General features: G+C 38.5%; 1 protein-coding gene and 1 long non-coding RNA gene across 2 annotated transcripts; one reads left to right on the top strand and one right to left on the bottom strand.

Annotated features, from left to right (window-relative positions):
- Positions 1 to 57,299: 57,299 nt before the first annotated feature.
- LOC120515654 lies at positions 57,300 to 60,173 on the bottom strand. Its single transcript, XR_005630678.1, has 2 exons — positions 60,048 to 60,173; positions 57,300 to 57,458 (listed from the first exon to the last, which is right to left on the bottom strand). It is a non-coding gene; the product is annotated as an uncharacterized LOC120515654 (long non-coding RNA).
- Positions 60,174 to 60,220: 47 nt separating this feature from the next.
- On the top strand, positions 60,221 to 70,692 carry bet1 (Bet1 golgi vesicular membrane trafficking protein). Its single transcript, XM_039736868.1, has 4 exons — positions 60,221 to 60,372; positions 60,837 to 60,946; positions 65,281 to 65,337; positions 70,518 to 70,692. Exons 1-4 carry the CDS (start codon positions 60,354 to 60,356, stop codon positions 70,665 to 70,667), a joined length of 336 nt encoding a protein of 111 aa, XP_039592802.1. The 5' UTR covers positions 60,221 to 60,353; the 3' UTR covers positions 70,668 to 70,692.
- Positions 70,693 to 72,089: the final 1,397 nt, after the last annotated feature.

Here is a 72,089-nt window from a genome sequence, read left to right as displayed (position 1 = left end):
ACCCTAGCAGAATGAGCAATGCCCACTTTGTCCTACACCAGATTTAAAAAAAAAAAAAGAATACAGTGGGTTCAGAAAGTATTCAGACACCTTCACTTTCTGCACATCAGATTGTGTTTCAGATTAAATTTTAAATGGATAAATTTGACATTTCTGTCCATCTACACTCAATAACCTATAATTACAAACTGGGAAACATTTTCAGAAAGGTTTGCAAATGTATTAAAAATCAAAAGCTGAAACCTCTTCTTCATATAAGTATTAAGAATCTTTGACATGACACTCAAAATTGTGGTCAGGTACATTTTCTTTGCTTTCACTTTCCTTGTGATGTATCTAGAATATTTTTGCCTAATTGTGACCCACCTGAATTGTGCAATGAAGCAGACTATGTGTGAAGAACCCCATGCCAAACGCTATAGAATAGACAATATTACTAGGCTGCACCAGAGAGAAGGTGTATTCATTCTGTGCATTCCTTTGATGCCCACCAACATGCCTTGTAGATTTCTAGTAACTGCAATATCCTTACCTTGAGTATAAATGAGGATCAAGGGCAGTCGCTTGAAGTCGGAGGCCTTAAGTATGAAAACCTGCACTTCTAACATAGACAACTGTATGTAGTTTTCTCCAGATTGTAGTCATTTTCACACCTGTGTGCAAATCCAAAAATGTTGTTTATAAAAAAGTATCTGAAATATAAAATATGTGACAGTATTAAATGAAACAATAAAAAGTAAATATGAAATCGACAATTGTATGACTTTTGATTTAAGTGAAAAGAATAATAAACAATACCAATTAATCATAACGTTGTGATCTAGGTTTTTATTTTTTCAGAAATCAATGTAGTCTAAGTTTTTCTAAACAATTATTATACGTTTGTGTAACTTTGCCACATATACTAGTACTATATGCATATACTAGTACTATAAAAAGAAGTTGATTAAACTAAAAAATAGAATATTGTTAATTTTCCCATTCTCTGAAAACTCTCGGTTATAATGTCTCCAAATTAGTACTTTAAAAAAAACTTTTTTTTTCAGAGAATGCATTTATACCAAGATAACAAAGAAGTGTGCACAGGTAAGGAACTGCCCACATCCGTGATTGTTCCTGTGGCAAATGTGCTGCAGTTGCTATGGCCCCTCGCTATATTAAAGAAGCGCAAGTCGGTTCGGAGAAGGATGAAAAAAGAAAAAGATTGGAAAAAGAGAAAGAAAGGATGGAGGTTACAGGGAGTGAGAGAGGAAGTAGGTCGGTGCGAGAGAGAGACACACAGAGCGTGTGGGCGAGCGAACGAGTGCTCGTGGGCAGCTTCAAGGAAGCTGGGTGTTAGGCCTACACCCAGGCAGTGGAGTTGATGTTGCTCCCGCTGAGTGACCAGGTAGCGGGAGTGACCAAGGGAAGGCGACTGGCCGCAGAAGGCCGAAAAGGCAGTGGGAGTTGGGAGGCTTGGTTGGGGAGTATCCAGCGTGAGCGTCCTGGCCGTTGGATTAAACCAAGTCTCGGGACTGGGATGAGTGTCAGACCGAAGCCAGGGATCGGGGGGTCTCCAGTCTCGTGTGTGAGTGTTGGTAAAAGGGCAGCTGCAGAGAGCATCTTGCCTGCTGCTAAGCCCAAGCGGGAGAAGCAGGTGAGACACTAACTGGGAAGAAACACCGAGCTTGTTGTTTTTAAAGACTGCTTCCGCATGAAACATTTTAACCTCTGATTTTAAAAGGATTGTGTTTTCTATTGGTTTTGACCTCAACATTTTTATGGATTATTTATTTATATGACTTTGAAAGCACTGCACTTTATGTGAACACTGTTTTTGATTGTTTTTAATAAAAGCACTTCTGCACTTTTTGTACCATCCCCTTGCTCAATTGTTTATTGCCTCAACTGTCTAGCTCATCGGTGACATTACCGACGGTGTTGGGTTGAAGGGCTCTCGAACAGCGATGGGAGCGTGGAGCCAAACCCGCATCGTCAATTTACTGGCTAGGAGGTCTTCAGCATTCCTAGGCTTAATCTCCACTCAAAGGGCCAGCTTCTTGGCATAGCAGGCCTTACAGTAAAACAGCTCTTAATTGTGCCAGTAGCCTAACAGAAAGCCCCACAAGAGGGAAGAACCATCAAAAAATTCTGGCTTGTAAAGTGCAGACAAAAGATTTTTACAAATAAAGGATTTGTTAAACAAGATAAGTAAAAAAATAGAAGGATACTCTCAAAAGAGCTTAAGCTGAAACCTGAAGCAAACAAGTCCCAATATGCTATTCCTGAAGTCACACATATTTACAGACTTTATTCATTGCTAGAAACCTGAATACAGCAAACTGGATGAATAATGAGGTTCAGATTTTGTTAAGTGTGTTTGAGGATTATGATATTCTAAAGGAAATGGAGTCATCTATCCAAAATGATAACATTTATTTTAAAATGTTGCCATGTTTGGCTGCACTAGAAATTAACCATGTCACAAAGCAGTGTTGCGAAAAATTGAGCAAAACTAAAACAATACTGCAAAAACATTAAAGACCATATAAAAATGGATCACGGTGGTGATGATACAGCACCACATCAACATGTGTTGAAAACAGCAGGAGCCACGTCTAGAGGATTTTTTCTTTTCCTGGTTAGCTTTCTCCAGACACATGGAAGAATCTTCAGTGTTCTTTATTTATTTGTTTTAGAAGCTTCTTCTTCGCCTTGATCACACCCTCTAATTGCAGTACACTGCAGTTTCTTTTCTGGTTCAAACACAGCCAGTGGTCCGCCAGTTCCTGTTTTCATCAAGATGAATGTGTGGCTTTCACATATTTGGGTCTTCCTTTGCTCAGGCATTTACTATCTTAGCAAAGTTTGGACTAATGGCACCCCTTGTCCAACTTCTTTGAAGGATAGTCTTTCATTTTTCTAGTGTGATCCCAGTTATTCATTGGAGTAGATGGGATTGCTCTAGCCTTCATCATAGCCAGCACTGGGTTTCTGCTCTTGAGCAGAAGTTAGGTCAGGTCAGGCTGAGCAGTGAGTTTGATGGAGTAAGCAATGAGTTAGTGTTTGATAGGATGTTTTTATGCCAGGTGTGGATATCTTGCCATTGGTTTCTTGGGTGCACGTAAGCCCATCCTTGTAGATTGACCACTGAAGCAAAGTTATGTCACTGAATGTTACTCATCATTGAGTTATAATCCTTTGTTTGAGCCGAATGTTTAATTGGTACCACAAGAAGATGGTTCTGAGATATCACTTGGTGATCGATCATTTTATCAGCTAAGACAAAGAGGCTACATTCCAAAGAGAAACCCAGTCAAAAGAAGGTAATATTAAGAGTGTCTGGCAGTGGCTTGCTAAGCCACATACTTGTGTTTTAGCATGCAAAATAGATAATGCCAGTCAATTATCATATTGCATATGAATTTTATACCATTTTTAGCACAAAGTGCAGTTCAGTACTCATTTCCTTGCTCTGTACAAAGGGTAAATGTGTGAAATAGCATTATCCACCACCCTGATATTTTTCCACTTCATTGCAGACTACTTATTAACAACATTGTGTGACTGGTCAAGTTACAGTGTCATTATCACCATTTTCAAACCCATTTAATCAAATGTCAGTCCTGGGTGGAAATCAGAAACAAGGTCTGGATGAAGCACCAGTGCATCACAGGGCCAACTCATACAAACTCCTATACTTGGACCAGTTAATCTAATGTATATATCATTTTGTATGTGGGAGGAAAATCAGAGTATATACACAGAAATGGGCTGAACACGCAAACTCCACACATACAATAGCCATGCACCGGATTTGAACCCATAATATTGCATGCACGAGGCAGCAGCATTTACCACTGCGGGACAAGTAAAAAAATAAAAACATAAATAATATATTACTTTACAAATATTAGTCAAACTCAGGGTATGGAGTGTTTCCATTTTTTACAAAATAACACTCCTAGCCTGATGGCCAACTCTGTAATCAGATCTAGTTTTAGCTGATTTTCAATATTCTCACCCAACGAGTTCAATAAGATATACATGGAAAAAACAGAGTAATGGAGGTCTAGATAAATAATAGACAGAAAATATCATTCATTCTCTGAAAACATTATAAAAATTCTGCTGCCAACATTTTTTATCCTTTACCTTTTTATGAATATGTTCATTACTCTTAGATAATTAGGCACAATAAATTGTTCCTGTTTTTTATTAGCAAATCATCACAGCTCCTGGAAAATGAGATGATGGAAAACTAAGAAATCTGGAACAAATTTACACTGTCGATTTAAGAGAACGTGTTTCAACTCCTATTTATTCCTTATACCATGGTGTGTGAATATCTTCACTTGCTTATTAAGTGCAATGTGATTTCTGCAGACAGAAGCACTGATCTAAACGAATATTTGGTGAAGCTGTTATAGAATGAAATTATAAAGAATTTTGTTTATAATGTAAAAGCCGGTGGATAATGAAACCCATCCTTCAAAACATGCCAGACAAACAGAAACTGTAATGTTTTTCCATTTGTGAGTTGTATTTAATAGGAAATGAAGGAATATGACTTTGGTCATCATTGATGTAATAGTTTGCATAATGAATGTAGTCCCGGGGAGTCAGTCCTTCATCTTAGTCAGATTGTTCTATCATATTGTACTTTAAGAGAAATAATAATAGCTTTCTACATTTGTCTGACAGTGTCATGTCATTAAACAACTTGTAGTGAAAATCAGAATTTTAAAATGATGTATTTATTGAAATATACGTAGCATATTTATTCCTCCACTTGGGATGCAAGCTCTCAAAGGAATGCAATATTTAAGGCATTATTACCTGTCAAAACTGCTTGTTTCTTTCAGTTTTTTTTATTTTAGGTTTAGTTTAAAGTGAAACACCCATTCAAGGAAATGATGGTGCTTTAAATAGAATTAAAAAAAAACAAATTCATTATAAAGCTTTTTACTTCTTGTCTAATATTGATATAATGCAGAAAAAAGGGGTGAGTGATATTTACTGTAGCCCAGCGTTTCTCAACCTCTAAGTATTTGCGACCCGAGTTTTCATAACAGTTTTAATCGTGCCCCCCCCCCAATGTTTTTTTGAAAGGAGCCCACTAATTCCAATTTGTTCTTTTTTAATTAAAGATATATCATAGATACATATTTTATTATACCTACTTAACTTTTATCGACATTTATCTAACTCTATATTTATTTTCTAGTATCAGAATGTAGTTTAAGTTAATTTGTTTTGGTTTCAATATATTTTGAATATTTTTGAGTCTTGTTTTCTTTTTTTCATATCTTCGTGCCCCCTTTTTGTTACTTTGCACCCCCCCTAGGGGGGCCCGCACAACAGTTTGAGAACCACTGCTTTAGCCATTTGGAGATGAATTGGTGAAGTTCAAACTCTGCATACAATAAATGTGCACCTCACAGTGATGAAAAGAATTAAGTGAACATGTTAGGCAGTGGGCGGCATGGTTGGCGCAGTGGGTAGCGCTGCTGCCTTGCAGTTAGGAGACCCAGGTTCGCTTTCCGGGTCCTCCCTGTGTGGAGTTTGCATGTTCTCCCCGTGTCTGCGTGGGTTTCCTCCGGGTGCTCCGGTTTCCTCCCACAGTCCAAAGACATGCAGGTTAGGTGCATTGACGATTCTAAATTGTCCATAGTGTGTGCTTGGTGTGTGGGCGTGTGTGTGTGTGTGCACGCCTTGCGGTTGGCTGGCACCCTGCCCGGGGTTTGTTTCCTGCCTTGTGCCCTGTGTTGGCTGGGATTGGCTCCAGCAGACCCTGTAGTTAGGCTATAGCGGGTTGGATAATGGATGGATGTTAGGCAGTGAGATTAGATACATTACCATTGCAGAATAAGCTATTATGTTCACTTTTCAGTAAATTAGATATAATGTGTGTACTGACAAGAAGGAAGAAGATTTCTGTTTATCAATACTGCATCTATTACCCATCCTACCAAAATTTTTATATTTAGATAGATAGATAGATAGATAGATAGATAGATAGATAGATAGATAGATAGATAGATAGATAGATAGATAGATAGATAGATACTTTATTAATCCCAAGGGGAAATTCACATACTCCGGTTGGGTAAACATTAACATTATACAAAGTTCGATTTCTTTCTCATGGTTGCACCATTGCTAGCACTTCTTCCCCAAAGTTCTATCAACCTGGGTCTGAATTCCACGCCTGGTTATGTCTGCATAATCTTTTCACATTATCCCCCTTTTGCAAATATTCATTAACCATATCCCCAAAAACATGCTGATTAGGTAGACTTGAAAGTCCAAAACTGTCCAGTGAGAGAGTTTGTAAATTAATTACCTTTGGTACCTTGTTTACGCCTTTTTGCTGTCTTGTGTCCATGGCTGCTGGGATAAAGATGAATGTGGAATCTCAAATGAATGTGACACTTTAAAATGCCATCCTTCACAAAAAATGGAATATTCAAGCACACAAAATGATGAGAAACAGTGGAGCCAGAAATATTTAGCACTGTCTGTAATGAGCATACAAACCTAGAGGAGATCAATTGGCACTGCTCAGACATATTAATGTTTTTAGCCTGCTAAATGTCTTTTTGCTCCAGGAGGTCTGACTGCCCATGTTTCTTTTGTACAAACTGAGGTATCGGGAGCCTGCATGTCTTTCGCAAATTAAAAACTGTATTTATTCAATCTTGTTTTATAATGTTCTAAGCATTTCCTTCACATTATAATTATTAATTTAACAGATGACTTTTTTTTACAGAATCTCAGAAAAAATCTTTTAAATGTGTTTGAATGTTTATCAGGAAACTATTATATTAACAAACAATACTTAGAAAAATTATAAAGCAAAGCACAAGAAGTGTTGGCAATACATTTCTTGTGTTGGAAATGGTTTGGTACTTTACAGGGTGGGAGGCCAGTTCAGTACTATGGGAGGAGACAGTCAGTCAAGGAATAACAGACGAGGCTAATCTAAACTGAGTTACTCTTATTTCTCTCCTTTTACAGTTGCCATGAAAATGTAATACCTAACTATAAATTTTTTTATTCCACTTTATTGATTTAAGCAATGTGCTTCAAGTCAGTAACCAGCTCAGACTGCACAAAAGTGTGTGCTAGCATTAGTGGCCCCATGATCATTGATGATACTGAAAAGGTTCTGTGAAATTTTGGAGTTAAAGCCTGCATAATACTAAAAGGAAACTCAGAAGTATGGCAGGTATTTTCTATTGTCATTAATGATAAAGGAAACTAGCTTTGCTCACTGTGATGGCTGCTTAATAGTTCAGCCATAAAGAAACAGCAATCAGGGCCAGGGCCATGTTAATCATATGGAACATCGAGTGACTGTTACAGGGGCACAGGCACCAACAAATCGAGTGCTCATGTGTCCTCTCAGTCTTAATGAATCATTTGTATTGATAGCAGATCTAAAGTAGGCAATACACTGTGATTTTACAGGTGACACTTTTGAACAATCTTGTGTCGCTGCATGGCAATATCATTGGGCAAGACCTTACAATACCCATGCAATTTGATGCTCTGAATAACAACGTGATACTCTTCCAAGTCTCTCTTTTTATACTAGGCTAAATATAGCTAAGTTCACTATAAATATTGGCTTGATTAGCTTTTATCATATGACTAGTAGACTGTGTTACTTATGTTAATTTATGATAAGCACAAACATACGATGCTACCAGGAATTATAGTTGCCGGGCAATATTTCTCAGTATTGCTTCTTTGAAGATACCAACATTACAATTCTTTAATCCGGCCCTAGTTAGGGATTTCAGGATCTAGAGTAAACCATGACAGGACTGGGAGCAGAACAATAGGTTTAGGGTGTCAGAGAAGTATTAAAAAATGTGTGCTAAGTACAAGTATACTGTATATCCAAGAGCAGAGCAGTGAAGTAGAAAAAAATCGGTTCTAAATGGCATTGTGAAGGGGTGTGTTCAAGATAAAGAAAACTTCCCATTTTACTAATCAACTAACCATTAAAACGTCTGAAAAAGTCAATCATGGAAATGATGTACAAATAAGTTACATTGTAAATAATTTATTACAATGCAACCGTGGTGGTGAATTGTAAGTTGAAAGATGACAGATTTCCAGTGTTAAATAAGATGACGATGGTTAGATGATGATAGTTAGAAGATTTCTGTTTGATTTTATTTCCTCTAACTTAATGTAACCATTGGTCTATCCTTTATTTTACAAGGATGCAAACTTTCAAACTCATGTGGAGCACAGTCAACATCAGCGAGCAAGCAGTCAACAGAGGTTAAAAGTCTAACTTTGCTTTTCTGGTAGACCATTAAACGTCCTTAATTTTTATTTTTTTGAGAAGATTCAGCAATGTGCAGCACCAATATAGTTGACAACTGGATTTCAGAGAATTCACAAAATGTTTAGCTACAAAGAAAGCTGGAAGAAAAGCTTCCAAAGGTGGGGCCATGTATTTGATGCTGTGTATTTGCATGAGATTTCTGGATGTTTTTGGCTGACTAACTTGGTGGCAATAGGTTGCTTGTGGATGTGTTGCTTAAACCGTGGAGCTAACAGTTGATTCAGACTGCTTATTTCTTTAGTCACCATTGTTAATATCATATGGTTTGTCTTAATGCCAGACTGCTGTTTCATAGTGCATATTTCAAAGGCCTGTTAAAATGCAAAACTGTTTATTTCTAAAAATGATGTTGTGATGCATATAATGCTTGCTTTATGTCTCTATTTGAAGGTAAGGTGCTGAGAGGCCAATAAAGAATTAGTTTCTATTAAAAGGAGATGATGGAAGGCCCATGCTGACCTTAGCCAAGGGTCCCCAAATCACATTATCTGCCAATGAGTGTTATCTTGCTTTTTATATTCTCAATTCACCATTTTTGTTGTCTAACAAGACAAATAATGTCAATTTTAAAGCTGGACTGTAAAGGAGAGAAATGGGGGGAGTGTAGGTAACAGGCTGCATTATTGTTTGAATATCGCAGATAGAACAGTCCAGGCAATTTGTTTAATATTACCCTTAATTTTTGGATAGACAACATATTACCAAACTCTGTTTGTGTGTAAAATTGACTACTGAAGCCTGGATAAATGACTGAACACAATGCCCATTGATAACAGATACATTATCTGCTCCATATTTTAAGATGCCTTAATTTGCTGGCAGTAAATCAATCTGCTTACTAGATAGACCACTTGCCCTAATCTAAAATATTATTGTGAATAGCACACTACTGATATAGCAACCAGCTTAGTGTTAAAGCTGATGTTAATTTCATGCATTTGCTGGTAAAACTATTTGTAACATTTTTAGTTTTGGAGATAACATGCAAGAATGCAAACTGCCTTAACATGCACTTGTCTATTTTGCCATAATGAAAATATCTTCCATCAAATTTCTTTTGTGTCTTTTTGACTCAGTGTTTTTGGAACGTCGATGTAATTTGAACTTGACTTTGAACTCAGGTGGTTACTAAATAATTTGCAGTATTCCCAAAAACAGATAGGCCTAGACTTTTTATACCCTAGATAAGGCCATGTGCTGTGGTGGTGGGTACTGCTGCCTACCAGTTCCAAAGACTTGAGTTTCATTCCCAGCTCAGATACCATGTAGAGTTTGCATGTTCTCCTTGTGTTTAAATTGGTCTTCTCCAGATATGGAGGTTCCTCCAGTATTCCAAAGCTACACATAACAGTTTAAATGGTGGCTCGAGAGAGAGTGGAAGTATTCATCTACCCCGTGACCACCTGGAAAATGGATGACCTGGGATATGAACTTAGAAACATGTAAGTGGAATTCAGGGAATGTCCATATTCAGCTCAGAGAAAGTTTGGTATTTGCCCAATGGAAATTTGATGGACAGATGTGCAGTATATGGACATTCTCTATGGGTACACCTTCAGGTGATGCAACAACCGGAAAATATTTTTCTGATCTTAAGAAGGTAAAAATTATAACAAATGTTTCAGGCCAGTGAAGGGAGATCTCTGTGACCACAAGAACATTTAATGAAGGAACATTTCATAGCAATTGTTTTTTATATTACCAGAATAGCAGAGGACTAGGAATCAGGAATCAAAACTGAAAGACTAGCATGGATGAAATTATTGTTCAATCGATTGCACAAATGGCAAGGCAGGAATCATAGCTCAAGAGTGCTTGAATCTGACAACAAATAAACCTTTTTTGTGTTTGTGATTGAGTCTGTTCTTTAATTTTAAGCTGAAAGTTATACAAAGAATCTTCTGTGACCCTTCACGTTTAAATAGTGTTCATTAAGGAATTGGTTCACCATATGACACATCCATTTGCTGATGTTTTCAAATCCTGTCCAAAAAATACTGGTCAAGTAGAATAAAAAAAACCCAAAACACAAAATGAACCTGTACAAATAAAGATCATGACAATTTTTAGTAAAACTAGAAAGTTACCAACACAAAAAATCCCTCTCACATACCACATTTGGTATTGAGCACCCTTGTGTTACATAATTTTTTTTGTGTTACATTTTTGTTTAGACAGATAATGCATAAGGATAATGCTGTCACAGTATGCACCTTGTCACACACGTGTGCTTAGGAGGCATTCAACAAGCCCTGAGGTAAGAGAAATATCGCAAGACAAAAATTTGATTTGCGTTACTAATGCCTCTCTCTCTTTTTAAGTTTTCCAGACAAATTACTGGTTTGGAGTCCAGACATGAACTGACTAAGGTTTGGAAAGATGGCGGTTTTAAGTGGTTGACTCGAAAGTAATGTAGGGGAACTGGATGTGACCCCCTTTTCCTTCTGTCATCTTAGGGGCCTGAACCGGAAGAGATGTTTTTCTGGGTGAAAGTGAAGTCTTCAATGTTGAGTCAGATAGGTTTTCCCATGGCTGGTCTGCAGAGACAACAGGAGAAGGTTTAGTGCACCCTGCCACCCCCTGCCCTAGTGTGGAATCACCTTCGCTTGGTCCATACAACGTCCTCCTACTTGCACGTGCGTGACAGTACTTTCCATACTTCCGGGTTCCAAAGATGGCTGCCGATCATCACTTCCACCTTCGGCTCCATCTCAATGACGTCACTTCTGGCTCCTTTTCAATGACGTCACATCCGGTCTCCAGAAGATGACGTCACTTGCACTACATCACTTGCAGTTCCTTTTGATGACGTCGCATCCGTCTGCCAGTCACGACGTCATCTCCTGCCACATCGTTTCCGTCCACCATTTTGTTACAGTATAAAAATGCCATCATTGTATTCCACATTTGTCATCTGCTGTACATAGTATTTGATCACCAAAATTTTCCTTTTTGCTTTCTCTTGTCCGTTTGACATTATATGGGGACGGTCCCAAACTCTTTTCCTTTGTGGGAGTGTTATTTTCTTATTACAACCTATACATTCACTATCTATGTGCACATTTTATTACCTGCTTAACTAGTTCACAGTCGTGATAAACCAGTGTTGCATTGGCAGTGCAAAGTAAAAGTTACCTGAAAAGGAATGCCAGTCCATCACAGGGATACGCAATCATAATCCTTCATATAAGGCCAGGTTAGGGTCACCAGATTACTTAACCAGCAGCTGTTTAGCATGTGGAAGGAAAATAAAGGTAGTCAAACGAAAATTACCTCAGCAGTGCAAACTCTTGATATTCAAATCAAGAACTCTGTAGTCGTTTGATAGAAACACTAATCATTGTGCCACCATTTCCCCTTTCTATTTAGATGAAAAGACAATGCAGAAGACTTCATGATCACACTGGTGTTCTGAAAATTCTGTACAACAGCACTGTAGAAACTGAAAACAAATGATATAATTTATCAAAGTAATACAATTTAAACTGGCACAAATGTACATTCCTAAGACACTGACTCAATAAACTGCAGATCAATAAACTAAAAACAGTCTCCATATTAAAGAGTTTGGAATGCACATGTGAAGATGCAGTGAAGTAGTAGTACACTTACAGGACTAGAATTTATCGTTATTTTCCAAATGTAATTATTTCTCTGTGTAATCTGGATAAAACTAGCATTGCCTGAGAAATCATTTATAATAGAAAACATTAAAAAAGACAGGAGTTTCCAAATGAAGTCTTGGGGCCCCTGCAAGTTTTTCTCCCATTCAGTGCCACAACCAGTGAGTCATTTGTCTCTTTAATTCATCTCATTGTTTATTTAGCCAAACTGTTTTATTCTTCTTTTGCATTCAGAAAAGAGTAGCAGTGTGATATTTAAATTTTCGAAGAAATTACATTCTTGCCATAGCTTTAATTGCTTAAAACTATGTTTTGTAATTTTCTTTTTAAAACACTTTTTATGGCAAATTTGCTTGGGCCAATTTTGTGTCTGAATGCTGACAATTAAGGATCAGCAGAGTGGCATTGAGTGCAAGTACAAAAAAAATGTCTCAAATAACCTTAACCTTAAAAAGGCAACATATTAAACAGCAAGATAAAAAGAATGACTTAATTTCCATCTAATATACATACAGAGCCCTCCATAATGATTAGGACAAAGACACATTTTTTCTTGATTTATTCTTCTGCTCCACAGTTTAAAATTGCAAATCAAACAATTCAGACGTGATCAAAGCGCACATTGCACTTTTATTTAGGTGTATTTGCATACATTTCAGCCATAGCATGTAGCAATGACAACACTTTTTCTTACATGGTCCTGCTATTTGAGGGCACCATAAAGTTTGGGACACAGCAATGGCAACTCTATTAAAGCAGTCATATTTAGTACTTTATTGCATATTCTTTGCATGCAATGACAGCTTGAAATCTTCGATTCACTGACATCACCAGGTACTGAGGATCTTCTCCAGTGATGCTTTCCAAGCCCCTAATACTGCCATCTTCATCTCCTGCTTGTTCTGGGAGCTTGCCCCATTACGTTTTCTCTTCAGCATATGGAAGGTTTGCTCAATTGGATTTACACTGGGTGACTGGCTTGCCCATCCAAAAGTTTTCCATTTTTTAATTCTGCCTTAGCAGTATGTTTGAGATCATTATCATGAAACACCGTCCAGTTAGTTTGGAGGCCTTTACTAGAACCTGAGCAGAGGAAATGTTTCTGTACACCTCAGAATTCATTGTGCCACTGCCATCAGCAGTTACATCATCAATGAAGATACGTGTGTCAGTACCTGTGGCAGCCATACATGCCCAAGCCATAACATCCCTAACCACTATGTTTAACAAATGAGGTGGTATGCTGTGGATCTTGAGCAATTCCTTTTCGTCTCCACGCTTTCTTCTTGCCATTACTCTGATAAAGTTTAATTTCTGTCTTGTCTGTCCACAAGTGCTTTTTACCAGAATTCTTCAGACTCTTTTAAATGTTTTTTCACAAGCTGTATTCATCCTGTTTTTGTGGCTACCTATTGGTTTGCATCTTGTAGTGTGGTTTCTGTATTTCTGTTCATGAAGTTTCCTGCGGCGAGTCATCTCTGACAAATACACATCCGTCTCCTGAAGACTGTTTCTGATCTGTTGGACAGGCATTTGGGTTTTTTTTTTACCATAATAAGGATTTTTCTGTCATCTACAGTGAAGGCCTTTCTTGGCCTACTTGTTCCTTACTGAGCTCACCAGTGGGTTCCTTCTTCTTAATGCTATTCCAGACAGTTAATTTAGATCATCCAAAGGTTTTCCTGATGTCTCTAATGGTTTTATTGTTGTTTTTCAGCCTCATAATGTCTTCTTTGACTTTCATTGGCACAGCTCTTGTCTTCATTTTGAACAATGGCAACTAACCTCTCCAAAGGGTAGGAGCAACCCAAGGTATCTTATAGTTGCACTAAAAAAACAATGAAAAACCACCTGAATATTCAGAAATACCTGTGACGCCAGTTGTCCCAAACATTGTGGTGCCCTGAAATGAAGGGATTATATTGTGATGCGTGAGTCGCTACCTTGCACACAAAAGACGAGGCAGTGTCTAAGGATTTCAGGAAAACCAGCCTTATTTCACTTGATACAGGAACAAGAAGGTTATTTATTACAGTGGGAGCTGTCACTCTACTTTACACAGACACAGCAAACAGACAGGGCTGGGGCCAGGTCAGTGGCCAAGTTATAATTTTCCCTGCATCACCCATTGCATTTAAGCGAGGAGGCAGTGAGCTTGCCATTGGCTCTGTGGCGCTGCGAACCTGCGAGGCGCTGTGATCCTGAAGTTGTTTCAGCGATGGACAAGCAGCCCTTGACAGACACGTTAATCACGTTTTGCCGTGTTGCCCCATTGAGGAGGGTCTCAAAAGAGTTAAAAAAATCTCACAATATATAAAAAAGTGTAATCAAAATGTATGCAAATGCCGTTAAATTAAAGTGTACAATGTGCACTTTAATCGCTGAAAATATGTCTGAATTTTCTGATATGTAATTTTAAACCGTGGAGAAGAGGGACAAAATCAAGGAAAAATGTGTCTTTGTCCCAAACATGGAGATCACTATAATTATTAGTCACAGTCATTATTTAGTATGATCAGTATTTAAATGCTGCAGTAAAAAAGTACACGTAGAAACCAGGAAATAACTGGAGAAACTGTATGGGATAAAAATTTCCAGCTATGAGTATGGGTGATGCTAGACTGAACTTGTAAACCCCTGTTTTAAAAAAATGAACAAAAACTGCATTTCCAGTTATTTCATTAAGAGGAGTATTTAGATTAGATTAGATGAGATCCATCCATTATCCAACCCGCTATATCCTAACACAGGGTCACGGGGGTCTGCTGGAGCCAATCCTAGCCAGCACAGGGCACAAGGGTGGAATAAATCCTGGGCAGGGCACCAGCCCACTGCAGAAAACAGTAGAATAAAAAATATGTAATGCAATAAACACAAGGCTAAAAATAACTGTAGTAAACTGACGTTTGTACCATTTTCCTAGGGCTTCTAGCTGGAGAGAAGGAAGGGATGTTGGGAGGAAGCATAGAATTCCCTAATGGCAGCAGGCAGAAATGATCCCCAAGATGCATTATTACACCATGAAAGTATGAGCGTGTGATTAAAAGTACTTAAAGAAAGTGTTCCCTGGAGGGGATTAGGGGAATTGTTCATGACAACATCCAACTTTGCCACCATCGTCTTTCTCCACAACAGCCTCCAGAGTGTAAGAGTCAGTCCTGGCTTTACTGATAGTTTCAGTTGCTTCCTTTAGGAGACCACAAAATAGTACAACACACTATTTATAAAAATGGGCTCCTAGTGAAACTCTACCGTAGTGATAGAAACTGTAAAGTCAAATGGGTAGACTATTTTGCTTTTTAAAGTACAGTAGTTTATATTTAAAACATGATTTGTTTAGAATGAGTAATTTATATCCTTATATTTGTGTAATAAGTATTAATGCAAAAATGCAGAAATTGAATAGGGTGGCATAGTAGCGCTGCTTCGTTGCAGTAAGAACACCAGTGTTTCCGTGCCGGGTCCTCCTGTGTGGAGTTTGCATGGTCTCCCCATGTCTGCCTTGGTTTCCAGCCACTATCTAAAGACATGCAGATTAGGTGAATTAGCAGGGCTAAAGTGACCTTTAGTGTGTGTTTGGACTTTCAGTGTGTGTGTTTGCCCTGCAATGGATTGATGCCCTGTCAGGGTTTGTTCCTGCCTTGCGCTCTGTGCTAGCTGAGATAGACTCCATCTCCCTGGTGACCCTGGTCTGGATTAAGCTGGTTAAAAAATGACAAGATGTAATTTGAATATATACAATAATACTACATAATAACTTGGGATTAATCATTCACTAATATCTTAAAATAAACAGTGTGAACATATGTTCTCATAATCCTTCCCTAAGATGAATGTGTGTTTGTTTGTCCGGTATGCAAGTCCGTACCTTTGAATCTGTCAAATTTTGTACAGATTCTCTATTTGAACAGGTGAAGACCATAGGCTATGCTTTGTCCTGAAAGTTATTTATTTACAGTACCCACACTTTTATTAGGGAAATGACATTAGAAAGTGTTTTTAGGACTTGACACACATATACAAAGTTGTTCCTCATGGTTCAGGAAAATTTTGGTTTGGGGCCAAAGTTTTAGTAATCAGCCTGCACTTTATTCCACCCTGGGCATTCTGTCTGTTATTTCAGTAGATTGTGTAAAACAATGGCTGTTATTGTCCCCTAATGGTGTTCAGTCCATGGCAGCTTGAAATAAAGAGGCATTATTAAATCAATATAAACATTTTACTGTTTTTAGTGAAGATCAAATAATATGTTCAGAGGTTTTGAGGATGGGAAGATAAATAAGTGGTTCTTATATCTTCACTCATAAGAACATAACAACTTACAAAAGAAGTTTTAAAAATAACAATTTAGTGCATCAAGCTTAATTGATAAGCTGATAGCTAAGTTGTGCCATGTTTCATTTCCTTTAAGTACAAATTTGTCATTTTTTATATGAATGAAAGTAATGACTGATATATCCCCTCAATATAAATACAAATATGCTTAAGCTACAGCATGAAGTGTGGCTATTGTTGCTTAACACATCAGGCTGCTAAGGTTTTACATAGGAATTTAATATCCTGCTCTCTGATTGAGCTCATGCTGAAACATGCAGTGTCATTTTCTGCCATCACTTCTTTCAGTCTTTAGATTCCACAATGCAAACTGAAGTAAATTGTAATCATCTTTAACAAAAATAAACAAAAACAAAACTCTGATATCTGCAAATGTTCATCAGTTACCATATTTGGCAGTATTATATAGTTATAAAGTTATAATTTCTCGCATGTTTCACATTTAATAACTAGTTTAATTTGTTGATGAGTCCATATAACACTGAGTTGTTAATTCTACTGACATTTGTTCCTCTACAGTGTGACAGATTAGGGTTTTCTTGCACCCTTGTACCCTCAGACCACACGTCAGACACCAGATAAAAATCCAATAATTATTTATTATAATAATAATTGTGCACAAAGCACCACCACTCCACTATTCTTCAATAAACAATAAATCACAATCCTCCCCTCCCAGACGTTTAGCCACCCTGCCTCCCAACTCAGCTCATTGTCTGGGAGTTCCCATGATCCTTTTATACTCCCTGACCCGGAGGTATTCCTGCCCAACAGTCCACAAGTCCTTATTCCTTCCGGGTCAGGGTAAATAGTCCTTTTCTCACCCCGGAAGCCCGTCGCTCTTCCTATGACGAACTTCCGGGTCATAGGGCACGAAGAACTCTTCGGTCCTCCCGGCAGCTCCCTCTCGTGGCCCCCATGGCATCCAGCAGGGCGGTGCATAAAAACTCCATTGTCCATGATGCCCTGCTGGTCTTCTGGGGACCTCCATGCTGCAAGGAGGGCTCCACCTGGCGGCTTGGGGGTATTGGCCGGGATAAACAGCCGGCCATCCTCCACAACAGTTAATAAAGTAAATGCTAAGAGATTCCTACAGTGGTTACTTGCATCTTATTATTTTAATTAATGGCCCACCAGCTATGTGAAATTTTAAAATGCTGAAAATGCTGATCTAACTTTGCCATTAAAGCCCTTTTGAATGGAAAAAATAAAAACAAGATGTTTGATTCATTGATAAGAAAGAAAAGTTAAAATCTTTATTTATCAATCTTAATTTTGTGGTGACCTGAAGTCATAATTACTAGTAATTTCTTTGTTATATTTCTGTATTAGTTCTCAACATCCAACACTTTATTTGCAGGGGCTGTTTAGCTCAAGGCAAAAATCATAGCTGGATGGGACAGCAGTCCATCATGGTGCACACTCACTCATACTGGGCCAGTCTGCACATCTTTGGAGTGAAGGGGTCACAGTGCAGTAAACCCAGCTACCTTGCCATGCTATAATTCAATAAAACGAATAAAGGAAATGACATGAGAGAATGAATGCAAAACAAGCACAAGGCAATGAAATATCCTGCAGGGGGAACACATTTGGTATCAGGTAGATCTGTCTGGTAACCTGGTTTAGGTAAGAAACTTTGGGAAATATTTGAAATAAGTAAATTTAGAACATGGATGGATGTTTAAATGGGGCTTTGTAAGTGAATTTCTGTGAGGTACCAGGTTAAGGAAGGTACAGTATGAGTTCATGTGTGTTTAAAAAAATATTGTCTTCTCTATTAAAGGTATGGAAGAAGATCCAAGTACTATACAGTAAATGACACTGGGACTGATTGTGGTGTAGAATGCCTAAGCCTTGATGGGTGGGACAGAAGATAGCTGTGAACTGCATCTACTATACTACACATGCCAACATACATTTGTGACCTTGGACTTTACAGCTATTGGCTCCAGAAGGAAATTCAAATGTGGACTGAATGTAACCTATGGAAAGGAATATTAATTGCTTATCTTATAATTGTATCTATAAAGAGTTAAAAAGGGAGTATTTGCTGTGTATTTAGAGGTAGGCAATTGGCCAAGTCACTGTACCTGAACGTGAGTGCAAAATATTGCAGCTCATTTTGGCTGTGTAGGGAAATTTCATTTATTCTTTTCCTTATGTCTTTTGAATTTGACCATTTGTCCCATCTCCTGTATTTTCTAACTGAAATTTGAAGGTGGCTCTGGGAGCAATATCAATTTATATAACGAGTGTAATGAGTTAAAATGTTTTGGAGTCTTCAGAAATTGATATACAGAATCTTATGATTATCAATGCCTTGCTGTTTGATTTCTGGGTTCTGAGACTATACCCATAAATTGTTATAATGCATATATGTTAGCCCTTTGAACCCGGCAGGCTGTTTTTTGGGCCAGTCGCATAGCGTTATGTACCCAAAAGAACAGTATAATGGCCAACCTATCTACTGTCATAACAATGCTAAGCTGAATATGGCCTATGCATACCTGTGATGCTAACTAACTGTTACACTGCTCTGCTATCTAAATCTTGCAGTCCAGTGCTGTAGAGGCATATTCTTGAAAGGCTACTTCACCTCTCTGCTGTCATAACCAGGATGACTGGCATAGTGGTATTCACTACATTTGACTACACACGTAATACACCACTTTGTAGTTACAACGTTATGCTACTAACCCAAATTATGCTGCTTATTTTTAACTGTAGGTCAGTTTTGCTTTTGCTCGTAGGTTTCTAGAAGGAATCAGAAAGGATTTGAGTTGTACTTTAGCATGGGAGCAACTCAGAAAAAGTAGATGCTTATTGTTCACAGAGGAGTACATGCAGGCAAAGAGAGCTTTTGCCGTTCTGCTCCATGGGAAATTTCTTTCTCCACTGAGTTGCATTAGGACCTCTGAATTAGGCTGTGACAGGTTTACTGCCCAGTCAAAATCCTCACCTATCATTGTTACCATAGTGGGTCACACTGTGCCCAAGGTAGTTTGGGACATGATGCCAGAAGTGAGAGCCCCACAGGGAAGAAGAGACACAGGGCTATTGAACAGAAGGCAGTGAAAATCATGTGAAGTGTTTGTATGCATTGCTTCTGGCAGTGAAAAATATTTTGAAGCATATTACTGAAAGGTTCAATTTTGGTTTTAGGTCCTTATAATGGATGGTGGAAAATGATGAAAACTGTGTGACTGTAAGTGACAATGAAAATTTTTGTTTTTCAAAATTATTGAGTATTACTGGGGAGGCTAAGGTTAATGTGCCAAAATGCTGGGGAGGGCAAGGTTGAAAAGGTTAATGTATATAGCATAAGTGTTAGGATATGGGTTATTATTATAAGCTTTTGTTATAGGGTAGCGGAAAACCATTTTCAGCCTGTTATGCTTTTCAGTTATAATGTCCTTTTGTCTAATTGCTCTAATTGGGATTGAGTTCATTCTAGTATGTGCTCCCAAAAGGTCATCCCTGGCTTGGAATGAAGTACTATGTATATCTCTATGTAACCTAATATACAATGACCCAGTGCCCCATATATGGACCTATTTATATTAGATTAATATGTATGCTAAATATTCTTTTGTATATTTATATTCTTTACTATAAAAATTCTTTGTCTAACTGTAAATGACCGTGAAATCATTCCGCAGGTAGGGGATGTAATGACATAGAATACCGGAAGTATGGAGAAACTGTGAGGCAATAACGGAAGGCTGTAAAAAACTGTAATCTTTAAAATTGTTGCACCCTGGGTAAGCAGAGCGAGGTGCGCAATCGATCAGTTATATCATTTATTAATTTATTCTGTTTCTTTGTAAAATGTTACAAAAATGTATGCTTATATTTTTGTTCATAATTTTCACGATGCTCGTGACGCTATGTAATAAATGTATAAGTTTCATATGTCACTGTGCTCTGTGCAAATATATTTTATAAATCTGCCTTTTTCTACTCACATGCACAGTTGACACAGAGCCATTTTTAGCACAGGGGTTCACGATATAAGAACTGCTAGGCAAGAATTATAAGACAAAATGGGCAGTCAGACTGAAGACCATTGTATACTATTTTTGTGTGTCAAAGTCAGCATTAAACTGTATCCTCTTTGCCTTGTGTGGAATGGCATGATTCACCTAAGTGGGGTCCTGCACATGAAGAAAGAGTATAAAGCCATGGAACATTGCCCGGCATACCTTTGAAGCCGACGGACAGATGGAAGATAACATCATCCAATCTTAAAAATCCTTCCACTGCACACAAAAAATGGCAGACTCTACACATCGGGCCCCCACTCCCGAACTGGGTTCTTGCCATTGGCTTCCTTCATCTGTTATGCAGCATAAGCCGTCATTAAACAAAGCTAAGTTATTTCTCCTATGTGATTTCTTACTAAGGGAGGGTTATCACTTTTTTATCTTATACAGTATCTATATAGATTTGGGTTATGTAACACGCCTCAGTTACAAAAGCTAACGCTCTCATGCTGGATGCACACTTTAACAACGTTAATAAAGACTGTAAAGTTTGAGATGTGAATAAAGATAAAGGCACCAGTGTGAGACTCTCTGGATGTCGATTCTTAAATCAAGGGCTGCTACACTAACAAAGAATTGGCAGCACATCTGTGATTACAATGTAAGGTGCATGGGGCCTTTGTTAAATAAATTTCTTATACTTACTGTATATATTGCTGGATTTTGAATAACCTTTTAATGTATAAGTGCTGAAGTAGAACAAGATTTTATTTTTCCCTCTCTATAATTATAATACAAAACGTGTGCTGTATCCAGTGTAGCTTAACTAGTTGTACCATCTCAGCAAGTAATGCTTTTCACTAAACCAGCGTGATTATTATTGAATTTGTTTCATTACTTTAATTATTAAATTAAATAATTGTTGATTTTTTTTATATTTAAATAACAGAAAGGTTTCCATCTGATTAGGAAATACATTCTTTGAATATTTTGCTTGTCGCTCATCAAAACATTATAGGACAAAATAGTTTGATTTACCACTTTGTTCATAGAGTGGCTGCTCAGCACCTTCAAACTCAAGTCATTCATTGATTTAAAACTATGCAAACCTGTGCAGGTTATCAATTAAACAAAATAATAAAACCTGTTCCATTAATATACAGTATATTTCAAATGCAATCAGTATTTGGCATTAAAAGCATGCATTAGCATAGTAAGAAGCCAGCAAACTGTGTGACCGAGAACTGGCAGATGGGAATGAACTAGTCAACGCTGAAGGCTAAAGCTCAATAAAGTGAAACAGAGAAAGATAATATGAACTGGACTTAACTTTATCGCTCATGTTTCAGCAGATTGAAGCACAAGGTATGAAGAAGAATAAAAGATTAAAATGACTGCTGCAACAGTAATGTTACACAGTATCAGACATTGATAAGAGAAGACAGAGGCAAACTGCAAGCAAAACAGAGAGACTGGGAGACATAATGCAAAATATTTATGGCATTAGAAAGACAAAGGTCTTTTTTAATTTAATATGTAGTGGAACTAATACAGTGTAACCTACTTCTCATAAATTATGAAGTGCCTATACATACAGTATCCTAGAATTTTAAATATAAACTGTATATCTTGCACATGCAAAGCTTTAAACACATACACTGCTGACTATTAAAACTGCAACAATGAATGAGAAAAACGCATCATATTGGCCCAGAATTGCAGGATGAATAGGCCATGGTAGAGTGTGAAGAAGATTGCCAGCGCAGCACATATGTGAATAAAGTGTGTGCCCATAGTTGTATCCTAATAATGACAATTACTGCTGTTTGGAGTTGACGCTAAGACAAATAACAGTAAATACTCAAAGGCTGTGGCTAGTTGAGCGTCAGATGCACCAGCATTCTATGATGTGCTTTAGAAGAGCAACAGATAATTTTAAAAAGAGGCCATGAAAACAGCTAAAGCTCTTTATAAAGCACACAGTGCCTCACTAAAAACTTGTACATTTTAAATAGCAAGCAAAAAAAATATAAGTACATACTTCAATGTCTTTTGATGGACTTGACTTTGAAAAGAGAACAGTCTTCCTTATCTTAGTCTTAAAAATCCAACAACATTTAATGAGAGCCACTGTTTTTCTTGCCAATACTGTGCAATGGCAGATCACCACATACCAAATGTGCCAGTTATTTTAGTTGGTTTTTAATTAGGTTTTATTTCCAAGCTATTTTCTCCCATCATTTCATTTACAGTTTCGTTTTATGAACATTTGCCAACTTCTATTTTTAGTTTTTACTTTTGGGGACATATTTATTTTGAGAGAAACATTTTAATTTAGTCTTCATTTTAGCTAAAAAATGGTTGTTAATTGACAATTAAGAAATGTGGGTTAGGGTTGTGTGTGCCTACATACCAAAGGGATTAAACAAAAGATATTTGCATAAAAAACTTAGTGGGGCTGTTTTTGCTCCAGCCCTCTATGCTGACTCTTGTGTTATTAACATGTTATCATTTTGTGTAATTTTTATAGGTTTGTAACAGCATTCATTTGCTGAAGGGGCTGGGCGTTCTGCAAAGGCAGCTTACCACTGTCATGCTTATTAGGCTACACAGCCTTTTAGTGGAAAAGGAGGAACAGCAATGATCCCTCAAATGTTACGAATGATATGAGCAGAATTTGTCAGTCCCATTAATCTATGAACACTACTTATTATTAGGCAGTATAATAATTAACTCATATGGAATAATATGATTTCATTATGCATTGCACCACACAATTGCAAATGCAGTACCTGTAGTTATTAAAATGACATGTTTATTTAAACTAATCAGTCACTGACATTTTTTTCTCATTCATGAAGCTAAACTGAATGTGGCTCTTGACTTGGGGGAACTTAACTGCATAACTGTTTCAATGTTATATTACATACAACTGGTTTATTTACAAAACAGTAATAGCATATTTTAGGTTTCACCCATTTTTATTTGATTTCAGTTAGTTTTTGATTATACAATTTTAAATTCTGTTTAGTTTTCATCTTTTACTTATTTTTAGTTTGGTTATTATTGTGTTTACCAAAATGCTTTCTTAGTTGCTTCAGTTACAGTTTACATTAACGATAATCACAATCATGATGATGAAAATCTTAAAACAAAACTAAAACCTCAAAAATGAAGATAAAAATATCTTTATGGAGCCCCACCGCCAGAAAATCTTGGGCCCCTGACAATTATGGCTGAGCACCTGGGCCCCCTGGTTCTGTACTACAATAAATTTGCCTCCCCAAGCTGATCAAGTGATGTGCCTATGCTACATTCAAGCTTAACGTCAATCACATTGAAATTTATCGCAACTATAATTAAATTTATATAGTATCGCATTTCATGTCGTGTCTCATGATGCATGGAGGGTCTGGTAGCTCTGAATTAAAATTACTAGCAGAGTCTTATTGCAATGTTTTTATTTCTTTATGTGTATCTCATGACACGATATGAACGATCACAGTGCCCACCTTTGGACCTTAACATTTGCATCATACACGTTCTTGAAGTGAATCACCTCATCTTTCAAATGATGTGAGAGATCCTTTGATTATTTTTCATCTAAATTTGCACAAGAGGCTGAGATCTCGTCCATGCTCATGCTCCTAAAGTATAAAATTGGACAAAAAAAGCGACATATTTTGTTTAGGCCCCAAAATGCCCAGACAATTCTGAAATTAAAGAATCCATCATAATATGAAACGTGCCTCTTCTGAATTTACTTCTGGATATTGGGATTCCTGATCATCTGCTTTTGCGTCAGATCCGTCGGACTCAATAAGACGTCCTGGTCTTTTGCGATGCCGACCTGAATACTGAATACAGTTTGAATACTGCTGGGATTTCCATTTCGTTTGCCAAAGCTTTAGCCTCGCGCAAGAGAGTCTCCCACTGCTCGGGGCCCCTAACATGGTTGCCTCCCCTTGGCGGTGCCTCTGCTTTATGTAACAAAAATAAATGCTTGCCATATTCCCTTAAAATTGTCCTTGTTTATGACTTTTGCAAACCCCTTTTTTCTCCTGGTCAATTCTTTGAAATAATTCAGGACTCTTCAAACCTGCTCTGAATATTCATGAAAAGATTGATGTAACCTACAGTTAGTTGCTTAGTTTTTCTTGTGGCTAAAAGACTAAATTCATGTTTTTGGTCAGACATACAAATCTCACAAATTAGGTCTGAGATCCTTCTATTTTGTGATTAACATTTATACAAATCACATGAATTGAGTTATTCCATCAGATAAACTTTGAGAAAGTTCTCCTAGGGTGTTCCTATATATATCACTGGGGGATGCATTGGTGTCTATGAAAATATCAATTTGTAAAGAAATGAACTTTCAGTTCACTCCAGTGGCAAATTTTATTCTTGGACCTAATAATTTAAATTCTAGAACAAAAAGAACATGATTCATGATAAAAACAATTCCATTTATAAGATTTTTGAGAATGCTGAAATTTTTTTTATCATGATATATAATCAAATAATGAATAGCAAAGATGAACTGCTGAAAAAAGGAATATTGTGTTGAATTTGGGTAAGAAAACTCAATGAGAATAAAAACTGGGGTTTAAAACACAATATGAAAAACATGCAATAGTCAGATATGCTTAAAACTTTATGTGAATCATAATGCTCTTAATTATTATTATTAACCAAGAATCTCTCAAAATTTAAATGTTATTTACATGATATTTAATTTTAAAACCAACTTTCGGGATAAATTACTTTAAGTAATGAGTGAGTTTTGATATTTAGAACTAGATTTGACTTGAGGTTCATGTCTAATACAGAGAAAGGGTGATCCCTTACTCATAGACATCCTTGACCAAGGCATATCATCTTCCTACCAGATTTCTTTTCATTCTCAGGTTGGGATATCAGATCCAAAATGTTAAGTAGAGCTGTGCCCGGTTGGTACATCAATGAAAGGGAGAGATTCATGAGAAAGTTGAAGTTAACTTTCAATAAACATTTTGCTCATGCTTAAAGTAATAAATACGATTATCTTTTATGCATATGGACACATACTTACTGTAAAAAGCTTTCATAAATGTAGGAGGGAGCTAAAATACAGCTGCACAACTAGGCCAATAATCTAGGAAGTAAAAATAAAAGCTTAACATTTATAAATAAAATACTGTAATGAAAGGTGCAGACAGAGGTACAATCTTCCAAATCCCTTTGTGCTCAATGAAGTCAACATGTAACAGAGCGAGGGCTAAACCACTGTAAATGATTGACAAATGTTATCCTAAACCAGTGCTTCTCAAATAGTGGGGCACGCCCCCCCTGGGGGCTCCGTCAAGGGGGGCGCGTTTGACCTCGGGGAACACGCTTTTTTATTTTTCTTTTAAATTTTTTTTGAATTTAGAATGCACTTTAAATCTTTTCTGTTACATTTAATAAAGCTATTCTTTGTTGTAAATTGGTCCATATTTCTTTCATTTTTTATTCTCTTATACGTTAATAAGGATACAGTGTTATGCAGAGGTGTACTTATAACAATTCTATAGACAAATGATACTATTTATAGTCGTGCGGGGGGCGCGGGATGTTTTCTTCTTCCTAGGGGGGGCATGACAGAAAATAATTGAGAAGCACTGTCCTAAACCAAGAAACAGCATAAAAGCTTGTCTGCTTTGCAACTTGGACTTACTGTATAAAAGTAAACATAAGCCTTCTATAAAGGAAAATAGCATTAACTGTCATGTTTCAGCCAGCATTTCTCCTTTGACTGGGGTTGTTTCATGACTGTATTGTCTAATTTTATTTCCTTTTATGTGTATTTATGTTTCTTTTAGTTATTATGTACAATCTTCTTTGTGTTTATTTGTAAGTGGAAAAGGCCTAGGTTATGCCCCATGTGTTTTGTGGGTGGTTCCCCATGGGGCGGGGCCACCTAGCATTCACTGCCAAGAAACGCCCTCTACCTTATTTATGGAAGGGCTTTCCATAGTTCCTGGCAGTTAATATCGAACAAGCTAGGGAGTGGATTGTCTTGTGTTTACTGTGCTTTGTGCTATCGCTTATTCGTGCTTTCTGTATTTTGTGAACCTGTCCTCTATTTTTGAGTATACGTTTGGGTTTAGAATTTGAACTTTGTTTACTCTGATTACCTCGCCTTTTCAGGCACTTCCTCTGTACTCTTAGGAGCTTCATGTATTGCAGATACTTTTGATAAATTAAACCTTTTCATTTTATAAAGGTTTTTCAAGGCCCTTTTTGTGTCTAGTTGGGGTTCTGATGGTATAAACCCCCAGAGACAATCTTTGAAGTGCTTTTGGGATTTTTTGTGCTTTTGAGACTCCTGAGTCACAATATTAACTGCATTGTCAAATGTACATTTGCAGTAACTGATACTTTGGTATCAAAAAGATGTATACTCTGCTGAATTCTTATTTTCAACGTATCACCTATCCACTAAGAAAGAATGGATGCTAATCTAACATTTGGAGAGTGTTAAAATTTTAAAAATGGCACATTGAATTAATAAGATGCATTCATCGGGTAATTTTTAAATTTAAATTGAAAGCATCAAAGGGAGTTACTGTGTACAAATAAAATATACCTAGAAAATAACACGGGCTTGTGAAATACTTGAGCTTCCTGAGAGTGGCCAGGTTTGCTGAGGCGACATTTGCTTCTGGGGTCTCTTTGGTCAAAATCAGCAGCACCAACTCGACCATAGGATTAAGGATAAATTATCCACCTTCTTCCAGCATGTAAGGACTTGTGATACTAGTTTATAACAGTTTGACATATTAAAGTGGTCAATGTCTTTTTTGAACCAAAGCTAAAAAATATATAAACACCCATTTATGTCTGACTCTTTACCATGTGAAAAGTTTCAAAAAATCACACCCATTACAGTATGTCTGTTTTTTATTTTTGGTTTACATTTAATAGTAATGCAATGACAGCAGCCATTCTGTGTGTCAGTTGTTATGAATATCATTAGAAATGGCTTTGAAAAGTCCAGGCTCAACCGTAACAAAATCTACCACCATGTTCCATTGAGTATTGCTTAGATTGAGTCCAAAGTCATGCTTGAAGTACTTGGAAATTGCTGAGTCTGCTTCCAGTTCAGTATTACTTGGGATATAAAGAAAAAAATATGTGATAGTCTAAGTCTGATCTTTATTTCATTTTGTAGGTTGCAATATCATGTAGTTAATTAGCCCCTTCCTCTTTGTACTTAAAATGCTCTTACCAGTGTGTCAGAAGTTTGGATGAGAGATGGGAATTAAAAACACTTTACATATTAATCCACATATTTCCTGTATCAATCCACAAAATGAATCCACAAACTTTTCTGTATCTTCTGCATTTGATATAGGACATAGTATTTAAATTACTGTTTTAACTGCAATATGTACTCCAAAATATTAGTATGAGAGTCTTAACTCTGCTTTTTGTTTGGCTTTATTATTTGGATCTTTGAACTTTGGAGATTTTTGTTTCAGTTTCATTTTCACTCTCAGATTATCAAGTTATCTTTATTGTTTTGTTTTTAATTGGTTTAGTTTGAACAATGGTTGCCATCATCCTAATACTTGTATCTAATATTGTGCTTCCTAAAAGTCACGATTTGTGATGATAGCCATGCAATGATATGAAAGCCAACACCACAAAGACTCTGTCTATCTGAGTTTAATTCTAAATCTAAAAATATGTCATTTTACTCAGTATTAATAAATAAAAAAACTCTGACTACTGTTTTTTGACTTTGTTTTGGTTTTAGATATAGGGGTTTGTCACAGCAACTTTTGATTACCCAATTTGGATCTACTGTAAATGTATTTCATGACTTTGTTCTTTTTTCTCATGGAGCCTCATTTTCAAAGCTTGTGTATGCACAAAAAGAGGCTTGAAGTGTGCTAATGCAACTTCCTAGGCAAGTGTACGGATTAATAATAGAAAACTTGATGGGGGGACATAAGTACATGTGTATGAACCCCTGAACCCCTGTCCACGACTCCAGACACCAGGTAAAAGTCCTCAAATTGACTTTATTTTCTTGCCACAGTGCACAAAGCACACTCTCCACCACAATTCTCATTAAACTCACAAATACTCAATAATAAACAATCCTCCAGCTCCCAGACGCGTTGCCACCCTTCCACCCAGCTCAGCTCACCGTCTGGGAGCTCCCATGGTCCTTTTATACCTCCTGACCCGGAAGTGTTTCTGCCCAATAGTCCACAAGTCCTTATTCCTTCCGGGTCAGGGTAAATAGTCCTTTTCTTCAACCCGGAAGTCCGTCGCTCTTCCTGTGATGAACTTCAAGGTCATAGGGCACAAATAAGTCTTTGGTCCTCCCTGCAGCTCCCTCCTGTGGCCCCCACGGCATCCAGCAGGGCTTTGCATAAAAACTCCAATGTCCATGATGCCCTGCTGGTCTTCTGGGGACCTCCACGCTGCAAGGAGGGCTCCAACTGGCGGCTTGGGGGTATTGGCCGGGATAAATGGCCGGCCATCCTTCACAATATACATATATATATATATATATATATATATATATATATATATATATATATATATATATATATATATATATATATAGTGAGATGAGGCCGGCTTGTCATCCCGGCCAATACCCCCAGGCCGCCAGATGGAGCCCTCCCTGCAGTATGGAGGTGCCCCGAACACCAGCAGGGAGTCATGGACTATGTAGTTTTTATACAAGACCCTGCTGGATACCACAGGGGCTGCAAGAGGGAGCTGCAGGGAGGACCAAAGACTTATTTGTGCCCTATGACCTGGAAGTTCGTCAAAGGAAGAGCGACGGGCTTCCGGGTGAAGAAAAGAACTTTTTCCTGACCCGGAAGTGATACAGGATCACATGGACTGGGGATTGGGAACACTTCCAGATCAGGGTATATAATAGGACTGTGGGAGCTCCCAGATGGTGAGCTGAGCTGGGTGGAAGGGTGGCAACGCATCTGGGAGTGGAGGATTGTGTATTATTGTGATTATTGTTATTTATATGAGTATAGTGGAGGAGAGGGTGCTTTGTGCACTGTGGCGATTAAATAAAGTCAATTATTGGACTTTTACTTGGTGTTTGGAGTTGTAGACAGGGGTTCAAGGGAGCGAGAGTGCCCCCATCTGTCACAATATATATATATATATATAGTCACAAAAATGAGACATAAACAGATTACGGTTTGGGGCAGCCACCCGTATAATATGGTATCCCGGCTGCAAAAGTCGTTTTTATCAAATAATTGCACTGTAATGCATACAACTGAATCTAGAACAAGACTGAGGGAAAAGGGTAGGCTTTTAAAGGGGGACAGGAAGTGAGGTCATAAGGATCGGGCCCATGTTCTTCAATCATCGGTTCGAGCCTAGACGTGACATCACAGGGGCTGGAGCCGGTAAGGTCTACTTCCATTGGCTCGGTCCTGGAAGTGACATTAAGAGAGCCAGGTGGAATGTCCCGGGAATGGCTTACAGGAATGGGAGAAAAAGAGTCATTGCACTCAGCCACATCCCGGCATGCCTCAGAACCGCCAACACTCAAGCCCTTTAGCTGCCTCCCATGTGTGTGGCAATATATATCTATATATATATATTTGCCCAATATAGCTCCTGTGATTTTTACTTGTTCCCGAAAATCTGAAGTGACCTGAAGGGAACAAAATTTTCTTCAGTGGTTGAAGTGAAGACAGAAAGCCTGTTGAAGAGCCTCAAGCAAGAAGACTTCCAACAATGTTTAAATCAATAGAAGATACAGTACGTATGGATCTGTAGAGATCAGGAGGAGGAGTAAATAGAAGATGACATTGTTTAGAAAGCTGTAATTCATCAATAATTTTTTTTTTTTTACCAATCCAGTTATTTTTAAGTCTCACCTCGTATATAAATATATATATATATATATATATATATAGAGTGGATGCTTGTGTTGACCCGTGAAACCCACCAGACAGATGTCCAAGACACACTTGTAAAAAGCACCAAGAAGAATTTTAATATTTTTCTTTAGATACAGTGCACAAAGCTCCACACTCACCACAATTTTCCAATAATACTATAATCAATAATACAGTAATTCTCTACTCCTCCCAGCAGCTCCATCAGTCTACCACCCAACTCCGGCTCTCTTTGCTGGGTCTTCACCAGTCCTTTAAATAGTCCATGACCTGGAAGTATTTCTCCTGGGTTAAATGCCACATCATCTGTTCTTAAGTAGCCCGGAAGTAGTGCGGGCTTCCGTCCTTGTGACTCCAAAGTACTTCCGGGTTGTCGAAACAGTAGGAGTCCCCAGGTTCTTTGTGGCGGCACCCACGACACCCAACAGGGCTGAGAAAACGGACTCCACGTCCCAGGATGCTTTGAGGTAATCCGGGGAACCGTTACCGTCCAGGGGAGCTGCCACCTAGCATCCTGGCTGATGCAGTGCCCTGAAAAGGCTGCCTTCCTCCATTCTTTTCTTTTAGGGAGGTCCCGGTCAGACTGAATCATCAACCGTCCCTCACAATATATATATATATATATATATATTTATTTATTTATTTTTTACAGTGCAAATCTGTAAAAAAGGGCAGTCACGACTTTACTTTCTTAGGAAAGTCAATTATTTTAAATTGGACAAGTCATTAATTGAATCCATTGTTACATTTGCTTTTAAATGTTGGTTTGGCAGCTTCAGCAATAACAATGTAAATCATCTTAACAACATTATAGAAATTTGCAGTAAAATTATATGTTCACAGCAGACCTCTATTACTGAAATGTATTGCAAACAGTTTAGAAAGAAGGCCAACTCAATTCTGTCAGGCGTACGCCATCCTCTTTGCTCTAAATTCCACCTGTTGCCATCAGGCTGTAAATTTAGGTTTCCAAAGGTAAAGAACAACAGATTTTTATCCCTAGAGCTATAAGCATTTCAACTTCTGTTACTTGTAGGGAGGCTGCTAAATGTTGCATTCTGCATTATTATCTTGGAGGAGTTGCAGTACGCAGTTTGATGGCATCTCCATTCTGTACTGGGAACTGAGAAAAATGGTTGCAATGGCTCTGAGGGCTGATAAGGAGACATTTGTTAGAGGAATCTGCGAGCAAGTGACACACCATCTATGGTCTAGTGACCCATGTCCTTCTTACAGAGTAATCAAAGCAGTACGCACATCAGAATCTGTTCCTTAAAGAGTCACACTTACGGCGGGTAATGGAACAGTCCTTATGGATGACACTGCAATTGTGACCTGCTGGGCTGGCTACTTTGAGCCGCTGTTTAAATCTGATCCTCTGTCTAGAACGTTGTACATCTCTGGGTCTATGGTTCTTGAGGCTGATCCTCCAATTAGCTGTGAACCACCCAGTCTCACTGATATTGCACAGGCGATGAACCAGCTGAGGGTGGGGAAGGCTGCAGGGATCTGTGGTATCCAGGGTGAACTTCTTCAGGCTTGTGGTAAGGCTGTCCTTCTGGCATTGTAAAGGGAAGGGTGATCACTTCAATTGTGGCAACTACAGGGGGAAAAAACTGCTCTCGGTGCTGGCTAAGGCCCTTGCTTGGGTCACCCTCAATAGGATCCATGATCACTTGCTCACCCACCAGCAACCAGAGCAGTCTGGTTTTACACCTAAGAAGTCTACTGTTAACCACATTTTGACACTGAGGGCTCCAATGGAGTGCAAATGCGAATATCGGCAGAGTTCCTTTGCAGACTTTTTCAACTTTCATAAAGCGCTCAACTCAGTTGATCGAGCTGCCCTGTGGGAAATCCTGAGACTTTGTGTGATCCCTCCAAAGTGCTGTGCAGAGTGGAGGCTGTTCAATGCTTGCATGAACTGGGTGTTGTGCAGGATTGTGAGGTCTGGCAGCTGTGGGACATCAGTTGGTAAAGAAAGGTTCGCTGATCTTGACTTTGCCAACGATGCTGTGATCTTCATGGAGTCAATGGAGGCTGATTGGGGCTTTCGAGAGACTTAGCGAGGAGTCTGAGTGCCTGGGCTTGAGAATATTCTGGAGAAAAATCAAGATCCAGGCCTTTAATGACCTCTTGGGCACAGCCCATTAGCAGTGTGTCTATCTGCACAGAAAATTTCAACCTCTTCAAGAGGTTCCTATGAAGTCAGTAGATGAATTGGGAGAGTATGGGTGATCATGACATTGTTGTGTGGTGCTCCCAATATCTTCGCAAAAGGATGAAGGTCCAAGTCTTTAGAGTCCTGGTACTTCTTGTTTTGCTAGATAGGTGCAAGACATGGAAGCTATCCAGTGACCTGAGACAAAGACTGAACTTCTTTGGTACTGTGTTTCTTCAGAAAATACTTGGGTATTGCCGGTTTGACTTTGTGTTGAATGAGCAGTTGCTCATGGAGTCCCAAATGAGGCACATTAACTGCATTGTGAGGGAGATTCAGTTATAGCACTATGGCCATTTGGCCCTGTTACCCAAGGGTGATCTGGATCACAGGATCCTCTTTGTTGAAGACCCGAGCAGGTGGATGAGGCCAAGGGGATGCCCACGTAACACCAGGCTGCGGCAGATAGATGGTCATTTTCAGGGGGTGGGACTGGACCACTTGTCTGCCTGGGGTGTTGCCAACCAGGATCCCAATCTGTTTTGCCATGTGGTGGTTGCAGCAACGTTCTGTAATTGTGCATGCTCCCCAACCCGACCTGTTGAAAGTAATTATTCTCCTTCATATTGCAAACAAATTTTTATCTGGGATAAGAAAGTCTACCTAAACCTAAACCTACTGCAAAATTCTTCTTCTTTGCTTCTGTTTTCTCTTCTCTCACCTCCCTCCAGTGAGTGGTGTCTTCATTTTTCCCAACTCCAAAGCACCTGGAGGAGGCTGCACATCCTCCATACCCTGATGGAAGCTTTTCAAGGTCATGCGGAAGTCCTGAAAAACACTGATGATAAATCCCTGCAGCACCCCTTGGCAGAACCCATGGGACCGAACTGGGCCAGTTTACGGCACTACAACACCCATCATGCCCTGCTGGTGAATATATGCATACCAAAGTCCTGGGATGATGTCATCTGACAGACTGGAGACAAACATTCTGGAAAAGGAGCTTTCCCCTGTTGCTCCTTTGCCTTCCTGTCAAGGGAAGGGTCCCATACCCATTCCGAATGGGATGCCAGCACCTCACTGTCCTACCATTCCAGCTTCCCTTCTTGGAAAAGGTTCCCCTTTTCTCTTAAACTGTGTAGAAATGTGTGTACACCAGAGTTTTTTTTTCTTTTTTTTTTAAATGAGGCCCCTGGTCCTTGTTAACTGTTGCAGCCATTCCAAAAGTCATACCTGGAAGAACATCCACAATCTCTTAAGGTATCATAAGGTATTCATACCCTTAAAAACATACCAATTAACTCTTTAGTAATTGGTTTAACATTTATGATCATCTGCTGAATAGAAAAGGGACTTCAGAAAGCATAATACACCATAGCTAAAAGGGATGTACATATGACTTCACACTGGTTTTTCAAGTGTTCTCACCAAATCCATTACATCAGAATCTAAATAAATACATGACACTACTACTACTATTACTTCTAATAATATTCTTCATTGAGCCTTGGAATTAGAGACTGCTGACGTTCTGGGAAAGAATGCTGAAACACTTAAACTCCTCGTTGTCCCAGGTCAATTATAAATTCATTTGTCTTATCAGCTGCCAAATAGGTCCCATTAAATGAGCGTGCCCTGTCCATCGTAATTTACCACAATATGGGTCTTGGATTAGCAAAAGTTTGCCATTTATTATTTATTTATTTACATGATTTATAAGCAAGTACAACAAATCATTTTCTCACATAAAAAGAAGACTGTGTGGTATGGTTTCTGAGAGTACAAGGCCATTATCCAAGACAACTGTATTACTCATATGCTTTAGTCAACAGTTTTTCCCTCTGTACCCTTTTAAACATTTGGGAAACAATGGCAGGGTTCCCAGAAGTGATTCTCACAGTCTGGCCCAGAGGTTCCAACATCACCAGTACATGGGAAATCTCCAGCCCTTAATATCGTCACATTTTCCTTACAATTCAATAGCAAAGGAACACACTGGACTGTATTATATTTGGACTTCTATTTTAGCTTTAATCAGTCCCAAACAAAAAATAGCAATATCTAGATGATAAGGTAAAATTGTACGTCAATATTAACATGAAAGCAAGTGTCAAAATTGCATTCTTGTGTCCACATTGTTTCATAGACCGGATTGGATTTAACTTGTTGCTGGGAATGTAAAATGCTATCAATAAGAGTCATGCCGCTTCCCAAATTAGTATAAAATATTCACTCCAGAGATTATGCAGTGGTGTCTGTTTCTCTCCAGTTACTGTCCATAGACTCATCAGCCTGTGTGTAGTACAAAATGGTATGTCCAGGTTTTCTACATTTACGGCATCAGAATGATGTTTGGAAGAGTTCAGTTTGTTACAGATGTGTCTAGATAATCTGGTCATCCAATTAAACAGAGATTCATCTCACTTCCACAGGTATCTTTTCTACTTCTGTCATGGTGGCATCAGTTTTTTCTTCCTATCATAGACTACAGTTCAGTAACAATCCACAATTTTCGGTGGTTCTTTAACAAACCTCCAGGAATGCTACTGTATACAACTAACAAGAGATACTGGAAGGGAATTTGTAAATCACCCATCTACCTGATCCACCAAATTGACCCCTAGATGTTGCCATCTAGTAGGTTAAATGTACAGTTCAAAAAGTTGACCCTAACTGATTAGTCTGGATCAGATGTCCACTTCCCCATATCTTCTGGCTCAGATAGCTCTTGTGTGTGATCTGTGGCTAGGATTTTGTTCTAAGTCGCCGTGTGTGTAAGGTTTTTCTGGACTAAAGGTGTGCAAGGAATTGTGTCTAGTCTCTTCTTGGCCATTAATAATTGCTAAAATACAGATAAAAGTGCTTTGATGGACACTCTAGCTACAAGCTTCAATAATAGGTCTTACCTCCTGGGGACCTTTGTCATTGTGGGGTCAGTATTTCTTCAGCCAGTTTTTCTGGCCTCCTAAAGGATGGTTTGTAGGTTTTCTAGTTAAAGCTGCAGTTGTTAAATCTGTTGCATCAATCATAATAGGATTTTCCCAACCCAACTGGAAAACCAACATAAAAGAAGATGAAAGTTTGGGGAAAAAGGAAAAACCCATTTAATGCAAGTGCACTGTCTGCTGTGACTATTTCATTAGAGAGGTATAAAATTGCTTCAGTCTGATATGAAGAGAAGTAAATAGGCAGTGTGTCACTGATAAATGACCTCCAGATTTGGGAGGAACCTGACAAGTACAGTATGTCACTCATCTAGTATTAGCCGGGACCCTATAATGTGTTGTGGATGGTAGGGGTCAGTTGCCCCTTAAACCCAAAAGACAGACACAAAGGACACAGGTTAAAAGCACCAAGAAGATCTTTAATTTCTTTTCTTCTTTAAACAGTGCTCCCTAAGTGCTTCTGTTTTTCCTCCCACGTGACTTGCCAGCACTTCCAGGTCAGATGGAGAATTTGAGTTCTTTCATCACCCCAGAAGTACTTCGGGGCTTCCATCCTTGTGACTTCCTAGTATTTCCAGGCTATAAGGAAAGCATGACTCCCCCGGTCCTTCCACAGCACTCAACAGGGCTGAGGTACTGAACTTCAAGTCCCAGCATGCCCTGTGGGAATCCGGGGCACTGCTACACTCCAGGGAAGCTGCCATCTAGCGTCTTGGGGGAGGCAGTGTCCAAAAGTTGCTGCCTTCCCCCATCCTTCCATTCTCGGGGCTGAGCTGACAGCCATCTCTTACAGTGTATATAGTGCACTTCCTTCACTGGGACCCATTTTGTGAAGACAAGAGCTGGAGAGTATGTCAACAATACTAGACCTAAGTCCTAAAGGAAGAGGTAAGGTTTAATCATTTTAAAATATTTCTTTCAGAGATTGGATTCTAGTATATTACTGAGATAGCAACACATTTAGAGAGTTTTTTGCAAGTGAATACTACATCCAAGCTGGGAACAACTAATATGAATCACTATTCGTTTCTCAGGAATGATTCTAATTAAAATGCTTCCCTAATAATTATCTGTACAAATCTTATAACAAATACATTTTTACAAACATACTGCAAATATCCAGTCTGAAAAACCTTGCTGTCATAAAATGCTATAATCATGTTCTTTTATTATGTAATATAAGTGACAAAACTAATGGAAAACATTTTGCTAGTCATGTTGACTACCAGTATAGGAAAGGTCTCAATTCTAATTGCCTTATAAAATGATTGCCACAAACAGTGTCACTCAGACTCCCAGTGCTTTTCCTCTTGCTAGCAACTCCAGTGCAATCACATCACATGTAGAAAATTAGATTATACAGCACATGTCACATCTGTCAGCTCAAGGGAGCCAAATTAGAAATCCCATTATGACCCAGTCCACCATGTAATGCAAGTATATAAAGTTCCTACTGCTGCCAAGAAAAAAGGCAAAACAGAGTAGAAAATCAGAGGCAGAAAAAGAGCCAGAAAATTATAGTATGTGCATAATGAAATGACATTTAGGAGGCAAATATAATTAAGCCAATTCTACAGGCAAAACAATTGACCAGAAACTGTAAAGTAAATAAACAATCGCTCATTTTGTAATCAACAAGACTTGATCTCAATCTCTATTTTGTAAGTGGCTTGGGGTAAAAATATAACCTAAATATGTAAGTATAATATAATTATATTTTTTGCCTGGAACATTAATTTAAATGTAGGTATTTTATCACTTTAAGTTAAATGTTATACAAAACTAATTTTTGAGTTACAGAATTGCTACATAAAAAGAAAAACATTCAACTAGCAGAGGTGCAAATATTTCCTGGATTATACAATCCTAGACACTAAGGCCCACTGCTCTCTAATATTTATAGCCCCTAATTCACAGCAGTGTAGTGGTAAGAGCTCCTACCGAATAAATCCAATCACATGGGTTTGAATTCAGTATGAAGGTTATAACCATGTGGTTTGAATGATCTTCTCATGTTTAGTACTGTGGGATGAAACCCTGCTAAAGATGTGCAGGTAGATGGAAGAGCATTCGTCACCTGCTAGGCATTGATGTGGGGCTCTTATAAGGTACTGCTGCAATTGACTCATTTCATTTAATTATTGATATTTAGGATGGATAGGATTAGAAAAGAGTCTTTAGAGGGTCAGCTCAAGTTGGACAGTTGGGAGACAAAGTCAGAGAGACAAGATTGCGTTGGTTTGGACATGTGCAGAGGAGAGATGTTGATTATATTGGGAGAAGGATGTTAAGGATAGAGCTGCCAGGGAAGAGAAACAGAGGAAGGCTGAAGAGAAGGTTTATGGATGTGGTGAGAGAGGACAAGCAGGTGGTGGGTGTGACTGAGCAAGATGCAGAGGGCAGAACGATATGGAAGAAGATGATCCGTTGTGGCAACCCCTAACAGGAGCAGCTGAAAGAAGAAGAAGAAGGTACAGTGTATTTTTTCATTGAAATAGGTAAAATTTCTATGACCTGTAAATGTGTCAACAATTTGACAGAAGAATGTCTTTCAGTTAAATGGATTTTGGTGCTCTTAAAACTTGGAAAGCATGAGTCTAACTTCCTTGTACCTGATTGGTCTATCAAGCTAGGGCGAGTGATGGGTATGGGTTTGTTTAGTGCTGTGATGTTTATTACATGTGAATTCATTATACAGCTTGTATCAATGAAGACAAAAAGACACAAGGAGTGTTGGTGTCCCAAAAGGGAGAATCTCTGTTCAACCACAGTTTCTGCATGTAGAGATGCAAAGTTTCGGTTGTAAAGAGGAAGAAAGTGTTGCCCTCGATCGAAAGTTGACAATATTACAGTGAGTCTCCATATAATTTGGCTAAAGTGGAAGAGGAGGATTTACACATAAGTGGATGTGACATCAGGTATCTGCGTCATATGAATGGGGAGAGAAGGAGTTATTATTTACAGTGTAAGCATCTCTCCAATCTCCCTGGTGTTAAAACAGTTAAAACAGTACCCCTAAGACACTCCTGAAGCCAGAATGTTTGACACTCTGATCTTTTTTATTTTAATTATTATTATTATTATTTTAATTTATTTTATTTTTTATTTTAATAAGTTTTGCTTGTTTGCAATTTACTAATGTAGGGAGTTCTGATTAGGGGATTTTAATGTACACATTGATGTGGAAACTGACACTTTTAGCAAATGTTTTACTTATTTGTTATATTCAGTAGGATTTTGTCAGATTGTCAAAGGTCCTACTCATAATCATAACCACACATTAGATTTAATTATAACTTACAAAGTTGAAATTCAAAATTTAAATATTACTCCATTAAATGAAGTTATTTCCGATCACTACTTAATTACATTTGATTTAGTCCTGCCCTTGCCAATGCACTCACAGATTAAAACAAAGACAGTGCAACATCTAGATTGTAATTCTGCTTCAAAATTTATAGATACTTTGAGTAAGTCGAGTGTAATTGTGGAAAACCATTTAGATTAGTTAACATCAAATGTAAACATGGAAAACAATTATCAGCTAACATCACATTATAATGTAACCTTAAGAGATGCTCTGGATGCAGTGGCTCCCCTTAAAACAAAAGTGATCAAAGCACATAGAAACTATCCCTGATTTAATGAAAACACTTCAGCTCTTAATTAGAGTGTCAAAAACTAGAGCGCAGATGGAGAACAACAAAGCAACATGTCTTTCCATTTGCATGGACATAGAGTGTTAAAAAATATAAAAAAGCTCTTTTTAAAGCTCACTCAGAATACTATTCTACAATAAAAGATAGCAATAATAAAAATCCTTGGTTACTGTTTAGAACAGTTGCTAAATTAACAAATGAGAATTCAGATTTACAGTGCAAAATACCAACAGATATTAGCAGTGCAGACTTTATGATCTCAACATCAGCGTACATACTGCATACCAGCTTAGCAGACCCTGCCTCAAATTGAATTCAGCACTTTAGTAATTTTAATCCTGTAACTGAGCAGGAAGTCTTAACTTTAATTTCTAAAATTAAACCAACTACTTGTTTCCTAGATCCACTGCTAACAAAACTAGTAAAAAGTGCAATGGATGTTCTTGCAGCGCCTATTCCAAACATTATCAATAGTTCATTATTGCATGGCACAGTACCTGATGCACTAAAAGTGTTAGTCATTAAACCATTACTTAAAAAGTCAGACCTAAACCCACACATACTAAATAATTATAGGCCTATTTCAAATTTACTCTCTCTCTCTAAAATACTAGAAAAAGTAGTTGTCAATCAGCTTCAGTCACACCTTACGCATTACAATTTATTTGAGAAATTCCAGTGTGGTTTCCGCACTGGTCATAGTACAGAAACGGCACTAGCGCGGGTTGTAAACAACATTCTGATATCCTCTGATGAAGGAAACTCCACTGTAATTATGTTGTTAGACTTAAGTGCAGCATTTGACACCATTGACCATTCTATTTTACTGCACAGGCTAGAAAATGATGTTGGCCTTACAGGAACTGTGCTCGTTTGGTTTAGTTCTTATTTATCAAATCGATTCCAATATGTACAGAAATGTGCTGACAGCACTCCACACAGAACTATGATATGGTGTCCCACAGGGCTCAGTACTGGGACCTTTACTGTTTTCACTTTACATGCTTCCTCTGGAATCTATCTTTAGAAAACATAATGTTAATAAGTTTCTCCGATGTTGTCTATACTGATGTTTCTTCTTCTTTCGTACGCAGGATATAATTTCCAATGAATGTTGCATAGACATGACGCAAGTCTTTTAAAAGTTCAACAACTTTATTTCGAACAACAATAACAAATTAATTTTATAACAGTTGGTAAATATTAAGACGCGGTCAAAGTCTGCATTGCTCCATTTCCTTCTGCCTGGCAAAATACCTCCTCTCATATCTGGAATCACACAACACATATCTCGCATACGCACATGAACTCTCACTGAAACACATGAAATTAACAATGGTGCATTTACAAATATTCAAAAACTACTCTTGTTTAAATTAAAAGGTCCACTTACATTACGGCTCTTACATTGTCTTTAATTAGTTGTGTTAGTGAATTAAAGGAGTGGATGGATGAGAACTACTTGTCTTTAAACACAGATAAAACAGACATGTTAATTGTTGGAGGGAATGACGCTGATCACAACAATATTTTGTCATCTTTTAACTCAGTTGGAATCACCATTAATTTTACTGAATCAGCCCGCAATCTAGGAGTTATCTTTGACTCTAGCATGTCACTTGAAGCGCATATTACAAAGTTGTTCTAATCATGTTTCTTCTATTTTAAAACTGTTGGGAAATTAAGGCGCTTTCTAAATAAACAGGATTCTGAGAAATTAATTCATGCATTTAGTTCTAGTAGGATTGACTACTGCAAATCGGTGTTCACTGGATGTTCAAACTGTTCTTTATACAGCCTCCAGCTAATCCAAAATGCTACTGCAAGAATTATTACAACAACAAGAAAATATTAACGCATAACTCCAGTTCTTAAATCTTTACACTGGCTCCTGGTTAAGTTTAGGGCAGATTTCAAAATCCTCCATTTAACATATAAAGCATTAAATGGCCAAGCTCCGGCTTACTTGTCTTTAACTTATCATGACTTACAAACCAGATTGAACATTAAGATCTCAAGATGCTGGTCTGCTTATCATTCCATGGACTGATAAAATAACTGTGGGAGGTGGAGTTTTAGTTGCAGGGCCCCTAAACTGTGGAATGGTCTGCCTGCTACTATATGAGATGCCCCTTCGGTCTAAGCTTTTAAATACCGGCTGAAGACTCACTACTTCAGTTTAACATATCCTGACTAGAGCTGCTGATTAACTGTACAGACTGCATCTCTGTTGTTAGTCATTAGCACTAAAACATAAGTGATAATTATAATTTGTTACTAACCCTCACCTATTCTGTTTCTCTTCTCGGTACTCAAATGTGGCACTTGGTGCCACGGCTCACCTGCCAAGTTGTTTTGACTGTCTAAGGTAACGTTATCCCTGATGGAGGAGAGCAGGAATCGTCAGGTAGAGGAATACTTTCATCTGATTGGCTGCCCCAGCAAAGTTTCAGCTGTGGAATGGCTAAATGGTGGAGGCAGCTTGATGTCTGAGGTCTCGTGGACTCTAAACAAATCCAAATCATATTATGTGATATCATCTACTGTTAAATTCTGCTCTGTACTTGTGAAATTGTTTTTTTTTTTTTTGGTATTGAGGATTTATTCTGTTTTGTGTTGTCACACACGTGTGCATAGGAGGTAGCTGAAGGGCTTAGAGAGGACTGATTATACATCTGCCTAGGGGGGGCGGTTGTACGCTGACGCTCTTTCTAAGTTCCCTACAGGTCTTTCCCAGGAAATCCCACCAGGAGCCACCACCTCGAAGCGGGACACATCATTTCCGGTCCCGGCCCCGAGGACGACATCACTTCCAGTCCCAGCCCCGAGGACGACATCACTTCCGGCCCCGGCCCCGAGGACGACGTCACTTCCGCCCAATGTCCTATAAAGCCTCCCGCCTTTGCTCTGGGAGGCAGTTCTGTTTTGGACTCTGTCGTGTAAACTTGTCTACATGAATCATTTGCTTTTGCAGCCAGGAAACTGCATTAAATGGGTGGCTGCCCCAAACCTTGCCCTGCCTCGAGTCTCTTGTTGTTACCGTGGCGTAGCCGGCAGGATGATGTCCCTGAAGAACCCGGGACACAATCCTAGAAAGAACCAGGTAGGAAAGTACCGGGGCCGAGTTTCAGGGCGGGGAGTGCGCTGGGGGGTCAGGAAGGACCTGGTGCAAGCTCTGCTCCATGAGGGCACCCCTGGGCTGAAGCCATATCTGGTGGAGAAGGTGGAAGGGACCCACAGGCGTGGGCTGATTTCTGGGGAGGACACTAAAGGGGCTCATTATGCTCTCCTGGTCAGGAGGGCCGAGCCGCCCATCGGGACCAAGGTCCCTGATAAGGATGGGCTTTCCCCAGGCCAGCAGGTGAAGGAGTTACAAACCTGGGTGTTTAACCCAAATAAAGGGCTCCCAGAACAAGCTATGGCTCTCTGGCAGCAGGTGGGTCTGTGGCTACGGCCATTTGAGTTGACCCCACTACAAATCGTGCAGCAGGTTGCCTGTTTTCTGCTGTTGCAGCATCTACCCCAGGACTTTGCCCAGCCGGCCTGGGGTGAATTTCATTCCATGCAGGAGCTCCTACAGCTCCTAAAGACCCCGAGGCAGGCTTTGAAACCTGGGAGGGCAGAACAGCCTCTTGGTGGACTACACGGGAGCTATGTCCCACTGAGGAAGTCCCTGCCACGCACTCCAGAGCCTGTTCCAAAGTCGCTGGACCGTCTGGCCTGCGACCTGTCAGGGAACAAGGCAGACTGTAGGGGGCCACGGCAGTGTTGTTTGTGTGCCCTTAGCAATCCCCTGGCAGACAACCATACGGGGGAGCTTCTCATTAACAGTCATAAAGTGACGGCCCTGTTTGACTCCGGCAGTAACGTGTCTGTCGTTGCTCGCCATTTTGTTCTACCGCAACAGTGGACTAAAAGAAAGACCAGCCTAAAATGTAAACACAGAGACATTCTGCATGTACAAATCCGCCCGGTGTTATGTGTGTCTCGCAGGGACCCTTCGAAAACTCACCGTAGTGGTTCACCCAGATAATCCGTTTCCATTAATCCTTGGGCGGGAACGGTCTGAAAGTAACAGCGGTAGACTAGAGAGCATTTCCGGAAAAGCTTTGGGCCTCGTTGTAGGTGAGAAAGACTCATCTCAAGCTGCTTCCACGCCATGTAATCAGCCGACAGGGAGTGGGGCGGAGGGCCAAGAGAGTGACGCAGGCACTCCCGGACCGTCAAGGGCTGCTACGTCATCTACCAGCGCCCGGCAGCGAGGGAGGAGTCTCTGCCCCTTGAGGTCAGACCGGACCCGCTCTCTGAGTTGCACTTTCAGTTTACAGCAACGCCGGCTTCTTTCAAGAGAGAACAATGGAATGACGACTCTCTGAAATATGCAAAGAATGCAGTGGTCCTCGTTAACGGCGAACGCACCCATCAGCCCATGCCACAGGGACCTCGCTTCGTCATTGATAATGATTTATTATATAGGGTCGCTGAGCATGAGGGGAAGGTCCGGAAGTTGTTGCTAGTCCCGCGAACCTACCGGCGGCAGGTCTGCGAGTTAGCACATTCCCACCTTCTTGGAGGCCATCCGACAAGACACTGGAGCGAATCAAGGTCCATTTTTTTTGGCCGGGGATTAATGAGGAGGTTCGCCGCTTTTGCATTTCCTGTCCGGAGTGTCAACTGTGGCAAATTCCCAGGAGGGACCGTGCTCCTCTTGTCCCCCTCCCCCTGATTGACGTTCCTTTTGACCGGATTGGGTTCGACATAGTAGCACCCCTAGAACCCTCAGCCCGATGACATAAATATATACTCGTCCTCGTGGATTATGCAACCCGATACCCGGAAGCCGCTCCGTTGCGCTCAGCTACTTCTAAAGTAATCGCACGGGAACTAGTAGGAGTCTGTGCGAGTGGGTGTTCCTAGAGAAGTCCTAACGGACCAAGGGACGCCTTTTACCTCGGAAACGTTCAAGGAGACTGCCAAGTTACTGAAGATAAAGCATTTAAAGACTTCGGTATATCATCCTCAAACCGATGGGTTAGTGGAGAGATTTAACCAAACTCTCAAGCAGATGCTACGTAAGGTGGTCAGCGAGGATGGGAGGAATTGGGACCAACTCCTCCCCCTCATCCTCTTTGCCTACTAGGAAGTTCCCCAAGCCTCTACGGGCTTCTCTCCGTTTGAATTGTTATATGGAAGACAGCCTCTGGGTATATTAGATATCTTAAAAGAGGGCTGGGAAGGAGAGGCACTTCCCTCAACAAATATTCTGGAATATATCGCCCAATTGCGTGATAGATTTGATGCAATTAGACCCAGCAGCACAGGCCCACCTTTATGACCGTGGCACTACTCTCCGGGAGTTCCGCCCGAGGGATTGCGTCATGGTGTTGGTGCCTACTTCTCACTCCAGGTTGCTCGCACATTGGCTGGGCCCTTATGAAATTAACGAGAGGAAGGGTTTGGTCGACTATTTAGTGAAACAACCAAATCGTTGACTAAGCGAGCGGGTGTATCATGTAAACCTGCTGAAACCGTGGAAGGAGAGGGACCCCGGTCCCTCCTCCGGTCAGCCCCGCTCTCTCTTCGCTCAAGTAAGTTCCCTTAATTTCGGCGAGCAGCTATCTCCCAGACAGAGGCAGGAGCTCGAAGCAGCTATCCTCTCCGTCCCAGAGGTGGTGAGTGAACAGCCCGATTGCGCATGCATATTGACTGACCGGGGTGATCCCGAGACAGACTCCCGGAGGCAAAGAAAGCGGAGGTGGAACTGGAAATCAAGCGTATGCTAGAACTAGGAGTGATCGAGGAGAGTAGTAGTCCCTGGTCCAGTCCCATCTTCTTGATTGCTAAGCCCGACGGCAGTTGGAGGTTTTGCAATGACTTCCGTCGGCTTAACCAGGTTTCCCGGTTTGATGCTTATCCCATGCCTCAAGTGGACGACCTCCTCGAGAGGCTGGGACCAGCCAAATTCCTGACCACACTTGACATGACAAAGGGGTACTGGCAGGTTCCTTTAACGGAGTCCGGGAAGGAAAAAAACGTGTTTAGCACTCCTAGCGGACACTGGCAGTATCGTGTCCTTCCATTCGGGTTACACGGGGCGCCTGCGACTTTCCAGCGTCTGGTGGACAAAGTGCTCCGACCCCATAACTCGTTTTGCGCTGCCTACCTGGATGACGTCGTCATCTATTCCAGCACATGGAAGGAACACATACAGCAGGTCACAGCAGTATTGCAGGCATTAGGGGAGGCCGGGCTTCGAATCAACCCCAAGAAATGTTTCTTCGGATTGAGAGAAGCCAAATATTTGGGCTACCTGGTGGGCCGGGTACTGTGAGGCCACAGTGTTCCAAGTTACAAGCCATACTGACCTGGCCCCGTCCGCAGACCAAGCGGCAGGTCCGATCCTTTCTCGGTTTGGCCGGGTAATACCGCCGGTTTGTGCCTCGCTTCTCCGAGAGAGCGGCGCCCTTGACCGACTTGACGAAGAAAAGAGCTCCTAACATAGTGGTATGGTCTGACAAAGCGGGGGCTGCATTCAGTGACTTGAAAAGGGCTCTGACTTCAGCACCTGTATTAATCTCCCCTAACTTTTCTCTTCCATTTGTCCTCCAGACAGACGCTTCGGACACAGGCTTGGGAGCCGTGTTGAGCCAAAGCGTCGACGGTGTTGAACACCCCATAATGTACCTGAGCCAGTGTTGGACCAGGAGACCAGGTATGCAGCGGTGGAGAAGGAAGCTCTGGCGATCAAATGGGCGGTGACTAAGCTGCAGTACTACCTCTTGGGTCGGGTGTTCACTCTGGTGACGGATCATGCACCTCTGAAGTGGATTGCCCTTCACAGGGAGTCGAATCCGCTGGCCATGAGGTGGTTTCTTGACCTGCAGCAGTACAAGTTTTCGCTCGTTCATTGGCAGGGGTCTCTTCATGCCAATGCTGATGCCCTCTCCCGGGCCCACGACCTCTCATGCAGGACACCCGACCCGACGGGTCTGGGCTGAGATGGGAGTCTTGTCACACACGTGTGCATAGGAGGCAGCTGAAGGGCTTAGAGAGGACTGATTTTACATCTGCCCTTTACTGCGCTCTTTCTAAGTTCCCTACAGGTCTTTCCCGGGAAATCCCACCAGGAGCCACCACCTCGAAAGCGGGACACATAATTTCCGGTCCCGGCCCCGAGGACGACATCACTTCCGCCCAACGTCCTATAAAGCCTCCCGCCTTTGCTCTGGGAGGCAGTTCTGTTTTGGACTCTGTCGTGTAAACTTGTCTACATGAATCATTTGCTTTTGCAGCCAGGAAACAGCATTAAACGGGTGGCTGCCCCAAACCTTGCCCTGCCTCGAGTCTCTTGTTGTTACAGTGTATTATATTGTATTGACTCCCTTCTTTTTGACACCCACTGCATGCCCAACCTACCTGGAAAAGGGTCTCTGTTTGAACTGCCTTTCCCAAGGTTTCTTACATTTTTTCCCTACAAGGGTTTTTTTTTGGGAGTTTTTCCTTGTCTTCTTAGAGAGTCAAGGCTGGGGGCTATCAAGAGGCAGGGGCTGTTAAAGCCCATTGTGGCACTTCTTGTGTGATTTTGGGCTATACAAAAATAAATGTATTTGTATTGTATTGAATTGTATTGATTAATTGTTTAAATATTTCCATTCCAGCAAAAAAATTATTTTAGACAAATAAAAGTTTTGCCAACTCTGTGAACCTGTTAACCATCTTATTTGTCCACTGACATAGTCTTAGCATAGGACTAGGAAACAGATAGCTAAACTAAATGAAACACTTAAATAACAACACATTTTAGTGGCTCTGTAGGCCATTCAATAGAATCTCCTGGTAGAATGTGTGAGGTTCATCTCACTCAATTCTGATTCAAGGTGACTTACTGTACAAGATCAGAGTGCATTAAAATTAAGCTTTTTTTTTCTTTTCATTGAGTCACACAGTGAGTTGAAGTTGAAACATTTTTTCACTTTAGTGTCATATGCCTGCTTGGCAATGGAACCATGATTATTGATCTGTCTTACAACCCAGGTATACAGCGTAAATAGCAGACAGAAGACAACCCTGAGGTGCTCCTTGTTTGCCTGATTACTTTTATATTTTTAGTGTCTGGGAGCAATTCAAAAGCAAATCCTACATCTATACCCCATATCTAACCCTAATGATCTATGTAAGATGGGCCCGGAGCCTATTCTAGTACAAGACAGAAAAATCAAGCATACATTGAGATGATGTTCAAGATCCACACATACTGTTCTAGGGCCAGGACGTGAGTCCATAGCCCTGGAGCTGTGAGATAGCAGTGCTAACCACTCACTTGCCTCAAATTCTGCATTCATGGTGATATATATAGATTAACAAACTTGTAATGGAATTCATCAATCAGTACATCAGGTGTTATAAAAAGAGCAAATGTTACGTCTGTTAACCAGCACCTTCCACACCTTTAGATTTTTCAAACCAAATGTCACATCATCAATGGGTGGAATGTAAACTAGCATCAGAAAGATTTGAATAAATTCCATGTGGCAAGTATTATCAAAAGAATAAAATGGTGTGCATTTCAGTATTTAGAGAAGAAATATATTTTCTGATTGTGATATTAAAACATTTTGGATAAATATGAAAACAGTGCCTTCGACCCATCCTCCACCAAAGCCCTCCTCTATATCTGAGCAAGCATCCTTTAAACAAGCTTCAGTAATTATATAAGGCAGTTTCCATAATACAACTGGAGGTATCAAGAACATGATCACAGGTGAACCAGTTTTACTATTTAGGGCCTATCGATTGCACATAATCATTGGCAGCAAAGGTGGCTTAAAAGTCCCTGTCTCAGTCTAATTTTCAATCTGCCTCTTCTTCATTGCTTTCTGGGTTCCAGAGGTTTCAAATTACTGCAGCCAAATGAACCTTTACTGCTGCTGATTTCTTTACTGCAGCATGTCTGGACTGTTGATGAAGACTGCCGGCCACACGCCTTTGTTTCTATGCCTTCTGGTCGATTTCAATTATGATAACAGCTGAAATAACAAGATCTTTTTTTTCTTAGTTTTGTTTAGCTCACAGATCATATTACAATAAATAAACGACAGTTCAGCCAAAAATATGGTCAGTCAGTCAATATGCCATTCCAAACATCGATATTTAAAATGAAGTCATACTTGTGGTGAGACAAGCCAATATAAGCTAGTTCTATATATATATTAAAACATCAAAAAAATGACACAGAGGCCTGGCAAATGTATTTTGAAATAGCATTAAAATGTTCTTTTGAAATTCTCAAGGAGCTTAGAACAGTAAAGAAAATGCGAATTAGTTTTTTTGATTTAGGTGTTATAAGACATCCATCCATCCATTTTCTAACCCGCTGAATCTGAATAGGGTCACGGGGGTCTGCCGGAGCCAATCCCAGCCAACACAGGAACCAATCCTGGGCAGGGTGCCAACCTACCGCAGGACACACAAAACACACCAAGCACACACTAGGGCCAATTCAGAATCGCCAATCCACCTAACCTGCATGTCTTTGGATTGTGGGAGGAAACCCACGCAGACACGGGGAGAACATGCAAACTCCACGCAGGGAGGACCCGGGAAGCGAACCCAGGTCCCCTAACTGCGAGGCAGCAGCGCTACCACTGCGCCACCGTGCCACCCTGTTATAAGACATTGCTTACTTATTAGGTGTAGTGTTTAGACCCCTTCACTTTCTGCTCACTTTATTGTGTAGCACATTTAAATGGATAAATTTATTATTTTTTCCCATCAATCTTCACTCAACAACCCCAAATGAGAAATGTGAAATCTTGTTTTGAGAATGGTTTGCAAATTTATTAAATAAAACAAACAGCTGAAATCTCTCATTCATGCTAAATATTCAGACCCTTAATTCTGTACTTGGTAGAAGCCTTTTTGGCAGCAATCACAGCTTTGAGTCCTGTTGTATAAGTCTCTATAAGCTTGCTACTGAGGAGCACCCCCAGAACATGATGCTGCCACCACCATGCTTCTCTGCAGAGATGGGATTACACAAATGATGAGCAGTGTCTGGTCTTTGCCATTCACTGTGCTTGGAATTCTGTCCAAAGAATTTAGTTTTTGTCTATCAGACGAGAGAATCTTTTTCCTCCTTCTCTCGGAGTGTTTAAAACTCCATTAGGCAAATTCCAAGCTGAAGTTAGCCATTCTACCATAAACATCTGATTGATGAAGTGGTGCTGAGTTGGTCATCCTTCCAAAAGGTTCTCCCATCTCAACAGAAGACTTCTGAAGCTTCTTTGGAGTAATCATTGGGTTCCTGGTCACCCTTCTGACCAAGGCCCTTCTTGCTGGGTTACTCAGCTTTGCCGGATAGGCCAACTGTAAGAAGTGGTAGTTCCAAAGTTCTTCCATTTCACAATTGTTGAGGCCTATGTGGTCATGGGAACACTTAAAGCTTTAGATATGGTTTTCTACCCTTGCCCTGATCTATGCTTCACCACAATTTCATTATGGAGGTCTACCTTATATACACAGGTGTGCATCTTTCTACACTATACCCAATCATTTCAATATACCACAAGCAAACTCCAAACAAGTTCTAGAAACATCTCAAGGATAATTATGGAAAGCAGGATGCAACTGAAAACAATTTACAGTGCCACTACAAAAGGTCCAAATACATACAGACATGAACACGTTTGTTGATACCACTCCATGAAAAAAGAAGAACCCACAATTATCTCTGAAATAACTTTAAACTGACAAAAGTAATTGGCACCCATCATTTTTATTTTGTATTTAACATCAGGCATTACTTTAGTGTTTTAATTAAACATAATATCTAAAATAATAACACAAATGAAATTGTCATGGACAAAAATGATGGGACCCTTAACCAAATATTTTGTTGCACAGCCTTTAGAGGCAATCACTGTAAAGAAGTGATTCCTGTAGCTCTCAGTGAGACATCTGCACCTGTCAACAGGTAGTTTGGCCCACATTTCATACTTCTCCAGCTGTGTCAGGTTTGAAGGTGGTCTTCTCCAGACTACATGTTCTTCCCATAGATGTTTGATAGGATGCAAATCAGGGCTCACAAGACTCCAGTGGTTTGTTCTTAGCCATTCTTGGGTTCTTTTAGCTGTTTTTTACGTCATTATCCTGTTGGAGGATCAATGGCCAGTGACTGAGACAGAGCTTTCTGACACTGAGCAGTAAAAACATTTCACTGTAGAATGCCTTGATAGTCTTCCAATTTCATTATTCCCTGCACAGATTCAAGTCACCCCATGCCAGATTCAGCAAAGCAGCCACAAAAACATAACCAAGCCTGTTCCATATTTCACAGTAGGTGTGGTGTTCTTTTCTTTCAAAGCTTCATTTTTTTTTCTTCCAACAAATAGCTGATGTGGCTTGCCAAAAAGCTCTAGTTTTGTTTCATCTGTTCAAAAAGGCTTTGAAACATTACGGCTTGTCAGTATGCATCTTTGCAAATTTCTGTCTGGCTTTTCTACATTTTTAACTCCTAAGTCTTCTTTTATTGAGCTTACTGTCATTCAAAACTGCCAGGTGTTGCGATCAGACACTGATGGACCTTGACCCTGGCGTTTATCTTGTTTTTTGTCTACCATTCTCACTATCGTTTTGCTCATTTTGGTGTAGATTTTCTTCTTTTGGCCATGTGCAGGGAGGGTGGCTACTGTCCCATGGACCTTAAATTTCTTAATAATATTTGCAGTGGTTGCTACAGGAACATCAAGCTGCTTGGAGATGGCTTTATAGACTTTGCCTTTAATATGCTTGTCCATAATATTCTGCCTGATCACCTAGGACAACTCTCTCCTTTGCTTTCTCTGGTCCATGTTCAGTGTGGGACACACAATACCAAACTGCAGAGTGACTACTTTTCTCCATTTAAATTGGCTGAATGACTGATTGCACAATTGCGAGACGTGTGATACTAATCAAAGAAAACAGCTAGTTTGAAAAATCACTGTAATCCAAATACAGTGTTTTTGATCTTTTCTAGGGGTACCAACAAATGTGCCCAGGCCATATTAGAATATCTTGATAGAATAAGCAATACTTACCCACACCAAACAGCCTCTGTGCCTGGTCACTATTCAGAGAGTGGATGCGGAGGTGGTGCACTGCTCAAAGTACACCTTTTTTCACACTTGTTTTGCTTTACTTGATGACATATCAAAGGCATGCAGGTATACACAGGACAGTTGCTTTTCATTTAATCACTTGTTAGCAGGCATGCAACACTTTTTCAATGAGCCATAAGGGTACCAAAAATGTGTTAATGTACAGTAGATCAAACTAACATGCAAATTTTGGGGAGGTGGGAAGAGACCAGACTTGCAAACAAAGGGTAAATGTAAACACTATCAATGTTTATACTGTGATTTTAATTTGGAACTCTGAGGTGAAAAAGAAGAAGCAGAAGAAGAAGATAAAGAAGTAACAACTGTGCTGGTTTGCCAAATGTGTAGTACAGCAATAACAAAAAGTTAAAGTATACTGTAGCCTGTTAGTTGCACATGTTTACTCTGCTAGGGACCTTTCTGTGAGAGTGATTACATTGTGAGCTACTATGTAATTAAAGAGTTGTTAAAAATACATTAATGCAATAGGGTCCCTTTGGTAATTTCCTTCCGTATTAGTAGTCTCTCTGTGTCATTTTGTCTGTTTATTGTAACTGGAATACACAATTAAAACTTGATCAAAAATGTGCTATGTGGTTAAGAAGACAATTTAAGAATATTCAGAAAAATGAAAAAAGGAAGCAAATGAGCTTTAAGTGCAACAAATCCCCAGAACATAGATCTAAGCCTGCTCTACAGTTTCTACAGTAAATGCACTACTCATCACAGCCCACCTTCTAAGAGCTTTGTTCTACAAAGACCAAAGTGTCCTGTTTACATAACAGCTTGACCTCCAATTCAATTCTGTTTATTCTTACATTTCTTCTTAACAGTGTGGATGCGGCCCGGACACAGACAGGTGGACATGTTGTTAATCACCACCACACATTTATTTTACACTATTTACACAAAAAAGTCAGTGCACACACTCAAACCCCCACACAGTCCTGGCCACACAATGCCTTCCTCTTCGAGCCGCCTCCACTCTCCTCTCTTGCTTTGTCCTGCTTCCACCCGACTCCAGCCTCGAATGAAGCGAGACGGCCCCTTTTATTTCACCCCGGATGGGCTCCAGGTGTTTCCCGGCACTTCTCCCTGGACACGCCCCAGTGTGGCGGAAGTGCCGGCTGTTCTCCCGGAAGCTCTCCGGGTGTCCCTGCTTCTCTTCCCCCCAGCACTTCCTGGTATGGTGGAAGTCTGAGGTCCAGGGTCCCCAAGGCATTGGGGCGCCCCCTGGCGGTGAAAACGGGTCCCTACAGGGTTGGGCTTCCAAGCCCCCTACCCGTGGCCCCCAAAGCAACCAGGATGGCAGCCCACACGTGATCCAGGGTGGGCATAGACCCTCTTCTGGTCCCTCAAGGCGTCCCAGCCGGGTCGTTGCCCCTGGCATCCCTGACAACGGATTTAGAGCTCTCCAGAGATATACAAATATAAAACTATAACATAAAAATACTAAGCAATGTAACATGTAAATACTAAATAAGCATACATATTTTACAACAGTAATAAACTAATAAAGACACCTATATCCTGTGTATTTACTATTCCCAAATAGGAAATTATAGAGGCATCAACTTAGAAAGCACAAGCAAAAACCAAGAAATATACTATGACTTAACAGCCAGCAAAGGTCAAAATTAATTTCTAGTGTTTATCTCTGGTTTGTCTTGCTTGCAACTTCTTTCCATATCTCCATCCATCCAACCTTTTCCAGTCCCCAGATTTTCTTTACAAGAACAATCATTTGGACAAAGATGGCAGTACTGTGAGGATTATATTTTTTAATTCCTTCAGTGCTTTCAACACCAACTAGTAATGTCTATTATATGGAAGTGGATGATCCTATGGTCCCCAGGATATTGTTCAGCACAGTGCGATTTGTGTGGCTCAGGGATTGTGAATCCTTTATGGGTGTGAGCAACACTGTGGCAACACAAGGAACAGCCCTGTCTTCTTTTCTCATCACAATGTACAGTACACTTGGAAATATAAATATAACATCAGATCATGTCACAAAAACATTTATTTATATAGCACATTTTCATACAAATGGTGTAGGTCAAAGTGCTTTACAAGATGAAGAAATAAAAGTTTATATGAAACAAAAATAAGATTAGGCAATACTAAGTAGCAAAGAATAAAGTAAGGTCAGATGGCAAGGAAGAGAGAGAGAGAGAGAAAAAAAAAAACTAGATGGGCCGGAGGGAAAAAAAAATCTGCAGGTGTTCCAAAGCCAAGAGACCGCCCAGGCCCCACAAGGCATTCTACCTAACATAAATGATCTAAATCCGTCCTTTCAGGCTTTACATGAAAAAATGTAATGATGACGGTCATGTGAACATCTGGGGTACTGCCTTCAGTCCATCAATGTAAGGACTGCATGGTAGCTTAATCAGGTGGAGGTGGTGGTGCAAAATGCCACCACAGAAAACCGGAAAAAGAACAGCAGAGAATAGTAGGTATTAGTACGGATTGATGTGCCTTCATGACAATAATTCAATACACATATAGCATATCAGGGATACACTAAAATGTAGCTATGAGACAGCCATGTTAAAATAATGGGTTTTTAGAAGTTTTTTTAAAATGCTCCACCATATTAGCCTGGCAAATTTCTATCGGTAAGCTACTCTGAAAATACTTTTCAGATTTTAAGTCCATAACATCACGAGGCTGCCTTACCATGTGTTTTAAGTTTAGCTATTGGAATTATAAGCAGACACTCATTTGAAGATCTAAGGTTAAGACTTGGAGTGTAGGTGACAGGCATTCCAAAATACAGAACATAGTATGATTATTTAAGGCTTTGTAAACCTTTAGCAGTATTTTAAAGTCAATTCTGAATGGCATGGGTAACCAATATAATGACATCAAAACTGGAAAGATGTGTTCAGATTTTCTTTTACTGTTTCAAGATTCTAGCAGCTGCTTTCTTCAGTAGTTGCAGCCGATTGATGTCTTTCTTGGGTAGTCCTGAAAGGAGTGTGTTACAGCAATCTAGCTGAGTAAACACTAAAGTGTAAACTAACTTTTCAGTGTCTTGCAAAGTTATAAGGGATCTAACTTTTGCTATACTTCTTAAGTGAAAAAATGCTGTCTTGGGATTCGGATTAATATGTGCTTTAAAATTTAGGTCAGAGTCAATAATTACTATAATATTTCTAATATCATTAATTTTGTATTTAAAACATAAAGCAAAAGCCTCACAAGTTTCACTGGTAGTTTTTTGGAGACATTCCATTAAGTGACCTGGGTTTAGGGTTTTAACGATCAATAGTAGAAAATAAAACTCTTGGATTACCAGTATTATTATTTATAATTTTAGAGAAATAGCACCTCCTCTCCAGACAGACTAGGTTGTTATATTCAATAATTTCAATATTCAATATTTCATAGTGAACTATCAGTTTAGTCTTTCTCCATTTACATTCAGTACTCCGGAATGTTTTCTTTAAATCAGACACTCTTTGGGTCTTCCATGGTATAATAGTGCTGTTTTTTTAAACTATTTTTTCAGGAACTATGTCAGCTGCAGCTCTCACTTTAGCATTGCAATTTTCCACTTTACTATTTACATTATTATCATTTATAGTATGCACTACACATGGACTGGTGGTTTAGAATGTTGGCCAACTCTGAAGCTGCTGATGTATCAAAATAGCATTTTTAACAATACGCTTCTCATTAGTTGTAGTTATCAGTATTTCTACATTAAATATGAAAAAAATGGTCAGATAAACCGATATCCATGATTTGCCTTTCATTAACTTTTAATCCTTTAGTAATCACTAAATCCAGCGTGTCTATGTGTGGGCTTGCTATGTGCTGGCTCAGATCAAAAGAGTGCAGGTGGTTCAAGAATTATTTTTCTTTCAGGTCACACTGTTTATCGATATGAAAATTAAAGTCACCAATAATTAGGAACCTGTCATAGTCAGTTATTATAATTGACACTAAGTCTTAGAATTCCTCAATGAAAGACGCATTATATTTAGGAGATCTATACACCGACAATACTAGACACTGAGAAACTTGAGTAACAATGGCAAGATACAAAAGACTAACTGCACAAATGTTTTGACAATTCTTCATAAATATGGCGCATTGATAAGGGGGATGAAACAGAGTTTAGCAGACAGGTGGAGAACTGTTCTTCTGGGTGCAAAGGTAACTGTCTGCAAATCAACATCAGTAAAACCAAGGACCTAGTTATTGACTTCACCACACCAAACAGCCTCTGCGCCTGGTCACTATTCAGAGAGTGGATGCGGAGGTGGTGCACTGCTCAAAGTATTTGGGGATCTACATCAATGACAAGTTCGACTGGTTTCATAACACACTGGAACTATATATGAAAGGGCAGAGCAGGCTCTTTTTTCTTAGGATACTATGTTTCTTCAATGTGGGTAGTTACATCTTTTATATGTTCTGCAACTCTGTGATGGTCAGTCTGATTTTCTGCACTGTGGTGTACTGGGCCAATATCATCACTTCAAGAAAGACCCACTGAATCAACAAACTTATTAAGAGGGCAGGCTTGGTTATGGGATACACTCTCAATACACTGGAGGTAGTAGCAAAGGTAGAATACAGATCAAACTGTGGGCCATTATGAACAAAGCTGCACATCCTCTGTATGACACACTAATATTGAGTACTAGTCAACCCGCTGCGTACATTACGGCGCATAATCAGGCTGGTTTTTTAATGATTTTTAAACACAGGGAGAAAATTAACATTTGAAAAATCGGTAATAAAAATCAGCAAGAAAAGGAACATTGTAACAATGCACGGAACGAACCAACACACAATTGTCCGTGACTGAAAACTGGCGGACAGCAATCGCGCCTTCTCTTGCCAGACGGAGGGATGGGGGTGCACGGCGCGGAGTGTGGAGCGGCAGGAGAGGAGAAGGACGTCCATTCAGCTCCCTCCGTCATGCTAGTCTGCTGAATTCTCGTTCAGTATGTACTGCCTGCTCATGTGTCCACCTCCAACTCGTCACTTGAGTCGTCGTCTTTACACAGTCCAGATGTACCTGTGACTAACGTAGACGTTTCATTGCTCTGTGTGGTTTTGGCTGCTTTTCTATATATAATCCACCAAGACACCCGACCACGGTAGTAGCGAGGTGGGAGGGGGGTGTGTACAAAGGGTTGGGACGCAACCAGTGGGAGCATATGAGTCGCACTTAGTGGGAATTCCATGGTTTGCAGCCCGAATGGGGTTCAACGGCTTACCCACGCCTCTCTGCACAGGCTAGACACACGCTCAATCTCATGCATAATTATTTATTGAATGCTAAACACTTCTGGAAAGACACGGTTGTCTAAAACGGGTTGGTGTGAGAATACAACAGTAAGCGAATGAAAAGATGGAACACTGGAGAGAGCAAAATTCAACACAATAGTGAACCCGCGGCATAACAAACGCCGCATAATTATTTATTGATGGTTGAACACTTCTGGAAAGACACAGTTGTCTAAAAAGGGAGGGTTTGAGGATACAACAGAAAGTGAATGAAAAGATGGAACTCTGGAGAGAGCAACATATAATTGTCCGTGAGTGAAGAAGACGCTTGTTTGTCGCGGATGCGAATTGCTGTATGTAGCGTGTAAAACAGTTTGCTATGGTGCACGCGTGCGTCGTAACCGAAAACTCGGTTTTTAAAGACTGCTTACTTCATTGTGTTTTAACCTCAGTTGTAAAGGAATGTTTTAAGGATCCCATGGGATAACCCTTGCAAACTGTTTTACACGCTGCATATGGCGATTCACCTCCACGAGAAACATGCTTCTATGAACAGTCAAGGTGGCTCGGAGGTACATGAGGCCTCTACGACAAACGAATATAAATGACGCGGTTCTTTCTGTGTCGTCGCGCCCGAGTTGGTGGGTGTGGCTCTGCGAGTTGTCGTTGTATCCAATGGTCTTGGAGTTGGTGGGCGTGGCTCCTCCCTGCGTGCCCCATAGGTGTCTCACTTGTCGGCGGCTTAGTGAGTCCACGCCCCTTCCGGCGTGCTTTCCATGGGTGTCTTGTCTTAGTGAATTATATATATAGATTTTCAGAAGTGTGTCAAGAACTATCGGGGATCCTTCATACCTATGATAATATGCCTATATAATGCTTCACTTTGTCTGTGACTACTCTATTTATCTTTAGCCAAGTCAGACATTTTCTTTCTTTATAGAAATTCTGGTATGTATCCGTTTGCTGTAATATTGATTTCTTTAATATAAAAAGCACTTAAAAGAAAATGCTTTAATTAAAGTGGACATAATTCCTCTTATATCCTGACACCATGGCTTGAAGTAACAGCTCGTAGAATTCATGCCTTCCATGGCTCCCCTAAGTAATAAAAAATAAATAAAAATGGTTAAATTGATAACTAGTCTACACAAACAGAATAAACCTAAAGACAGAAATATCTACATAAGAATATGAAGCTGAACCACAATGATAGTACAGTTCTGATAATTAATTTATGTGTTAAAGAAAATTAGTCAAATGTGAGACGCCCAGTGAGAACTTTCACACATCGAATGCCACTTCAGGGGGTCTCTCCCAGCTGGGTAATACAGAAATAACTTTACATTTCCTTATATTATAATCATCATGGCCGCAGAATATTTTAGGGAGATAAATTCTACTTTAAATAATTTGATACCTGCTTATTGAGAATCCTTTACTTTTGCAGCATCCATACAAAAAAGTCTTCATGTTTCTTAACACTACAAATTAATCTGCAAAAAGACTTAATGAATATATATATATATATATATATATATATATATATACATACAGTATATATGTAGACTTATTCTTTATTTAAAAAACAAAGTTTTATATACAATATTATGCAAAACAATTAATATGTACATAATAATATAGATATTGTATTCAAATATTAAAGTAGAATAAAGGAAAAAGACAAAAATGGTACCAGCAATAATATCCTCATAACGGTAGTAATCACTAAATAATAGACTGGGAGGCTTTAACAAACTTCTTAGCTTTGTGATTCTTAATTGTCTTGAGACTTACATATACCAAACATTCATTATAGAAAAAATTAAAAAATGGACTGCATCTAACCCATTTAGACTTAAGAAATACTTAGGAATTAATATAACAAACTCTTAATTAGCATAAGCCACCCTAGCATAAGCAATGTAATAGGAGTACATAATAAACAAGAATAATTGTGTAAAATATTTTAAATATTAAAATGTGTGCTTCAGTTCAATCATTTAAAATGTAAATATTCTTCATTGCAACAGTCACTGTTGTCATTTTCCCCTTCTGATTGAGGTCCACAGAGGACTAGTTCCTTAGTAAAGAATTTTTAAAAAAGCATATTCATAATCACGGACCATGATATACTCTAAAACAATGCACCATGTGCTTATGTTTGAAATTTGCCGTTTTTAACCTTCTGGGAGTGGGTCGCAAGGTCTAGCACCACTGGTAAAGAATCAGACATCAAAAATGACACTCTATATTCCTATATTACTCACCCCCAGTTTTGTGAAAAAGAGTAACTTTGACCACTCACATTCCAGTAGCGTGTAAAGCCCTGGGGTCGGCTGATGAGGCATACACAAATTTAAGTTTTTCTGAACATTTTTGCTGAAGACACCTATTGGTTTACTGTTTATTTTAAAGGGGACTATTTTCCAGCATACAATATTTGTCCAAATATGGCCTAACATTGAGGGGTTTTCAGGTCTAGGGTGCAAAAATAGGGATGAACACTAAAAACCTTGACATCTCGCATAACTAGACATCAAGACTACTCAAGTGGTATATCATAATGTCGGGGGTTTTTTTATATTGATGAGTCATGGTGGTGGACAAACACAAAAGTGATTTCAAAAGTTTCATAAGTAATTCTTATGAACACAAAAAATCTGATCCAAAATTAAGTGGTATTATTATTAAATTAATTTTACAGATTTCTGGTCATAAAAAAATAATACCTTTTAATTAAAATAATATCTGAGCTATTCAGTAGACATTTATTTACATTGGTTTCTAAAGACGATAAAAAGGTGTTTAGCTACTTCTGGTTGTGATGTACAAAATGTGCAATTAATATCTATATCAGGAAGCCTTTTACTTATCAGGGCATTAACTGGGTATATTTTTTGAAGAATTTCATATTAGATTTGACAAACCTTTGTTAACAAGGTTATTATTACTATTAAACAAAATTTCTGCCAGTTACGTTTATATTTATTAACTAATAATAACTTTAATAAACTATATTCACTTGAATTAATCTAACAAAGAGATATGAATCCTGTTAAATGTATTACTACGTTTTTGTTCCAAAATATTTTTTGAGTACCAATAAATAGATCAAGAAGGCTTGAGACAGTTGTACCATTTTGCTTAAATAAATCTAACAACTTCACTAAAATAGCCATTAAAACAAACATTCCAGAAAAGATAAGGATACACCATATTTTGATAAATTTGCGGTAAAGTACTGCCATCAGCGTCAGTGTCAAAATAAAAATAACTTATTAACCCAAGCGTCTAAAAATACTTATTTTTATACTGAATGTATCTGTTATGCTAAATGGTCAATTTATTCGGTGAAAAATTATAGGAATAACAGTTTTGCAGCCCGCAGTACTTCTTCATAAAATCTGACTTAGGGACAGGGAGTTTCTTACATTCAAAATAACACCGAAGAAGAAAAGTATGTCCACTTTATCTCTTAAAGGTTACTATCGAAATATAGATCCAAATTGACTCAATATGCAACAAAGTCTTCTGGATCCATATAATTTGAAAGTCACTCATTAAACGACTTTTAATGTATATGCGGTAATAACAAGAAGTGGCTAGTGTACTAGCAGCACAAGTTTCGAGGCGCAGACGTTTACTAACATTTGCGTTCATAATACATCATAAAATCATGCATTTTACCTAAACATGAAACTCTTCATATGCAACTAAGACATAGCTTGAATTAGTGATGTCGTCGTGCACCGTTATCCTCTGTGCTGCGCTAACCGAAGAGCTACACTGTTAAATCGTGAGCCAGGCGGTAGCACTCAGCCTAGAGTTCAAAGTTCGACTCAGCCGTTCACGTCATGCCGTATTCCGTGTTTGCGATGTCGTGGCGCTAGTCGACGTTGGAGATCACGCAAGCGACTTGCAAATTTCATTTTATATTGAACAGTAGAGAAGTAATCATTCGTAAACGCTTGAACAAGCCCTTGACGAACAAGCATGAGGCGTGCTGGTTTAGGTAAGAAGGGCTGTTTTTAAACCTGATACTTATGATTATGAATGACTTAAAATGAAAACACTGGAAAAAGTGAAACTAACGTTGGTATTGTCAATTTTAACTTTGACATATTAAAATTGTTATAAGAACTTGAATGATTATTACAATAGTTAATCCGAGAGGCATGCAGGTATTAAAGGGAACTGAACAGTTAACTGAATGATGCTAAACATTGGTACATCTGGAACTGCCAGTAAACATAAATGGTCACAGGAGAAAAATCACCAGCGATCATCGGATGACATTTATAGTAAAGCTGAGCTGGCTTTTTGATGGTTATTACTTTTCCATGACTAGGCTCTCTCTGGATTTTATAGCCAGTGTTAATAGAAAGTCGACAATTTGTTATAAGACAATGAGTTGGGGTCAAAATAAAATTGATTAACTTACAAACTTTCTAAAGGAATTGCTCTTTTATTATGTAGGAGATGGGGCGCCCACGGAGAACTATGTTCCAAGTGGATACAGCGTCTATGAGGAGGAAAATGACAAGTTAACCGATAGCCTCAAAGCAAAGGTCAACGCTTTGAAAACCGTAAGTAATGAGCAATGGTTGCTCCTTCCAGGTGTAAAATTCCATTGGAAATGTTTTTGGACTGCACAGTTGCGTGATCACAAATAGCAGTGTGCTGTACTTATTAATAAACTTCGTTGTGGATGAAGCACCTGTTGGACGCCCCTGTATACTCCAGTGAGGTAACAAAAATGTAAGCATATTAACCACAAAAATACAACCCCCTTTCCAGAGAAGTTGTAATGCATGTAAAATGTAAATAAAAATAGAATGCAATGATTTGCAAATCCTTTAAACCCATATGTAATTGAAAAATAGAACAAAGACAACATATCAAATGTTTAAACAGAGAAATTTTATTGTTTTAGTTTTGTGCTATCAACATGTTTCAAACAGCTGGATTGGAAATATGTATTGTATTAAAAAAACAAAAACTGGTGGTTTGGGGAGGGTTCACCACTTTGTGGAAGACTGCAAGGGTAGAGCTGCCAATTCTCTTTGTCTGGAAATGAGGACATTTGGGTTGAAAACAGTACGCCTTTTGTACTGTCTTAGGGTTTTTTAAAATGATAGAAACATTTAGTAGCAGTTTATCACTATAATTATAATATGACATGATGGCCACAGTCACTAGCAAACTAATAACCCATTAAATATTTTGAATATCTCAAGCCTCCTAAATTAACAGACTTCATTATTTGGATAGCTTAACTGTTGTAAACCTGTAAAAAAATATACAAATGGTAAATTCACTTATAGTAAAATAAAAATAATTTTACTCTTAAATTTAGTTTATTCGCATTTATCTACATTCTTTTATATTTTTCCACTGAAGCTATTTTTCTCAGTAAATCTGCATTCTTGGAAAAATATTAATACAAATCTTTACATAGCATGCTACTGAAATTGAATCTTGTGAGTATTAGCCCCCTAATTGAATCTGTTCTGCTCTTTTGAAAACAAGGATATTTGTTGTTCAAGTATTCTGTGAACTTACACTTTCTTTTCGGCATAATTGGTATTCCTGAATTTACATAATTGAAAGAAATATTAAAATATTATTAAATTAATTGTAGAACTGACTTATTACTTGGTCAATTGATAACTAAAAAAGGTAATGCATTTATATGACAGAATAAATGTGTGATTTTTTTTTTTTTTATAATTAACTGAAAGTTTAATAGTTGACACTTCATTTATAATTATGAATCCATTTTGGAACAACAGGTGGTAATAACAATATTTTCCATTAAAATGTTACAGAGCAGTACTTACTTGAACTTAAATATGACAAACTGTACCTGGATGTATGAAGTATCTTGTTTAACCAAGCTGCTGAAAGAAGAATCGGAAATAAGATCTCACATTGAAAACATGAAATTGTCATTTCGTTTTGAATAAATACATTTAGTTATGGTGAATTAGGATTACAAATAATTAAGAAAAGGACCACATTTATAATTAACTATCTACTGTATAAGAAGATGAAGCTGAATTCAAAAGATGAAGTAAAAAAGCCAAGTTGGACAGACATTGAGTATTCTCATCAATATCTGCATTTACTACCGGAATGAAAGTGAAGATTCTGGGGAAAAAAAAGTGTGCGCACTGTTTCCCGCAAATGCTGATTGGTGTACGGCTTTCAGTTTTTACCAATGATAAGGATGTGGAGATTTTCAAATTTTAGGAGGCAAAATTCCGGACATTTTCAAAATTTTATAAATTCCCCCAGCCCATGGCTCGTTAAAAATGAGGACATGTCCGGGAAAATGAGGATGGCTGGCAGCCCTGTGCAGGGGCAAATAGCACAACGAGTTAAGAATGATGTTTCTCAATGTAAAATTGCAAAGAATTTGTGAAGTTCCTCATCTACAGTATATAATATCATTAAAAGATTCAGATAATCTGGAGAAATCTCTGTATGCAAGGGAGAAGGCCAAAAACCAGTATTGGCTCAAAGTGACTTTTTAATCTGAGGACCCACATTTTTTAAAAATATAATTACTACCATGATGATAGCAGAGTCATGCAAATACTGAAACAATGGCTATATAGTTGAGGCCATATGTTTACATACAACTTGGATAAAAACATTCAAACAAATTTTCACCAACGCATGTCATGTTACCAAACAGTTAATGTGTTAAGTTAATTAGGGTACCTATTTCTTTTCTTCAAAATAACAAATACTAGATTTATTTCATATTTTAATTGTGATACATCTTCAGTAGGCCAAAAATTGACATACACGAAGCCTAGTATTTGGTGGTGTTGTCTTTAAATTGGCTAACCTGAAGCAAACATCTAAGAGGCTTCCGCATGTTTCTCACAATATTTTGCCGGAATTTTGGCTTATTCCTCCAGCCAGAACTGATGTCATTGAGTCATGTTTGCTCAGACACGTTTCTTTAGTTCTGTCCACAGGTTTTCCATGGAATTTACGTAGGGGCTTTGTGATGGCCACTGTAGTTCACTCAATTTTGTTGTCCGCAGGCTGTTTCTTTACCAGTTTGGAAGTATGCTTTCAGATGATTATTACCCTATTTGAAGGTCCATTTGCTGCCAAGCTTTAGCTTTTTAGCTGATGTCTGGAGGTGTTGCTTCAGAATTTTCAGATAATGCCCCATCTTCATGATGCTATCTGTTTTGTGAAGTTTTGTATTAACATTTTTATGTTCAATATATATTGCATTTATTTCATTATATCAGATTATATATTAATGATAGGGGTAAATAATGATTCAGTTTTAATGGGGTATTGTTTGTTTAATAGGGGTGCTGAGTTGCAGGGGTTATTGGGGACAAGGAAGTATTGCGTGTTCGTGGATTGATAAAGCAGTGGAAACACTGTTTTCTTAACATGTCTGTTTTAAGTTTCATTTATAACTGTGGAAATATGTAATGTGGAAAATAATCGTTTAATTTACACAACAACGGGGTGGATAAATGTGAAATGGCAAGGACTGGACAAGCGTAAGTTACTAACGTAGCCACACATTGTTTCACACCCACATTGCCCCTTCACTCTTCTGAAGAAATGAGCAAGAAAAATTGGATACCCACAAAAATAACAAAGAGTTTTCAAAAGTATGAATAACTCAAATGGAAGTGATCGAGAATACCTTCAGAGCCGTCCTTTGTTGCTGGAGGAAATGCAGGGCTTTATCTTTTGTGACTCATGGAGCGTTGTCTCATTTCTCCTGCGCTTTTTGTGATTGTAACCAAGTCCAAACTGTAACTTGTTGGCACAACAAGGACCTCTCGCCAAAAGTCATAGCTGCTATGCTACCATGTATGATGCTAGTGGTCATGCTCGCCAGCTGCTTTTGTAGTTTTTCATTAAATCTCTTCCTTTCGATATTTTTGTGTTCTATGTTGTTTTTTTTTTGTGTGTGTCTCTTTCTTTCTTGATTCCCTGGAGCTAGATTTGGGCAACTCCCCTGTCTTTGTCTCCCGGTCTTTTTCTGAATTCTCCACATTTGTTCCTTTTGGCCAGTCCCAATGCATGAACAGAATACTGCTAAATGGATTGTGTCCAGCATGTTAACCAGGCATTTTTAAACAGCGATTACATTTTTTATTTTCTTATACAAGGTTTTTTTTAGAACTACAGTCTCACACCTCTGAGTGACTGGGTTTTTATCTTGGGTACTCCAGTTTTATACCTGCAATAACATATTTGGTTAAAAGGATTGTCCAGGGTTTGTGTGTCTTTGTACATAACTGTGCAATGTAATGAAATTGTGCCCTGTCTAAGGTTAGTTCACACCATATGCTCGATTGATTGAGGATATTTTATGAATACCCTGCCACCTAAGATTGGATTAATCATTTAATAAATGGGAATATGGGTGCTGTCATTAATCATATATGTGTGTACAGTGTACCAGATAACTGCCTGATAGAGCATACAAAAAGAGAAACTTTAAGGGTAACTGCTAAATGTATTTTAAGCTTATGTTAGCACTTTCAAGAAAAAATATGACTTGGAGCATTACTTATTGTAGTCTCACTCCATTGAAGTATGTGTTACAAAGTCACTGTCCACATTTCACATAGTCTATTTTCAGAAATAGTATTCTTACTTTTTCTTTTGTATTTTAAAAGTACCATGCTACATTATAGCTAAACACAAACACAATATTTTTTCACGTGTTTTTAAAATTGTATTTTTAAACTTGCTAGAAACAATGAAGAAAATGTAAATATATAATTTCCCAGAAATGGCAGATTACAAATTAGAAAACATTTCCAAAGGTCCCTTGGAAAAAATAACACATTTAAAAACCATTACGCTATTTTGTTTAATACTCTGAATTAATCTAATGTTGTTTTTCATTCTTTTTTTTATAAAGCTATCTATTGACATTGGAACAGAAGTAAAATTTCAAAACACGTTTTTGGGACAAATGGTATGTATTTTGCTTGTGCTTCTTTGTATAATTTAACACGTACATGAACCTAGCACATTTTGCTCACACAGCTTCAGTGATGTTTAGATATACTGTATGTGCAATTACTGTATTTATTATTATTTCCTAAATGTGTAATTAAAAAAAAAAACTCGCATTACCTTTTTGTATAGGCACAAAATATGTGTGTAAGTGTATATATAAAAGTTAAAGGTTATTTCCACACTGAAAAAATAAAAAAAAAAAAGGTAAAAGAGACAGCTTGGCTGTAAAGCCTTCATCGTGTGTGTGTGTATTGAGTTTTCAGAAGATTTATACATTTTAGGCATTTCTGAACATATGACCACTTTGAAGTGATTTCTGCCTGCAAGTCTATGGATACAGTAACTCAAAGACAGACTATGTAATCCATTTGAAAGATGGTACCGTGATTACCATTATAAAATCTTAGAGGCCTATTAATTTTGATCAAATCATTTCACTATCTCTGTCAAGTAAAAATCTAGTAATTTTATGTTGTTGCTAAATGTGAGCCTTACACTTCTCACAGTTGGGTTGGTGAATCTATTTTTGTCATCAAGATATGATCCTTCTGTTTTATCCACATAATAAAATACTGGCCTGTAATACTTTCCCTACATAAAGCTGTTTTAGCTGAAAGGTAATCTTCTAGATACATTGCTTTTTTTAACTCTTATGGTATTGCTTAATTCTAACTTTTGTTATGTTATTTGAGAATTTTAAGCAACACTGTTTTAAATCTTTTATTTGCATTTATTATGAACTTGTTGTAAAACTGACACGGTTGATGTAGTGCGTTATCATTATTTTACAAGTACTTTTGATATTTGCAGTTCCTTGTGTTTTTCTTTTTGTTACAATATTGGGCTTTGTTTTTATTAAGTTCCTTTATCCACTGTGGACAAGAGAGGTGACTTTTAAATTACCACCTGACCCACAAGTAATGCAATTTAGTTGTAGATATATATAAAAAAAAAGGTTTAATGTAACAAAAGAAAAGGAGTAGAGAAAGAAACTATACCTTGCCACTCTAGGCCTTTCTAAACTGGTCCTGTCATCTGTTTAATAGTTTGGGTGAATCGAGCACAATGCAGAACGGTATTTCCTTACCTCAAGGCTCCATTTACCTTCTGTTCCTCATTCTAACACCTGATATTTCTCTTCAACCTGATAATTTTGTACTTGCATGTACTTTAATCCTGATTCTGTAACTCTGTGGAGATCTGCCCATAGATGACCTTTAAGATCAAAGCAGAACATATTTCCAGAGTTAAGATTACCATCTAAAATCCCTATGAAGTTCTCCACCTATAACCCAACCTATTGGCTCAAAATGTCTCGAGGCAGTCCTTTTTTTTTTTTTAATACATCCAGCAGGACCCAATGTGCATATGTAAAATTGTTGCTGCCAATCTTGGTCCCAGCCTAGCTCCTCTCTCTCCGTCTACACTGCATCCACTTTCAGAATCTGCTTAAGCATTACAGGGTTTATGGGGACACAAAGCCTGTCCCAAAATCACACGGCATGTAACAGAAACTAGATCAGCAAGAAACAGCAGGCAGTTGCAGGGTACGATCACATCCACACCCGCTGACACTTGGACATGGTCAGTTTATAATTGGCAGTCATTGTGTTACTGAACTTATGGTGGAACTGATCTGGGAGTGAAACCCTCATAAATATATGGAGAATATCCAATATTCACACAGGAAGACCTGGTACAAAAGTAGAAGTAATTTTACCTTTAATATCTCTTATTCAATTTTGAATTTTTGAAATTTGCCTCTGTTTTTTAGGAAACTTTGTGTTCATAATTTTAATGAGAAAAATGTTTTGCTGTGATTTAAACATATGTGACATAATAAGATGTTATTGTATGCAATAACCATGTAAATCACTTTCTGTCACATGTTGTTTGAGTTTAAAATCTCATGTGGGCTATGTGATACCAGAAATGGGAACTGGTATAACACAAAATAGGTATAACACAAAATATATCTGAAAAGTTTTGAAAAAAGTAATTTAAAATTAACATTGATTATTCCAACAGGGGAAAAAACTTACTGCTTTTGCTAAAATTAAATCTTTTCACTTTTTCACACAAAGTAGTAGAGAAATATACTTTTGTTAATTAAAACAAATCAAAATAATATGGTAGTTAAACAAAAAAATGCTGTTCATGTCTTTTATTTTTCCTTGAAACAGTATTGTTACCTGCTAAGAACCAGGGTGTATCTTGCAGGGTTGGCTTCTGCCTTGTGCCTGTTGCTGCCAAACTAGACTGTGGCCCATTGCAACTTTGCACTGGACAGAACAGGTTCAGAAAGTGGTTAAGTGGACAGGGTGCTTTCTTGAAGATGACTGTAAATATGAGCTTCTTTTGGAATTAAAGTTAGCAAAGGCTTTTCATGGAAAATTATACAAATTATAAAGAAACTAATCAGTTTTATTTGACAAGAGTGTTACACTGTCAAATCCTCAAACTTGAATGGCAGTAAATAAGAACTTGGTATATGATTTATTGCCATGCACTAAGTTGAAAACCTCATTGCATGAAGGATAAACAAAGAATGTACTGCATCTCAATAAATAGTAATTTGAATTTGTTTTATCCTGGCATTCCTGCCCAAGTTACAACAACAAAATACATCATAGTTTAGGGACTGCCTCAGAACTTGATGCTTACATAATCTGTTTTATTGAATCTATAACGGTACCATATAATCTCCAGAACAAGTTAATTTCTGATATCTTACTCAACACTTTTTAGAGCAATAGCTCATGCTTCGTATATACTTGACAAAGGCTGTACCCACCTCATCTGTACTTCCTCCCTTTTTTCCCCCTAAACTAATCCTTGGATTTTGTGCTTTGACCTTTAAGGCCTTGTACTTGTACTCTTTCTTTACACGTCAGCATTAGTTGTTTTGCCTGAAGGTCTTCTGTGTGCAAGAACTTCTGTTAGTCACGGCTCTTGGCCAAAAGCTTTTTCCAGTTTTACATATGGATTATGCAGCTTTTTTGCATTTCCCTGAGGCATTTTGTGTATTTTCATCATGAATGATCACCTGTGCTGATTGTAATTGCTGTTCTGTCCTTTGCATAAAACCAAGCCTCATTTCACAAAATTTACTCTGATCATCCATTCATATGTTTAACATTCATTTCAGTGTATTATACTTAAGTTTTATTTGTCCAGTAAAATACTTAGAATTCTGATAAATTATGGAGTTACATAGTTTTACATTAAGAAGAACATAACATCATAGAGTACCAATACTAATGACCCAGTCATGTTTTAATATTGATACTTTTTTTGTGTAAAATATTTGTTTCTAAACTGGCAGTTTTAACAGTCTATGTATATTGTGCCAATTAGTTGCATCAGGAAACAAAAAATAATCCAAAACAAGAATACTTCATTGTAACAGCTTTTTTTATGTTTGTCAGTTTGTATTTTAACCACAAATTACAAATATTAAATAGCTTCTGGCCCTGGCATGACCATAATGGATCAAGTGGGTTTGAGAATGTTATGTTAGTAAATTATATTTGCTAAATGCAGTTTTACAGTGTGCAAAAATAACCTGGCACAATTCCAGTGTCTTGTAATATAATGAGGATCAGCTAACCAAATTACATAGTTCATAATAATGTGCCTTTAAAGGGGTCCCCATTACAATATGAATTGCTTAGTGATTTAAAATATTTAACTTACCAATGGATGCATTTAGAGACCATCCTGCAAATTAAACTAATCAAAAAGAGGAGGAAGCTTCAATCATAACCATTCTGCATTTATTAGAGCAAGACCTTGCATCAATAGAAAGCAAATATTGATTAAGATTTATTTGGCACAAGATTGAAATAGGTAAAAGTTTAATCTTCTCATAGACCAGGATGTTTTAGAATATAATGACTTCTATTTCTGCATACAAGCTGTTACAATAGAAAGTCGGTAAGATTGCATTTTTTTCTTGCCAAAAATCTTGGGGAGATGGGGCAAAGGGTGGTTCAATAGACATAAAAAGTGACTGCTAAATTTGTAATGCTTCAATAAGAGAGACTACAAAATACAATAAGGCATCTTCTCTGTATGCTGTAAATGCACATTGTAATCGAGAATAGTGTGGTATCATTCATATAACCAAGAAATCTAGATCTAAATTTTGGGAGCACTGGAACAGTGCGAGTTTTTATTATGGTGACTGGAGTGTCAATCCTGCTACCAAACCCCAAGTTTTCCCTGCAAGTTGGAGGACCAGCTTGCAGGGCTGGATGCAGATGAACGTAATATCCAGGACGAAGCAATTGTAGGTTAAGGGCCTTGCTCAAGGGCCCAACAGAATAAAGTCACTTCTGGCATTTACGGGATTCGAACCGGCAATCTTCCAATTGCTGCTGCAGATCCCTAGCCTTGGATCTAAACTCTATAACATACCACTGTTCATCAGCCAAAGTTATGAAAGAATATAATTATTCCTAACCTGATGTTGGCAGTTAATCTGAAAACCAGGAAAACAGCAAATGGAATATTTGTTGAGGATAGTCATAAAGACATTTAAAACTCTTTGTATCTATAACAATACACTTTTGTCTGGGACAGCAACACACTGGACATTAACAAACAACCGATGAATGTAGTTTTGTAACAGTTATTTTTAAAACAGACAATTTTACCTTTCTAAAAGTAACCACCTTGGCTACTCATTTTTCAGTCTGATACACACCAGATCTCACAATACTAGGAGCAACAAATCTAGCCATATGTGGAGTATAACAGTAAAATTAAAAAATGAGTGATACTAAAGAAATAAGGATATAAAGAAAAAAATATATAAAATGATGTCCAAGAAAATTTTTACTGATGAAGCACTTCAAAAATGGAAGGCAGTATACTCTTAACTCCAAAATAAATGAGAGATCTGTAGCTTGTAAACGTTTACAACCATTATAAAACAACAGATTTTATTTGTTAATTTTGTGATTAAATTAATACAGATGGACATAATAGTCACAAACTTTTACACAAACTATTAGTTTTGATAATGTACATTGCGTAAGTTGTAAGTATTCTTTCTAGGTAGCTTGTAGTACTGAAGAAATTTAATATCTCAAATTGCATCTTTTTTAAACTATTTTTTATTGTCTTTTCTAGGACACAGATTTTGAGTCGACAGGTGGTCTGTTAGGTGCCACTATGGGCAGACTGAAACGACTATCTAGAGGAAGTCAAACAAAGCTTTTTTGCTACTTGATGTTATTTGTACTGTTTGTTGTGTTTGTATTATATTGGATTATAAGGTGACAGTAAAATGCTGAATAATTACTTATCAATGTGTACAGATTTACTTTACATTTAGAAATATTATTTTCTTTATTGCAGCTGTGTTCTGTGCTATACAGAAACTATATGAAAGTGAAAAAGTACATAGCCTTCACAACCCTGAACTGGAGTGAAAGAGGGTTTAACAATGGAGAAATTTGCATATAGTTCCATGCAAAAGCCAAATTGCACATTTTGTGGACAATTGAAGTAAAAAATATTAAATACAACTTCAACAGAAAACAAAATGAAACAATTATATTTTTATCAAAGTGTTAAAGTACATTTACAATTTATTTGACTATGTGAAAAATATAAGAAATAAGAGTATATTTGGCACTTGCAAAAGTCTGGACACTTCACTAAGTCAGTACTAGGTAAATTTGTCAAAAGTCACCTCTTGCAAACTTTTTTATAGCCAGTTATGAGTCTTTGAATTGTAGTTTTAGAAATTGTTCCCTATTCTCCCTTGTAGATCATTTCAGCTCTGAGATATTCTTGGGCTTTCTTGCATGTGCCGCATGTTTAAGATTAACCCACAGATTTTCAGTAATGTTCAAGTCTGTGAACTGCAAGGGCCATTCTTAAACATTCTCCTCAAATTTCTTGAGGTACTTCATGTTATGTTTAGAAGTGTTTCTGGGTTGGACCTTTTTGTTCAAGCTATCTTCTGACATTCTGCTCACAGATTTGCTTATTTTGAGTGGAATCCATTCTTCCCAGTACTCACACAATGTTTTCTGTGTCACTGGCTACTGCACAAACCCAAAGTATCATAGATCCACCCCCGTAGTTGACTTTTAGCAAGGTGCTGTATTCTTCAAATGCTGCCCTGTGGCCAAAAAGTTTGATTTATAACTTCATTTCTACATAGCACTTGCCTCTTAATGTACTGTAGATATTGTTTTGCACACTTACAGCATTGTTTTTTTTTTTTTTTGCAATGACATCACAGGTAAGGTTTGCTTCTGATACATCTTACATGAAGGCAATGTCTATATAAGTGACGCTACACAGTAGAGCAGTACACCACCTCTCTTTCCTTGCTTTGACTTCCCTTCCTGCACAATATACAAGCTGCTCCATCTGTTAGTTTCCGTCCCCATTAACTGTTATTTCTTAATGTTTCAGACTGTGGAAGTTGCTAGCTGAAAGCGAGTTGCCGTGTTTTACAGCTTTTTTTTTGCTTTGTACGCTTCAGTTAGTTTAATTTTCAGATCCTTAGTCAGTTGGTTAGAATAGTCCAGGTGATTGAGTGTTACACATTTGGGTGCCCAAACCTTTGCAGATTTCACAATTACTTTATATAATTTTTTTTTTCTTTTTGCACTTCATCAAATAAATCATAACTGTGCAGTTTCATACATTTTTTAGTTTGTTATTGAAGTTGTATTTACTATTTTT

Source organism: Polypterus senegalus, chromosome 15 (genome assembly GCF_016835505.1).
Source record: "Polypterus senegalus isolate Bchr_013 chromosome 15, ASM1683550v1, whole genome shotgun sequence".
Classification (NCBI taxonomy): Eukaryota; Metazoa; Chordata; class Cladistia; order Polypteriformes; family Polypteridae; genus Polypterus; species Polypterus senegalus.
The sequence above is the reverse complement of the archived record's forward strand: the minus strand, read 5'-3'. Positions and strand labels throughout refer to the sequence as shown.

Excerpts from the sequence above, each read along its gene's own strand:
- bet1 (XM_039736868.1), top strand. Across the intron at positions 60,947-65,280 it reads AGGTCAACGCTTTGAAAACC|CTATCTATTGACATTGGAAC; the intron begins GTAAGTAATGAG and ends TTTTTTATAAAG. Across the intron at positions 65,338-70,517 it reads ACACGTTTTTGGGACAAATG|GACACAGATTTTGAGTCGAC; the intron begins GTATGTATTTTG and ends TGTCTTTTCTAG.